Source organism: Cupressus sempervirens, chromosome 3 (assembly GCF_028749045.1).
Source record: "Cupressus sempervirens isolate cs-2001-9-10 chromosome 3, ASM2874904v1, whole genome shotgun sequence".
Classification (NCBI taxonomy): domain Eukaryota; kingdom Viridiplantae; phylum Streptophyta; class Pinopsida; order Cupressales; family Cupressaceae; genus Cupressus; species Cupressus sempervirens.
Genome location: NC_143120.1, coordinates 370,148,865 through 370,220,953, shown reverse-complemented (window position 1 = coordinate 370,220,953; position 72,089 = coordinate 370,148,865). Strand labels below are relative to the sequence as shown.

Sequence of the window (72,089 nt, the reverse complement as noted above, 5' to 3'; positions counted from 1 at the left end):
ACCTCTTATTGTTTTTCTGATAGATATTACCTTGCATTTCCAAGATCTCATCCATGTGGTCACATGGGGCATAGGAATATTATTTTTTTGTGGGTTCTCCTAGCATTATTTCCACCCTAGTTGTGTGTGGCTTTGTCCAATGTTGGTTCAGTCCTTTTCTATTAAGTCAAATCTATGCAATATCTATGACAAGGCCTTGATTATTTATAACCATGATTCTTCATAACCATGGAAAGTCTTGGATATTTCTAAGTAAAGATAAATCCTCAATATATGATATCCTAGATCTAGTGGGTGTTATTTGAAGATTCTTCTCTATCCATCCACTTATCATTCAACCATCTTGCATACATCATTTCATCCATTTTGAGAATACAATTTTTCTCTTTGAATTGCATGTCCTCTTGAAAGGGCATTCTCATCCTCATCCCCCATCATAGTTCCCCATAATCACTTTTTTGAATGACTAGCATATCTTTTATAAATTAATTATAGTCTTCTTAGCTCTATATCTTATTTTTTGTTGGCATGATGTTGCTTCATAACACCATCTTAGAGAAGGGAAAAATGTGTACACCTAAATTTGATTAACAATTTTAATTGAATTTAGCATATTTACTCACATCATTGACATAATAATTACACATTATTTATATAATAATTATATTTTATTTAGTTAACTAATTAATATTTATTTTCTAGCCAAATTAATTTAATTAATTAACTACTATCAGATTAACTTAGTCAGAACTATAACCATTTAAATTAATTAATATTTTTTCTTCTATTAATTTTTTAAAAAAAATTATGTATCTATTTGAATTAATTCACTATATCATAATCATCCCCCTTCTAATTAAATATTCATATTTAATATATTTGAGCAAGTCTGCAAACTTTAACCCCTACTTAACATCACTCCAACTACCTAACCCATGCTTACAACCCAACCTAACTCACTTGCCAACTAATTAAACATGAACTTAATCCTAATCCCCCCCTTAATCATTTTTACATTACTAATCAAAAGACTAGCAACAATAATCAACACATCTTTTGTCACCAATGCATTTACACCCTCTTACACACATCCCCTCCAAATAAATTTGTAATTCATTTTCTCATCCTCGAACATTCTTCACATTCTCTAACCTCCCTTTTGCAATCCTCAAAATGGTCATATTCTCTAATCCTTGTCTCTTGGGCTGTGGGATAAAATATCTCTGACAATTCTAGTCCAACCCCTAATGTCCTCTTAACCCTTAGGATTGTCAACTTCTAGCCAAAATAATTTACTTAACTATAGTCCAATTTATTTAATAAGAATCATAACTATTTAAATTAATTACTCTCTTCTTCAATTAATTTAAATAAAAATATTTATATGTTTAAAATAATTCACTTTATCTAAATTATCCCACTTGTGATTAAATATTTCCAATTTAATCTATTTGAACGTGTCTCCTAACTTTAGGTCTCACCTAACCTCACTCCAACTACCTAACACGTGCTTCCAATCCAACTTATCTCGCTTGCCAACTAATTAAACATGAACCTTACCCTAAAGTATTAGTTTGTGGTGACTGATCAGGGAAGTATTGTATATTATTTATTCACCAATTTATGGCCGACATGTTGTAACTAATTTTAACCTTAAAGCGACAAAAATACTTGTATGAAAGGGCTTAGAGATAGAGATTTTTCATAAGATGTGATGTAAAAATTGCTTCGTATGGCAATATTGAGCTGTAAAGGATTACAGATTATAATCACTAGATCGTAATAATATTAGACTCGCTATTTGGTGGACGTAGCCCAGGGTTTGGGTGAACCAAGTTAAATCTTGGTGTCTTGACTTTTTCTCTGTGTGATATATTATTTTTTGATATTTTTTATATTTGCATGCAATTGTTATTTCTATTTGAGGTTAATTCTAACAAGTGGTATTAGAGTGAGGTTGATTTTCAGTTATCCTCTGCTGGAAAGTCTCATGATTGAGTGGGAGCCTCAGAGTTGAGTTGAGTGCAAGAAATGGCAGACAAGGGTAAGCTAAGGGTTGACAAGTTTAATGGGCATAAGTTTCAATTATGAAAGATGGAAATGGAAGACTATCTCTATCAAAAAGATTTATGGAAGCCATTGGAAGAAAAAACTAAGAACTAGGGAGCTATGACAAGTGAGGACTAGGAGATTTTAGACAGAAATGCACATGGAAGCATTTGGTAATGCTTGGCACCATCGGTGAATTTAACTCTACAAAAGAAAAAATGATGAAAGAGTTGATGGAAACCCTAGCAAAATTGAATGAAAAGCCCTCCACTTCAAACAAGGTATTTCTCATGAAGCATTTATTTAATATGAAAATGGCAGAAGGTGGATATGTTGCAGATCATTTAAATGAGTTTAATATTGTTAATAGTTAGTTATCTTCTATGAGTATTAATTTTGATGAAGAAATTTTGGCTCTCTTGATTTTATGGTCTTTGCCTAAAAGCTGGAATGGCCTAATAATGGCTACAAGTAATTCTATTTCTAGATCTAATACCCTAAAATATGATGATGTGATCATGTTATTTTGAGTGAGGAAACTCGTAAGAAATCCTCAGGTGGATCTAGATTAGGAAGTGCATTGAATGCACAAATGAGAGGGAAAATGACTGAGAGAAGAAATAATTTTGGAAATTGTGAGAAATCAAGAGAAAAGTCAAAGGGGAAGAGGTCTCAATCTAGAGGACCAAGAGATTGCTGGTACTGTGGGAAACCAAGGCATAAGAAGAAAGATTATTGGACTCAAAATAACAATGAAGGAGATAAAACACAAGGGAACAAGGAGGAAAATGTAGTAAGTAATAAATTCAAAGAGGATGCTTTGGTTCTATCTTTAGCAAGTATTGATGATTCATGACTTTTAGATTCTGGTGCTTCAATTCATGCTACACCTCATAGAGGTTATTTCATTGATTATGTCCAAGTAGATTTTGGGCTTGTTTATTTGGGAGATAATGAACCCTGTCAAATTATTGGAAAGGGAAAAGTTAAGATTAAGTTGCAAAATAGGAATCATTCGCTACTACATGAGGTAAGACATGTTCCAAGGCTAAATAGGAATTTAATTTCAGCGGGACAACTAATGATGAGGGTTGTGTAGTTACTTTTAATGATAAAAATTGGAAGATTTCAAAAAGTTCCCTTGTAGTAGTGAAAGGTGTGAAAGTAGGCACCTTATATCTTTGTACAAGTCATATTGTTCCTTCTACTTTGATTGTTTCAGACAAAAATAAGTGTTCAAGAAAAGTTGTTGCAGTTGAGTAGGGAGAACAAATAGTTGTTGTAGATTCTAATATAGTGCTATGGCACAACAGATTTAGGCACACGAGTGAGAAATGTATGAAAATATTTTATTCAAAGCAAGTTCTACCAGGTCTAAAATGTGTTAATATGGATTTATGTGAAATTTGTGTATGAAAAACAAAATAGAATGAGTTTTGTGAAGAGTGGGAAGGAAAAGAAAAGTGAGATATTAGAGCTTGTGCATATAGATGTATGGGAACTAGCTCATGTATCTTCCCTTGGTGGATTTCATTATTATGTTACATTTATTGATGACGCAACTAGAAAAGTATGGGTTTATTTCTTTAGAAAGAAATTCGATGTATGTTAAACTTTCAAGAAATGGAAATGCTTGGTTGAAAATGAGATTAGTAAGAAATTAAAATGTCTCAAATCTGATAATGGTGGTGAGTAATATAGTCATGAATTTGAAGATTGTTTCTTCGCTAATGGTATTGATAGAAAGAAAATTATTCCAAGGACTCCACAATAAAATGGAGTGGTTGAATGCATGAACAAGACAATAATAGAGCATGCAAGGAGCATAAGGTTACATTTTGGGCTGCCCTTAAACATGTGGGAAGAGGCTATATTGTTGTATATTTGATTAATTGAGGTCTCTCTACTCCGTTGGAATGTGGTTTTCTAGACGAAGCATGGATTGGTAAGAAGGTGAGTTATTCTTTTCTCAAAACCTATAGTTGTCAAGCATTTTCTCATATAGATTCTAAAAATAGAACCAAGTTGGAAGCTAAGTCAAAGAAATGTATATTTGTTGGATATGGAATTGATGACTTTGGTTATAGGCTTTGGGATTTTGAAAAATCATAAAATTGTAAGAAGCAATCATGTCATATTCAATGAGAAAGTGTTATACAAATATCTGTTGCAACAACATGAGAAGAAAATAGATGATTATGTAGTGCTGGATGATACTCTAAAAGATGGTGTTCCATTAATTCCTCATGATGTGCAATAACCGCAACAAAAAATACCACACACTCCAGTGAATGTTAGATAGTCAACAAGGCTAAGTAGACCTCCAAAAATACTTTATCCTTCTTTGTACTCTATTTTACTAATAGATGTTGGTGAACCTAAATGTTTTAATGAAGTTGTGTAAGTGGATACTAAGATTAAGTGAAAGTCTGCAATAAAAGATGAAATGGACTCTTTGTTAAAAAATAAGACTTGAGATTTATGCAAGTTGCTTGCAGGTAAACGAGCTTTAAAAAATAAATGGGTTTACAAGCTGAAAGAAGAGGATGGAGGTAAGAAAATATTTAAAGCTAGATTAGTTGTAAAAGGATTTGCATAGAAAAAAGGCATTGATTTTGATGAGATATTTTGTCCTATTGTTAAAATAACTTCTTTCTATATTATTTTAAGTATTGTGGCTATTGAAGATTTGCATTTGGAGTAGCTTGATGTTAAAATAGTTTTTCTTCATGGTTATTTAGATGAAGATAGAGATATACGGCACATCCATAGGGATTTGAGGTTAAAGGTAAGAACTTAGTGTGTGGATTGAAGAAAAGTTTATATGGCTTGAAGCAAGCACCTTGGCAGTGGTATCTGAAATTTGATAGTTAAATATGCATGAGCATGGATATAATAGGTCTCATTCAAATCATTATGTTTACTTTAAGAGGTTGGATGATGCCAGCTACATTATTTTACGTTTATATATTGATGATATACTTGTAGCTAGGTCTAACATGGATCACACTAAGGGGATGAAATGCCACTTAGCACATGCATTTGCTATGAAGGATTTGGGGGAAGCAAAAATATCCTTGGTATGAAGATTTTTAGAGATAGGAAATTGACATTATCTTAGACTGATTATATTATTAAGGTGTTGCAATGTTTCTCTATGGAGAATGCTAAAGATGTCAGCACACATTTACCTAGTGATGCAGGAGCATCCAGAGGTATAAGGGCAATCCTGTGTCACCCAAAAAACAATGTACTTAGACTTAGTTTATGTTTCATGTGTTTTCATTTTTGGATACCCATTTGGGTCAAATAAAGGTTCCAACTCTCACAGTTCCACTATTAGTGTTCTAGGATAGAGTATTTGAACACCTTGGGATACGTGTAAATGCCAAAAAATAGGAGTATGTAATTGAGCCATAATTTTGGTGAACTAGGAGGTGTAAATTAGCCAGATGAATGTAATTGTAATTTAGAGCATTCCAGAAAAAGAATCAGGTCAAAAGGTCCCACGGTTTGAAAGTTATCGCAGTTTTTCGAGTTTTGGAAACCTCCTAAGAATGCTTCAAAGTTAGGTTAGGGGCATTAAATGACCTTTAAAAGGGCCAAAAAAATGGGGGATGAGAAAAGTTGGTCCATAGGGCTATAGACCGCTTCGAGATCTTTTCGAAAATATAAACGGTTTGTCAATCGAAGCTACGGTTCAAAAGTTATGCCTCCCAGAAGTTCGGTTACCATTTCTAGATTCTTCTAGATTTGCGTCGACTTCTAATGCAGCTTCTGAAGCCTTCTATTTGGTCATTGGATGCCTACTAGCACTTTCTAGAATGTATTCCTAGTCCTTAACCCTTCAGGGTCTATTTAAGGACATTTCTGGCATTGTAAAAGGCAGTTCGGAGTGGAGTTTGAGAGGAGGTACTAAAAAGAGAAATTATCTCCAAATTTATATTATTGTAAGCCCATAGGGCATGTTATGAAGTCTATTTTCTCTGTACTGAATGTACTAGCTTATTTTCATAGTTAATACAATTCCCCTTTTCCTGTTGTGTCCATTCTATGCTTGGGTTGTGTCCCCATCAAGTGGTATCAGAGCATACCTTTGTTAGTGGTAGCAGAGCATACCTACATCACCTAGTCATTTGAAGTTGACTAACGAGATGTCTCCCAAGACACAAGAAGAGGAAGATAAGATTTCTCAAGGTACCTTATGATTCAACTATAAGAAGCTTGATGTATGATATGGTATGTATGAGGCCAAATATTGCACATGTAGTGAGATTCGTTAGCAGGTATATGAGTTTTTTGCGAATTGAGCATTGGAATGCAATAAAATGGATTCTTAGATATTTGAGAGGTACATACAATAAGTGTTTACACTTTGAGGGATCTACTACTAATTTATAAGGATATTTTGACCTAGATTCGGCATGAGATATTGATAGCAAGTGAAGTACTATAGGTTATGTATTTACTGGTGGTCAGGCAACAGTGAGCTAAGTTTCTAGGTTACAAAAGGTTAATGATTTATCCACTACAGAGGCAAAGTATGTTGCTACTACAGAGGTAGCCAAAGAGATTATATGGATTTAGTTCTTCCTAGAAGAATTTGGACACCCTTAGAGGGATAATTATTTTCTTACAGATAGTCAAAGTGTCATTCATCTTGCAAAGAATTCAGCTCTGCATTCAAAGACAACACATTTAGTTGTCATACCATTTCATTCGGTCAATTTTGGATGATGGACAGTTAAAGTTGGACAAGATACATATAGATGACAATCCAGTGGATATGTTTACAAAGGTAGTGACAAGGGAGAATTTGAACTCATCTTCAACTTTGATTGATCTTATAGGCTAAACAAGAATAAAAGAATAGTAGAATAGTAGAATCCAAGGTGGTTAGATCTAGTAGGAGCCTCATGTGGTAGCAGTATTGCTACAGGATCAGTCTCCAAGTGGGAGATTGTTGTTTAGTGTAGAGTCTGATTAGTCCCCAAGTCAAAGATTGTTAGTTTGTGGTGGCTAATCAGGGAAGTATTGTACATACTTCATAAATTCTTTGGAGTTTGGGGCATCACCCCAAAAAAACAATTGGCTATTATTTGCAAATTGGATATTATTTATTCGCTAATTTATAGCCGACATGTTGTAACTAATTTTAACCCTAAAGTGGAAAAAATACTTGTATGAAAGGGCTTAGGGTTAGGGATTTTCATAAGATGTGATGTAAAAATTGCTTCTTATGATGGTATTGAGCTATAAGGGATTACGAATTGTAATCAAGTTGTAATCACTAAATCATAATAATATTAGACTTGTTGTTTGGTGGACATAGCTCGGGGTTTGGGTGAAGCACATTAAATCTTGGTGTCATGAATTCTCTTCTATGTGATCTATTATTTTATGATATTGTTTATGGGTAAAAGCATAAACTTTTGTCACCCTTTTGTAAAGGAAAAGGCTAACAAAAGTATAATTGTTCACCTTCAATGACATAAAATTGGATTATGAAGTAAACTAATGAAATGTGTAGAAATGGACGAAGTTTATGATTATAATTTTAAATAATTATTTAGAATAAGAATTGATATATTTCCTAGTTGTTATAGATAATTTTTAGCTACTGAAAAACGTTGAAAATTAAGGCTCTAGTTCTTACCACAAAACTATATGAAAATAAATTTATTTCCCTTTGATCTCAGACTATGTTATAGAAAACATATATAGCTAGAACAATCGAAAATAAAAATCAAATTTAAACCTATATTTTATCTTTTATAATGATTTAAATTTTAACTCACTTGAAATTGATAGTTTTCATCTCCCACCACACTTTTCAAAACAAATCTATTCTAACCTGGAGAAAATTTACACATTCTAGAAGAAGACTTTCCTCTACAACATCGTGTCATTTTTAATTTTTTTATAGGATTTAACATTTTTTTCTTTCTCAAACTCAACATTTTTTGAGTGTTAAAATACGTGCTTGTAAAATTTCTTAATTACAATAGACTATATCTTTTTTAAACGCTATAAATTCTACATGAGAATATTCTTGACTCTAAGCTCTATAAAATAGTGTTTATATGTTATTAAAAACTATCATAAAAAATATTAAGAGTTATTGAAACGTCACTTTTCTGAAATAATTTTTTTCTTTAGTAATTTGATATAAACTAATATAAAACATGCATTTAATAGACATTTCCAATTGGAAAAGTGTAAGACCATATATAACTTAGATAGAATGAATTTATCCAGATCATATGTTTGAAAAAAATTGATTTTTAGATGGAAATACTCAAATCCAATCGTTCTGATATGTCAACCCGAAAAGTGACATAGCTTTGTACTTTTACCCTTATATTTACATGTAATTGTTATTTCTTTCTGAAGCTAATCCTAGCATAAACATCCCCTGAATGATTTGTGCATTCCTAATCAAAAGCTTAGTCCCCAAAATAAACACATATTTTATCATCTTAAATTCTTTTAATCCCTCTTACATGCATCCCCTATAAAGAAATGTGTGTTTCATATTCTAATCCTCCGACACTTTTCACATTCTCTAACCTTTCCTTCGCAATCACCAAAATGGTCAATAGTCTTCCATTCTTCTATTGAGGTGTGGAAAGAAATGTATTTATGATAAATCTACTCTACCCTTAATGTCCTCTTAACTCTTGCCATTATGAACAACACTATAAATTAGAAAAAGAACAATCCATGTGTATCACTCAAGATTCATTGTAACCCTCCATGTTCTTTCAATCTCAACCATTCATCCATCCTCTCTCAAGCCTGTAAATTAACTTTTCATTCTCTCACAAATCATTCCCCTCTTGTACAAAGCTAGATCATTCACCTCTTGTGAAAAGCTAGAATGCTAATGTGAATCCAAATTCACCTCTCCGACAAAGCTAGAATACTAACATAAATCCAAATTAGCCTATTTAAAATGTATAAAATAGCTTTGGCCCATCTCCACCTTCATACATGTGTTTCACAGAGATAGCAATTTTAAATTTTAAATGCATTGTAAATCATAGTTGGTAGAGGTGGATAGGAAAGCAAATGGGAAAACAATACGAAGCATTTATTCATTAAAACCACAATGTAAACATTAATTTTTTTTATTTCTACATTTACTTTAAAAAATTAAATCTGATTTATGTCCATTTCCTATGCCCATCTCAGTAGCAATGCATCAAAATTATTTGAATCAACCGTAAAGCACCACTAGAAAAATCATTAGTATTAATAAACATAACATACAAAAATAGTACATGGTTCACCAATCAAAAGTAGAGAATGATTTCCTTTCTTATCTACAGTAGCCAATACACAAGTTGTCATTCATAATAAAATTTTTCAGTCCCCAGTTATAGGTTGAACTCTACAGGGTAGATGAAGAATCCAAAAACATAGGAGACAAAAATGTACCACAACCATCTGTTCCTAAAACCATTATTGCAGTATTCTCCAAAATTAATAGCTATAAACACTAGCCTAACGCTTTGAGAATGTCATCTACACTTGAAACATCCAAATTTGCACCTTTTATAGTCTCTGCAAATTTGAGTTCAAGATTATTACAAATTAGAGAAAACCTTTGGGATATGATTCCCATCCCATTTTTTTCAAATCTACTTCCAAACCCCAATGCACACATATACTTTGCACCATCACCAGTGGGGAATTTGGCATGCTTGTTATTTGAATAACGTTGGCCATTGCCTCATTTCAAATGGATCATTAACTGAGAAAGGTGAAAAATAAATTAGATGAAAGAACATGAAAGTTATGTGATACAAAAAACTAATTAACATATAATACCAACAAAATTATTGATAAAAGTGCATGAAACAACTTGCAACATTGTAATGTAGATCAGATAAAATTTTGCATCTAGAAGAAAATAGAATGTCATAAAATGCTAGTAAAATAACACATAGTACATACCACTAATGGGATGTATGTAATCCCTCTCATTAGTAAATGGTAATAATGATGACGACTTATTAATTCCTTCAATTCTGTCATGCCCAAAATATAAGGGCAAAAACACACACAACAATTTTTTTTTTAAAAGTACTATGATCCAATAAAATAATACAGTCGACAAGGTTTAGATGTTTAACCACAATGGAGTGGATTTCCGGAGGGGTTTAAGATTCAAATAGTCAAAGGTACTAAGAAGCTAAAAGCAAGATTACCAAAGACAATTAACAAGGTTAGGACTCCGCTAGATTTTTTTGTGAAAGAGATTATTTGGGTGAACTAAAAGTCTCAAGTAAATCCATTAACAAAATTAAATGACTAATCTAATTGACTAAGTCATAGTCCAACAATTTGTTTTAATGATACAATTTAATTACGAGTAATAAACCACTTATCCCGAAAGATGATCTAATTGGCTAGACCCTCTTTTTAGCTTGATAACTAGAACGTCATTGCAATCTTAATCTTTTACTTCAAGCTTAATGTCATTAATTAACTTCCTTCAACTTCATTCTAATTTACATTTTAAACTTTTAATCCAAATATAAACTAACCTAAATTTTTCTCCAACATACTTATAACCATCTAATCAATTAAATTATTGTTTACCATTGAAATTGATGACAAGAATAATTTCAATAAATCTATATTTTAATCTAAACTTTATTTGCACTATCATAAATTTAAGTCCATATTAAAATTGATCTATAAAACTCACAATAGTATAAAACTAATTAATAAAACGGTAAAATTGTTCTAATTAATTATTCTAATTTCACATTTAAAACTTTTTAAATTAAAACTAATTTAATATTTTAACATCCAAACACTTTGTAATAACAATAAAAAGAACTAATCCTTAGTTAAATTAAACATACATCTAAAACTAACTTAACATAAATATAATTAGAACAAACCTTGACTAAATTAAATACTACTAAAATAAACTAACTTAAAAATAAACATTAACTAAATCAAGACTTAAGTAAACCCAATACTAACATTATTCTGAACACTCTATAGAAATACTAACACAAGAAGTTAAAAACTAATTCTATATTAACAATTATTAACATAACTTTATTAATACTAAATAACCATGAGCACCAACATTAATATTACTACATCATTTAATCACACTATCCTAAAACTGAACATGAATTAAAAAAAACTTTAATTAATATAATGCCACTCTTATTTAAAGTTAAGCATGAATCTAATTTCTAACATTACTAGTCTGCACATACTAAAACTAATCTAGACTTATTTAAATTAACTCAACATTAAATTTTTACTAACTCAAATGAAACAAATTTAATACTAATTTTAATTACCACTTAAATTTAAACTATCTTAAATTTAAAATTTACATACTACTAAGCTAAACTAACAATCTATAACCAATACAAAACTTACTAATCTTGAACATAATATATTAGCATTATTTCAACTAACCTTTTTAAACAAAACTTTAAAAAAAAATAACAAACATGCTAACCTGAAAACGTAACTATCATTTAACTAATATCTATCACTAACTAATTTTAATATGGTCTAACTACATATAACATAACTAACTATACTAACCTAACATTGTAATCTACTAACTAACATACTAACAAACTAGCCTAGACCTACCCCTATACTAACCTAGACCTTCTAACTCCCTTTTCCTAGGCCTATCCACAACTCCCAAAGGAGAGCGCTCGGTCTGAGGTCTGCGCAATGCAGGCCTGCCCTCCCTTCCTTGTCCCTTGTGTAGGAGAAGCCCACGCATAGAATCCTGTGCATGGGGAGATGAAAGATTGGGGGGCGAGTTTAAAGATGTTACTTTTTTTTTAAAATAATTTTATCCTTTGCCTTCCTTGACCCCCCCTTCTCATGATTCGACCACAGTACTAGCGTACTAGCTAGCAGATGATGGACTTGGCCACACCTAGCCCTAAATGGGATGGGAGAAATAAAATAAAGTGGGTGGGATTAGATTTTATTTTGACTTAAAAATTAAAATGGACATAAAGTCCTAAGCTAGTGTCTTGCCTCCTAGCCCCTAGGGATTTAATACAAACGTTTTGTTGTTGAGGAATATCAACAAAGTGCTCATTTAAATATTTTAATTTTAAAATGCATTCAACTCATATTCATTTTATAGATTTAATATTAATTTTAGTTGCAGTCTATAAGAATAATACAAAGAATATTCTCTGTGACCTTGGAGAAGATTAAAATGTTCTCCATACATTTTCCAGAGAGGGTTTTTAGACCTGGAGATGCACATTTTTAATTGAAAGCCAATTTTGACTAAGTGTTGGCATAATTTTCTTTGCTATATATTTTTTTTGTTTAATAGTTCATCTTACATCAAAGGTATATGAGCCATTTTTTTTGAATCCAAGTAGATGTATAATTTCTTAATCAAATTGATTTTTGTTCATAGTGAATCTTAACAATGAAATTGATAACTTTGTGATCACAATGAAGGATTTTGATTACATTTAATACTTAGACATCAATTTGAAAACTTCAACATAACAAATTGCCTTCTATTAACATAATTGAAAACTTGGAAATTCATAATTCAAGGACATTATCTATCATTCTATTTTCTCACATACGTATGCCAAATTTTGAAAACCACATGAGAGCATGGCAAGGAGAATTTCATAATCTTTTCCTTTCTCTATTATTCATCCTGGTTCAAGGCTCCATCAGGAAAGAACCAGTAAGAAAACCTGATGTCTTTGCCAATACATCGAAACTCAAATACAATTTGCATACTATTACAATTCAAATGAAATCTCTTCAAAATCCTTCCTAAGTACTCTCTTCCAAAACCTTCAAAACTTCAAGAAAACACAAAGAGAAGACAAGAGCTGACCTGGGTGAATCATCACAACATCAAGAACAATTCAAGCATACACCCCAACCCGATTATTCACAATAGGTCCAACCATAGAACCTGACTAGGGGGGAGGTGGATTTTCTCAATGGGAGACGTCAATCACTATGCCATATCATAGCCCTTTCGAGGCTAAAACTTCAAGAACTTATGTTCTTCTACAAGGCCCTTTCAAGGCTAATACCACAAGGATTTTCATTCCTTTTCATAATCAAGAATTCACAATATCAAACAAGGCATGTGATGACAAGTAGGGGCTCATACACCCTACCCTCTTTCCCTCCTCTCACCATGAGAGGAGACTCTACACCATTGAGGTCCAACTAAGGCCCTACCCTCGTACATGGCCACTTCTTCCCTATCCAAGGGTGAGTGATGCCAATGCCAAAACAATCCCAATGAAATCATCTCAAAACACAAAATATCAAGACAAGCATAAGAATGCATCAAGAACAACAAAAATCCCTCCAAACCCATCCCAACACACTAGCAAGCAAAAACAAAGAAGAATACAACAACTTATACATGATTCAAGCATAGACAACATGAAGGAACAATTTAATGGAGTGAAGAATCCCTACCTTCACCAAAACAGTTATGGCAAAAATGGTGGTTTGAGAAGAGCTTTTCCTTTTCTCCCTTCAATCTTCCAACTTTTTCCAAATCTAGAGATTGGGTAACAACCCCAAAACTACTCCAAAATGCCTCTAAGTATCATCCCTTAACTCAACTAGACTTCAAGAAAACTCAAGATGGAGTTGGAGTCACCAACTCATGTAAATGAAAATCAATTTTCGCAATCCCTCGAAAATAGGGCTTTTGAGTGACCCTAAAAGTCAAACTAAGAGGCTAAGGGGGTGGAAAGTACTCCCCACCCATACCCTTACCCCTAGGGCACTTAAATTTAATGATTTTAAGCCTTAAAGACTTAATAGGAACAATTAAAAGCTAGGAGAATAATAAAATCAAATAACAACCTTTTAAAGATAGACAATGCAAGGATAGCATATTTAAACAAGGGGTTCAATTCTGTCTTTCCTTTAGGTTTCCCAGCTACATGTCTTGCACACTCATTGCACACATCAGTAGGTTCAAGAAATCACATGCATTATGAAATTTACATATCAAAAAAATTATATAAGTTAAAACATCCATTTTCTAATGATCAAGTATTTATCTAATTCTACTCATACTTCTGATCATTTGAATTATATAATCAAAGTGTTAGTTTTGCATTCATTTACTTTATCATCATACATGTTCGTAAAGCATTAAATGATGAAATCAAATATCTAAAAGTAAAGCATCACACATCATAAATATCATAATAATGTTCAGTGCATCAAATAATGTTCTGACGTATTGAGTCATGAGTATCAAAATAATAATGCATCATCAGTGCTAAGATGGGTCAGGGCGAGGCCTCACAAATTCCTTATCCTTTTCAAGAAAACCTAGAAGATTCTTCAGACTGTAATAGCCAAACTAAATTATAAACACATAGTACATACGACTAATGAGGAGTATGTAATCCTTCTCATTAGTAAATGGTAATAATAATGACAACTTATTAATTCCTTAAATTCCTCAGCCTTTTCAACAAACTCTAGAAGATGCTTTAGAGTACAACAACCAAACTAAATTATAAAATAACACATAGTGCATACCACTAATGAGAAGTATGTAATCCGACTCATTAGTAAATGGTAATCATAATGACAACTTGTAAATTCCTTCAATTCCTCATCCTTTTCAACAAACCCCAAAAGATGCTTTTGACTGCAACAACCAAAATAAATTATATATGGTAATAATAATGATGACATATAAACTACTTGTGTGCAATAAAATGCCATATGGTAATAATAATGATGGCATATAAACAACTTATGTGCAATAAAATGCCACAATAATATAACCCTATAAACTATAACAAAACCCAAATTACCAAGAGGTATAATCATAGGCTGAGGCAACATAAACCACTTGTGTATAATAAAATGGCACCACCACCATGATAAAACCTTAAACAAACCAGGCTGTAAACTGAAACAAAAACCCAAATTACTAAGAGGTATAACTGTAGGCTGAGGGAATGTCGATAAAATAATCTTCTTACCAGCTATGGTAGAATAAAGAGAAGCTTGGAAAACTTGGTGTAGATTAAAGAAGTGTAGGATAACTTTCACATCTAGAATCTTATCCCCTATAGCAATTGCAACCTTTGTGAATAGTGGGATTCAATTCCTATCACCTTGTTGCTCTTAAATAAGTATATTAGTATTTGTTCCTTTATATATTTTTGTGGGATAAATTTCTACTTCAAACCATATATAGGGTTTCAGGAGCAGAAAACAAAGTGAAATTTATTTGTAAATTGAATATGCTCTGTTACAAAAAAAAATCTTATTTTGGACACAAAAATGTATTGGCCAAACATTTAAATGTTGTTGTCAAAAATTATGTGCAAGCAACTCTAAGTAGGATTTTTTTTTTTAACTTTATACTCAAAATAAAATGACTAGTTGAAAGAATTTTTGGCAGAAACTCGAGCATGTCAAACTATTGGTAAATCATGCAAGACTTAACAGCTACTCAAAAGGTCTAGTCAAGTTGAAATATTTTTTAACGGGGGAAAGAAATCCAAACTAGTATATTAACATTCATTTTCACGCTATGTAGTTGTTCATCATTTCATGTACTACAAAATCTAATTACCTAAAAAATGCATTTATAGATGATAAACATACATTTTGGATTATAGTAGATACTATGAAAACTAGTTTTTCATCATCAATAAGGTGTTCATAATAACTAAATTCAACCTATTTTGAACATAATGTTAAATATTCCCAAGTAAAGCAACAGTGGTAAACTTTCTAAGAATTTTTTTCTTAAAAGTAAAGCACTAAAGCACATGGTTATTGAATTTATCAGGTGCAACAATGAAATAAAAAAGCAAAAAATTGTGATACAGGAAATCTCACACATATATATTGAGCTAGACAAGAAATGTAGCAAACAATTGCTACCCATGAAACTCTTCTTAGAGATATATATGCATAATCTTTCATTCTTTAGAGTAACTAAACTTTGATTGAAGTTGAATTTGACTTAAAGATAAAACTTGATGTTGATTTTAATGTCTACTTGTTGGCTTCCATATTAATCAAAACTATACAAGAACTATTTTATTTTAATGCCTACTTGTTGGCTTTCATATTATTGAAAACTATACGATCCATTTTTCACTTATAGGAGCTCTAATTTCCCCCCTGCTATAAAATTCTGACATGTCCTGATAATCTATTTGATTTAACAAAAATATTATTTCACTCCAACCATATTAGTTAAACACCTCCCTATGTTCTAACTATTAATATATAAAAGTGTTCGGAGGAACTTTATGTTATGTACCCACTATCTACTTACATTACACCTCAACAAGTCAATATGTTGGTTTATAAATAGCACTAATTACAAAGACACCAATGTTTAACTGGTACCATAAGTTTTTTTGGAACCAACCACAAGAATATTGATATCTAGTACTATTCATTCACAACCATCATCAATCAGGTTCGCTCTCACCTTGTTGGTTTTGTACAATCTCTTACATGTTTTTAATCTCTTACAATCTATAGGTTTTGGCCACCTAGACCATTTTTTTTAAGACATCAATCCCCTAGCTCTATTAATATCAAAGCCCACTCATGCATAAACAATCAGACTCAATTGCATGCAACTTAAGGATGGAGCCACAAAATTTTATGGCCATAATATATCATGTCTCCCTACAAATTACACCTAATGAACTAAAATTAAGTTTCCCTTAAAATAAACCAGCATCAAGGGAACATATTGATTGTTCTAATAAAGAAAACATTATCATGATGTTTATAATGTTCTCTTTGAAAATTATTGTCAAAATGGTAACACCGCTGATTTAACAAACACAAAGACATGTTTAGGGATCATCAATTTAAGAAATTATGCTCCAACATGAAGTAGAGAAAAGATTGTGCAGATCAAAATAGTATCACAACACTAACTTCGATGCACACTACAAACTAAAGTATTAACGTAAGGAGGATCTAAATAGCTAGGGCTTGATGCACACATAACTATCTAACCACCTTGCTAAGTAAACACAATGGAAGCAAACAACACGGAGAACAACAACAAGGAGAGAGAGATCAATAAATGCTTTATTAATTAATCAAATTATCAGGATACATGCCCAATTGTAAGGCCTTTTGGGATGTAGTCAAATACAAAATACAACTTCAATCCACGATCCAACTCTAAACTCGCTCCTCTAGGAACATTTTCTCTTTCACTCTCTAAGTGATGTCTAACCTAAGCCTAAATATCCCTATTTACACTTTCCAAAATGGCTTACAGAAGATTCTAGACAATAAAAGGCCAACCTTAAAATAGTTTGCACACATCCCAATACAAGATTCTAACATTAAATTCCATATCCAAATTAAATACATAGGTTGGCTCATATTAAGAGCCAATCACAAACAAACTCGCTCAAAGAAGGAATTGAGCATCAACAAATATCAAGCTCACTCAACACATAAAGAAACACTCAGCCACCAAAGTACTCAGTTGGTACTAGACAGCTTAGTCAATACTAAAAAAACTTGACAACTGCAGCTCAGCAACCACTAGAACTCGACAATAACAAACAGAATGAACAAAGATGGGAAGGATAGCAAGGCAACTCAGGATGCTCTTGCATCAGACAACTGGGGTTGAAGAAATTGAGATGTCACAACCTAAGTTGAATCCAACTCAAATTGAAAAATCCATGTAGCATCTTCGACTAGTTTGTTCTTCGACTTCACCAAATATTCACAGTAATCCTTTCCTCTTTTGATTTTACCAACTCTCTGGTCTAATATCTTTTCAACCTATTCAATCTACTTCTTAGGGTAATCATGTGGTACAACAAATTCATCATCTAACTCATGATACTTATGCAAATCAACAATATTGAATATAGGAGATATATCCATGTCATCAGGTAACTCAACTTCATAAGCATTACTTGTCAAACTTCCCCAAGATCTTATAAGGTCTAAACTTCTTCATTTTCAGCTTATTGTATGTTCCAATGGAAAGTCTTCCTTTCTTTAAATGAACCATCACCTTGTCACCAACTTAAAAAACATGATGTATTTAAAACTTATCATCATTCTCCTTATACTTTTGATTACTCTTTTTCGATCTCAACTTTACTTCCTCATGCAAAGATTTCATAAAACTAGCTAATTCTTCCCCTTCAACACTTCACTTCTCTTCACCAACATCCGTCAAATAAGAATATACCTCTAGGCTGCATTTTAGTAACAATCTGAAAAGTTTTTTTTTCTTGTACTCCTATTCATAGAATTATTATATGCAAACTCATCTTGTGCCAATACCATATCTCAATTACTTGACTTATCTCCAACTAAACATCTCAACAAATTACCCAAGCTTTTATTCACAACCTTTGTTTGTCCATCTTTTTGTGGATTGAATGTAGAACTAAACTTCAACTCAGTATCCATTTTTATCCGCAAAGTCCTCCAAAATTAACCAAAAATCTTATTGTCTCTATCAGAAATAATACTTGTGGGTGATCCATGCAATCTAACAATCTCTTTGAAGAAAATCCCAGTAATATGCACATCTGATGTCTTCTTACATCGTATGAAATGTGTCATCTTCCACAAAAAGAAATATGGAATCATACCCTCTTGTTTTATCAGGTAATCCAACAACAAAATCCATAATAATGTCACTACAAGGTTTCTCGGGAACAAAAATAGGTGCGTACAATCTAGTACTCTAACTTATCCCTTTTGCAACTTGACAAACTCCATAACTCCTTACAAACTTTTGAACATCCATATACATCTATGGCCAATAATACTTATCCTTAAAAAAACTCAGTGTCTTATCAATTCCAAAATATCCAGCGAATCCACCGCAATGATTTTCCTTAATCAAATTAACCCTCATAGAACTTCTTAGTATACACAATTGAATTCCTTTGAACAACATACCTTCTTGAATGAAACTCATCATACTTACTCATTTGACTTGATAGTTTTGGTGCTCTGTACTCTCTCCATGCCTCAAAAAAATTAGGGTCAGTATCATACAACTTCTTCATCTCATCAAAACCAAGAACGACAACCTTATTCTCAGTCAACAAAGAACGTCTTTTGCTCAATGCATCGACAACTCGATTAGTAACTCCATTATTATGCTCGATCACAAATTTAAAACTTTGCAAGTACTCAACGCACTTTATATGTCTCTAGTTCAACTTATGTTGACTTCCTAAATATTGTAAAGCTTTATGATTAGTATACAATACAAACTCCTTAGGAGTCAAATGATGTCTCCATTTCTTCAAGGCTTGAACAATAGCATAAAACTCTTGATCATACACAAAATACTTACTTTTAGAATCATTCAATTTTTCACTAAAGAAAGCAACAAGTTTATCTTCTTGACTCTACACAGCTCCTATTTCATTGCCACTTGCATCACATTCGACTTGAAATACTTTCTTGAAATCATGCAAAGCCAATTCAAGTAACTCAACAACCTATTGTTTTAAAGTCTCAAAACTCTTGTCAGGCCCATGTGTCCACTTAAAATCTTTTTTATCTCCTCTCATTGTCTCATTCATAGCATTACAAACAGAACTAAAATTCCTTATAAACTTTCTATAGAAACTAGCCAAACCATGAAATGATCTTACCTCACCCACATTCTCAAGTGTAGGCCATTCCAAAATTGCTTTAACCTTCTCAGGATCCATTCTCAAACCATCAACTAAAATCACAAATCACAAATACACAATATCTTCTGGCGTAAAGAAACACTTTTTCAAATTAATCAATAGCTTCTCTTTCAGTCAATGCAATACTTGCTTAACATGCTCAATTAGTTCTTCCTTAGTTTGACTAAATATCTAAATATCATCCAAATAAATAATCACAAACTTACTCAAGAATTATTTGAGAACTTCATTCATTAATCTCATTAAAGTACTAGGTGCATTAATCAAACCAAAAGGCATTATCAACCATTCATATAAACCATCTTTTGTCTTGAAAATAGTCTTACATTCATCACCTTCTCTGATTCTGATCTAATGATAACCACTCTTCAAATCAATCTTGGTAAAATACTTTACTTCACTCAAACAAACCATTGTCATCCATCATCGGCATAGGAAACCTATATTTCACTATGATCTTGTTAATAGCTTTAGAATTAGTGTGCATTCTCCATTCTCCATTCTTCTTAGGTGTTGATGCAGTAGGTACAGCACATGAACTAAAACTTTCTCTGATCAAACATTTCTGCAACAATTACTGCACTTTTATGTTAAGTCCTTCGTTCTCTATGTGTTAACCTATATGGTGCTTTATTCAAAAAACTAGCTCCAAGAATCAGATCCATGCAATGACTTATACTTCTCAATGTTGGTAAACCAACAGGTATATCCTCCACAACAATTTCTTTGTACTTATCCAACAAGCTTTCAATTTATGTTGGTACTTGGCTAACACTACCAGTTTTTCTTGTCATTCAGCCTCTACCTTTTTCTACTATTTAGTTGTTATTTGTTGCTGAGTCATTACTATACTCTATCACTCAACTATCACAAATTAGTCCTCGAGGAATTATAGCAAAATAAACAAGTCTTTTTCATTTCATTCTTGAATTGTTTCCCACTAACCATTAAAAATACTTACAGTAGTACATTTTTTCTCATCGAGAGATTCAAAGAAAGGTATCAATGTATCCACAACTTCATTCATCCAAATGTTATATTGATTCAATCTTCCATCATACACAGCATGTTTATCATATTGCCAAGCTCTACCCAACAAAATATGACAACAATCCATAGGCATAATATCACATAGAATCTCGTTAGAGTAATACCCAATCTTTAATTTCACAACACATTGTTCACTTACCAATATCTTATGCGCATCCCTGATCCATGTAACATGATAAGGTTTAGGGTGCTTCAGCCTCTGCAACTACAACTTTGTAACCAGCTCCTTTGATGCCAAATTTGTTGAACTGCCATTGTCAATTATCACTTTGTAGCATTTTCCAACTATCTTATATTTGGTCTTGAAAAGACTTCTCCTATGAACAGGTTATTTATCCTCTATTTTCTCACTACATAGAGTTCTTCTTACCATTAGATTTTCTCCAACCTCAAGATCACTCTAAGGATGCACAAATGCACCTTGCACCATTGAATTTCTGCTACCATTTCGTTTTCACTAGAGTATCTACATTCAAAGGATCTATGCCCTTCTTTCCCACATATGAAACAATTACCACAAAATCCTCTTCTAGAATAAGAATTACCTCTTCCTCGGTAAGAACTAGTACCTCCTCGATAAAAACTACCACCTTCCATTTAGTGTTGCCCTCATCATCACTTTTCCACTCAGATTTTCCCTTACCTTGCACAAAATTATCAAATTTGTCACTTTCTCCATAAGATCTACCTCTATCTCTTTGAAATCTACCACCTCTACCTCTCTGTCTTTATCCATGCTTCTTTGTCAAGATCTCCTCAGCTTTCAAGGTATATTGGTATTCTTCTTCCACACTTTCCAATTTCACAAAGCTTATCTCATCTTGAATTCCACATCTCAATCTATTTATATACCTTGCAACTTTCTCAACCTCATCATCCACATGTCCAAATCTTATATCCAATCTATAGAATTCCTTAGTGTACCCTTTCATAGTCATGTCCTTTTGTCTCATATTTTACATTTTCCTCGACAAGCTAACTTGTTTTAATCAATAGGAAGGAACTTCTTCTTCACCTTGTTTACCATTTTCAACCAGGTATCGATCTTCTCTTTTCCCCTTCTATGTCTATTAGTTTACAAATACTCCCACCATAGTGAGGCATGACCTTTCAACCTAATGACTGCAATCTTCATCTTCTTATTATTAGGAGTGTCTTCAAACTCAGAGAACTTCCCAAATCAGAGATGCAATCCAACACAACATTGGTGTCCAATTTTCCATCATAAGGAACAACTTCCACAATAGGCTTTGAATGTTCCCTAGACAATACTCTCAACAATCTTTCCTCATTTTAATCTTCCTCAAGTTCTAGATTAGGGTTTGGTGTCATTGCTCACATCATCAATATGTGCTCCTCTCATATGGGTTGTCTCCAAAGCATCTAATATGGCTGCAATTTGTCTCAACATGTCCATAATAGTAGTGTTGGCATTTCCTCTACCTTGAACCATCTTTGCAAATGGGTTCTTGCAAGATTGTAACCCTCTACAAATTATAGGTCAAATCCACAGATATGCCACCCTATAACCAAATTCAACTTAGGGTTCCATACGATCCAATTTTCACAAGGATGAACCTCAAGCTCTAATAACACCTGACAAAAGGAGGATCTGAACAGCTAGGGCCCAATACACACCTAACTATCCAACCACCTCACTGAGTAAACACAATAAAAGTGAACAACACAGAGAAAAACACCAAGGAGATAGATCAATAAATGTTTTATTAATTCATCAAATTATCAACATAGATGCCCAGCTATAAGGCCTTCTGGGTTACAACCAAATACAAAATACTACTTCAATCCATGATCCATCTCTAACTCGCTCCTCTAGGATCATCTTCTCTTTCACTCTCTAAGTGATCTCCAACCTAAGCCTAAATGCCCCTATTTATACTTTCCAAAATGGCTTACAAAAGATTTTAGACAATAGAAGGCTAGCCTTAAAAAGGTTTGTACACATCCCAAGACAAGATCCTAACATTAAATTCACGATCCAAATTAAATACATAAGTCAGCTCATACTAAGAAACAATCATAGACAACCTCAATCAAAGAAGCAACTAAGCATCATCTAATATCAAGATCACTCAGCACATGAAGAAACACTCGGTCACCAAAGTACTTGGTCAATACTAGACAACTTGATCAATACTAAACAACTTGGCAACAACTGCAACTCCAAAACCACTGAAACTCAGCAATAACAGACAAAATGAACAAAGATGAGCAAGATAGCAAGGAAACCCAAGATGCTCATGCATCACATATAAACTAAACAATGCATGTTTGTGTTCTGGAGAATGAGAACTGAATTATATTGTCATTGCATGTATTCTTACCATTATTTTCTCTTATAAATACTTTCATGGACATGAATATTTAGGTTCACTAGAGTTGGAAGATCAAAGTACTAGAGCATTCAATAGATAACAACTTACGCTCTAACTTTGCAATAGAAAGTATTATTAAATGCAAATTGAAAGCATAACATATTAGTAATAATAAAAAGAATATACACAAATAATACAACATGTTCCATAAGTTTCTTGACAAGGGGCAAGTTTCAAGTACAGGAAACCGAAGGCTAAAATTTGGGGTTGGAAAGAGGATGATGGTGGTCTAATGCCAGGCGGGTGGCACTGATATACAAATTAAGGTGAATTGGAATCTTCAAGGCAAAATCTGCAATATAACATCTCTACAGGTGCCCCATGAAAGCTACACTAGTTTTCACAAAGATAAATGTTACAATTAATCGTAGTTGTCAATTCGAGAAATGAATCAGATGTAGGCACATGAATCAAATTCGTAGAACTAGAATTGTTTCCCCCAATTATGATTCAAGGAGGATTCGTGCACATATATATATACACACACACACACACACACATATATATACATATATACATACATACATATATATATATATATATATATATATATATATATATATATATATATATATATATATATATATATACACACATACATACATACACACACACACACACACACACACACACACACACACACACACACACACACACACATACACATATATATATATATATATACATATATATATACATACATACATACACACACACACATATATGTGTGTGTGTGTGTGTGTGTGTGTGTGTGTGTGCATTATATATATTAAAAATAAGAGAAATATACATAATTATAAAATTAAATTAGTTCATAGTATGAATATATATATATATATATATATATATATATATATATATATATATATATATATATATATATATATATATATATATATATATATATATATACTAAAAAATATGAGAAATATACATTATTCTAAAGCTAAATCATTTCATAGTATATATATACACTAAAAAATAAGAGAAATATACATAATTCTAAAACTAAATCATTCCATAGTATGAATCTATGATTCTAGTATGCATCTATGAATCTAGTATAATTGATAATTGTTCTATTTTTACAATTATAAAGAAAATCAACATTTTCACATTGAATTACTAAAAGTGAAAGTTTGTACCATTCAAAATATAGATCATTAAACTTAAATTTTGTAACATGATTTATTCATAAAAGAGTCAAGAGTCAAGACTAAAGTTTTTAATTTACTCATCAAATAGATTTTCAAGAAAACCTACATTAGAGGGGTACTAATAAGCTGCAAGTGCTATATCTGTATCATTAGAGGAACACAAACCACATCCACTAGTATTACACAGGATTGTGAACTCATAATCCTGCTCCTCATCATCCACATCAATCAAAGTGGATCTAGCAAGATCTTGGATGGTCATTTCTAAATCAAGAGTCTCAGGTGCTACATCCCAAAGCTTTTCGGGCCCCTTCTTGTACTTAGAATCTTTCTGTGACAACAAGTGCAAATTGTTGTGAATGAACATAAGATCTTTTGTTTTTTCAGCCAACCGATTGCATTTGACTGAGTGGATAAAGGAGTAAGTACTCCAATTCCAATTTGTAGAAGAGTTGGCAACCTAAAGATATATTTGAAAAATATCAATACAACAATCAAGATAAAATCAAGGAGTTGATAGTGTTAACTTTAAGCTTAAGAAATCAACTTTGGGTGCTAAATTTCACAAACTTACTTGGAATAGGACCTTTATGGCAAGAGGTTCGAGGTACGTGAAGGCTTGCCCATGAAGGTGCCACCATTTAATAGAATCCATCCTGCTTTTGTTTGCTATAACAATAGGTTGGAAATTCTCACCTGAGATGATGGCAGAAAATTCACTCCTCACAATTGCCCCAATTCCAAGATCATGGCATATTTTAGCTAGTGCCCTCTTAGACCCATTTACAATCTTTACATCTCTAAATGGTGTTTCACTCTACCTGGACAGCGAAGTACATCTGCACTATAGTACTTAGGGGTAATGAAAGAAAATTGAGCACTATCAAATATCAATAACACAAACATTGGATAACATAAGCACAAGCATTTGATAAGCACTACAGTACCTTGGGGATAGAGCACATGCAAGGAGGTGCAAAGGTGTGGTCATATTGTTCCATCGATGATGAACAATTGCTTCCACCTTGTTGTAAAAGGTGTCTCTCCCTTGTCTGTATGACCTAGGATATGAGATATGAATAATAATTATAATTAGTGATTATGTCAATTTAAACTTTAGAATCTAGATATCTCTCAAATAAACAATTATTGTAAAAGAGAGTAGAACTTATCATTTAAATATTTTCCAACATAATGTCCGTGGAATCATAAATATCCCCAGGGCATGGTTCATCACTGTCTACAAAGCGAAGCATTGCCATTATTAGATCAGTGACTTCCAACACATAAGTCACAAGACCCCACCAATTCTCATATAGTATCATTCTTCTCACATTTATGGCCCTTTCTATATTGGAATTCTTCCAAACGTCCCATTGCGACCTAATGACCATCTGTTTCAATGCTTCCTTTACCTTCATAAGTTGTCTCAAGATGTTTGTGTGAGGCAAAGCAAGTTTCACCAAATTAAGAACATGTTAGACTCAAGTTAGTAATATATTTAAAAATTAAAACATGTCAATGTAAACAAACAAATATATATATATATATATATATATATATATATATATATATATATATATATATATATATATATATATATATATATATATATATATATATATATATATATATATATATATATATATATATATATATATATATATATATATATATATATATATATATATATATATATATATATATATATAAAATGGAATCCAATAAATATAATTGAATTTAAATTTACAATATTACCTTCAATAATTCCAAGTTCGAGAAACTACTAAAAATTTCTTGTGATGCAGTGATTTGTCACAAACATTTGAATCTCTTCAACCTCCTCATATATCTTTTTTCACCCAATCTATTTCGGTGCTAATTGATTTTATCACCGAATTGAGAGAGTGGACAACGCATGGTGCCCAAAAGATATGATCATATCTAGACTCTACAATTATCCCTGCAGCCCTACAAACTTTTGCATTGTCTATGACCACTTGAACAACATTATCAAGACTCATTGACTATGGCATCAATGAGCATGCATGAAATAAATTATGAATCTTTCACTTTCCCTTCACAATCAATTGCCTTCAAGAACATTGTCCCCTTAGGGCATACATCAATAACATTGATCAATGGACGGTTTCTACAATCTTTGCACCCATCCAAAATAATTAGCACACCTGATTGAACCCAAGAATCTCTTATTAGTTGAAGTTCAACCTCTATAGATTTCCTCTCATCATGTAATATGGTAGTACACAACTTCTCATAACTAGGTGGTCTGTAACCATGGGGTGCTTCATTTATTGCTTGCACTATCTCCCTAAAATAAGGTGATCTCACAAAATTAAATGAAACACCATTTGCAATTAAATGTCCAATTTTGTGATCAGTAATGTCTCTCAATTCATTTTGGAATGCCCTATCTAGTGGGTCTCTCTTGCAAGTGAGAGGAGATGGATCTACATCTTCGGCATTTGTAGTTGGCATAAGCAAAAAAGGATGGGTTCTTGTGCTTGTTTGATTGGATGTTTGTGTTCGTGTATTTGTTCTTTTGGAAGCACCACGTTCTGCTTTTGCAATTGCTCTATCAGCATCTTCTAGCTCTTTTGCTAATGTTGCTATTTGTGCAGATGGTAATCCCTTCTTATATGGTCCACTACACTGACACATGTTAATTCCTTCACTAACAAGGCCCAAAAAATGTAGTTTCACTCAAGAATAGGAGCTTATATGTTATACATTGCGTAACTACATTTTGATATGTATGTCCCACCCCCAAGAAATTGTGTGATTCTTGTTGTGTGTCTCCATAAAGGAGACCCCTTATCAATTTTGAAGCTTGGTGATCCAACCCCACCCACTGAACCTTGACTACTCATTTTTCTAATTTTACAATCTAGAAAAAAAAAATGAAAGAAAATCATGCTTAGCACTTACACAAAAACTTGAAAATTTGGAAAACTTGAAATAAATCAATAATCTATGAAAGAACTAAAGAATATGGTTGAAATGCATACCTTAAACACTTCTTGCAAGGTATTTGGAGCTCCAAAACTAATCTCCTTCGAATCCAAGCACTTTACTTCAAACTTAAGTCACAAGGTTCGAATTCGATGACTATGAAATTTGAATGAAGTTCGACAAGTTTTAAAAAATTGAAAAAAAAAAATCAACATTAAATTCGCTTTATAGAGTTTTTTTTAGTATTTTAAATAATATAAGTATGTCCACTAAATTATCAAGATAGTTTAACATTACAACATAGATTTGAAATCTTTATAAAAGAATATCACATTTTAAAAATAAATATAAATAAAAGTTGTTTATAATTTTAAAAACATTAAACTTATAGAACAAAATATAGTAATTTAACTTTATCATTTTATAACATAAATGCAAAATATATTGATATTTTATTTTAATTTCAAAAAATAAAATTTAAATTAAAAAAAAAAAAAAACAAATTTGATTTACTACATTTAAGATTACACATAAACAATAAATAATTATGATAAAATATCAATATTTTCATAAAATATTAATATTCTTATAAAATAATAATTTTTCTTTTAGATTACTAAAAAAATTAAAAAGATTATAAGACAAAGTAAAAGTAAAAACAAAATGAAATGCAAATTTATAAAATTAAACATTAAACAAAAATTTAAATGTCTATTGAACATGAGAGTAGTGATAAGCATGAATGACAATTTGTCGTTATCAAAACAGAGCTCGACAGTCTCAGAAAAGCTAGCTATCGGTGAAGGATAGCATGGGCACTATTCTCTAGTTCCTCCAAGACCATGGCTCTCCTTTCATGGCCAACGTTTGCCCCTATTTTAGCTATGACAACAATAGATCCATCAATTTATTACATAGTCTTTAAGCCCGTGAATCCTATGCCAGACAATGATCTATAATTTTCTACCCTGATGAGAAGCATGTTTACCCTATGGAGTTCTTTTTAATTAGTCTCATGCGTCTAAAGTGTTGTTGCCATTAGACTAGATTATTTGTTGTGAATACTTTTCTATCGGTGGACTGCCCTAATTGCACTTTATTTTTTTTAAACTATGGAATGATTAAAATGAAAAGTCAATCAATGGTTCCTTACAAAGTAGAGGAAGAATTTTTTTAAAAAATTAAATTATGCTGAAATTCAAGAAATTTCAAACTTCATGCATGAAGTTCGCCAAATCCTATGACACAACTTCATACTAGCAAAATGAGAGAGCAAATGTGAGTGTAAATGAACTTGCATCATGACTTAAAGGGTCCTTTTTAGGATTTGCACAAAAATTATATATTAAAAAACTTCATTGGGCCCACCTTAAACACTTATTTTTCTCCCTTTCACGTGGGTCCACATGCGGATCCGAACCCAGATCAGACCCAAATCTGGATCCGATGTCCAACACACGAATTCGGTAACTAAGCAATTAATATGTAATGGCATATCTCAGATAGCAAGCAACCCGGCAGCATCTTTGATCGAGGCAACGGTGGTGTGAAGGATATCCCCTCCAAGTCTCAAAAATATCACCATATAAGGGGACATGGCTTTCTCTTTCCTTTTTTTTGGTGTATGCTAGCCCCTCATAAGGGGACATGGTTTTCAAGTGGTGGGATCCCGAACAATACTATTAAATACACAAACATAACAAGTTAGGTGTGTCACCAATAAAATAGACACATCACAAAGAAAAAGTTGGCACAGATTTCTTTTATCATTCGTAGTAGCACCTTAAACATGTACTCATTCACAAGAAAAAATAAAAAAACAGAGACAAAATTAACTCCAAATAGAAGGCACCAATTTAAAACATTTAGATGCCAATAACCATTTGGAAGTTCCTTAACTAATAAATTTTTAACTCAAAATAGTATACAGTAGTTAACTCAATTTCCTATTCCAGAAAACCATTATCACAAAGTTCTACAAAATAACCAACAAATGCCAGATATTATTTATAAATCTAATAGAAAGCTCAAAATATTTGGACTCTATAATTCATAAATATCAAAAATATCATGTCTTTTTCAGTATCTTATACCATGGTACCATAATAATTTGTTCCTAATACCATTATTGATAATTCTACAAAATAGATAGTTGTACAACTAACCAAAGCAGTAGCCTAGCACTTTGAGAACGTCTTCAATACTTGAAATCTTGAAACTCCCACCTTCCTCAATGTTTGCAACTTTGACCTCAAGATCATCACAAACTATAGCAAACCTTTGGAATCTGATTCCCAGTCTTTCTGACAAATCTAATTCCAGACCCAATACATGGGTATACTTTGCAAAACCATCAGCAAGAAATTTGGCATGCTTGTTGTTTGGATACGATTTTGCCCATTATTTGACTTGCTATGGAAATTATCTCCTACTTAGCAATTGATGAGCTTAGGGAACTTTCTAATGAATGGTTCATAAGGCACAACAATTGGTGAAGGTTTTGCAAATTGGGTTACGAAATTTGGGTTTAACCATGGAGGAAACTTCGTAGTTAAGCATGCTCAAGCTGGAGTAGTAATGGGATAGGTGACCTCTCGAGAAGTACCCGTGCTTCACCCTTATGAGAATCACCTAGATCTAATGAGTAATAAGTGTTTCATTTATTCTCATGACAGATGAATTCATGTTGAATCACTACTCATGAAACATGGGTCAATGAGTTTGACTCAAAATCACACAGTTAAATCCTCATAGCAACATCACAATTTGACTTGTTGTGGAAATTATCTCCTACTTATCAATTGGTGAATTTAAGGGGCTTTCTAATGAATGGTTCATAAGGCACAACACTTGGTGAAGGTTTTGCAAATGGGGTTGCAAGCTTTGGGTTTAACCATGGAGGAAACTTCATAGTTAAGCGTGCTCAGGCTAGAGTAATACTGGGATGGGTGACCTTCCGAGAAGTCTCGGTGCTTCACCCTTGTGAGCATCACCTAGATCCAATGAGTGCTATGTGTTCCATTTATTCTCATGAGAGATGGATTCATGTTGAATCACTACTCATGAAACATGGGTCAATGAGTTTGACTCAAAATCACACATTTAATCTTGATAGCAATATCACAATTTGACTTGTTGTGGAAATTATCTCCTACTTATCAATTGATGAGCTTAAGGGGCTTTCTAATGAATGGTTCATAAGGCACAACACTTGGTGAAGGTTTTGCAAATGGGGTTGCAAGCTTTGGGTTTAACCATGGAAGAAACTTTGTAGTTAAGCACCCTCAGGCTGGAGTAGTACTAGGATGGGTGACCTCCTGAGAAGTCTTGGTGCTTCACCCCTGTGAGCATCATCTAGATCCAATGAGTGCTAAGTGTTCCATTTATTCTGGTGAAAGATGGATTCATGTTGAATCACTACTCAAGAAACTTGGGTCAATAAGTTTGACTCAAAAATCACACAATAAAATCCTGATAGCAATATGACAAAAATTTATTAGATAAAAGAACTTGCATCAAAATGATCCAGATAAGATGAACGTTTGCATGTCATACACAAATGACTAACAGTACATTAGTTATGACATCAAACATTATATATTTTACTGAGAAAACTAGTGGAATATAATCTAGTAAAGCCCCTATGTACTAATCAATAAAGTGTTGTGAAATGTCTTCTAAAAACATCAATGCAATAGGCAAAATCATCCAATTTTTATACATGCAAATGCGCATTTAAGGACAACACATTTCTAGCTCATTATATTCAAAAGATAAAGTAAACAACATAGAGAAATGAATTAAATAACATTGCAATATTTTATCAGAAATAGATGTACTGGATCACATATAGGTGCAACATCAACACTCCAGAAGAAAACATTTTGAGCTAAGGATATTAAGAAAAAGGTTGAAACAGAAAAATACAAATAAAATTAACATTGCAATTTGCTCCCTGGCAATAGAAAAATCCAAGCCAAAGAATAAAGGTCACATTAATGTGTGTAAAATTGTTCTAGTTCTTCATAAATTTAACAATATTCAGCAGTTAAGGATCCATGCCCACTGCTCCCTAGTCCCTAAGATAAAGATCGAGAACTTAGCAAAACGGTGTTAACACATACTTTGCAGGATAGGGAGAGGGAAACTATATGGTTGTAGATGTTTTGTTTTACTTTCAAGTTGACAAGTTTGATAAAGAAACCCGTTGATGTTTCAATGTGAGAACAACCCCAGAAGTGACAAATGCTAGAACAGAGTAGCCCATATAAAAGAGAAAGGAGAAGGCACGAGTTATATAGCGCATCGAAGTGCATAAATGGAGGGAATGGAACCTGAAATTCTATGGACATTTAAAATTCAACAAAGTTGCGGGGGAATCTAAGCTGTATGCCCTAAATAAATAAAAATTTGAAAATAAGTGTAGCAAAAAGTTAAAAAATGAACTGATTATTGCAATAAGAGTGTGATCCCGACTTAAGTTCTACAAATAAAGCAACTCAATACTCTACCATAAACATGAAAAGCGCTTATGGTATAACAATCATAGACGAATGTTTGTGAGTCTAAAAAAATGTGGTGGTGATGTAGAATTCAGGGCCAGTGGCATAACAATTATAGCCACAAATCTCTAATCCAAAGAAATGAAATACAAATTATTGCATTCTGAGTGAGAATCACTTTTAGGGGGCATCCTATGGTATGTCTACAATATCAGTACATGAAAACATGATGTTGGTGAAAAATACAATAATATCATGTTAATGAATCAATGATTAATAAGACTATTAATGTTCCATGTGAAAAAGCTCAAAAATATTTTCAACGCCTGAAATTGTCTTTATTTTATATCTATTTTCCAGCTTAGACTTAGAAAATACCTACCCAACATCATCTTCACCAAAAACTTTCTATTACGCCTCATAATATGAATTGTCCATCTAGAACAGAGGCACTCCCCAATCCATTGAGGAACCCTTTCTACAACCTTGGAAATATTTTGAATACATATCTAAATATCTAAATTATTATATAGTTCTAGAAAAATTCATACATACCACTGATGAGAATTATGCCATCCATGCCCTTGGCCTTCAACTCCTCGGCCTTCTCAATAAAACCCAGAACATGATTCAGACTACCACAAAATTGAATTGTAAACAAATAATTTTAATGATTTATCAATCACTTATGTGCGATCAAATAGTAACCACCAGCATAAAATCCTTCATAAACCCTAGAAGCTTTTTAAAAAGCCAAATTACCAACCAGGTCTCAAATCCGTGCACTGCTGCCATGTCACATGCCAGCTCATAGCTGGTTACTTCCGGAACTGCACAGGTTTTGTTGTAGCAGCCGGTCTCGTGGAGTTGAAACAAATTGTGCAACCCAAGTATTCATACAAATTGCAAAGGGATTGGCTGCAAGGGTGGGAGTGTAGGTGGAGAATTATTTTATACTATTCCTGAGGAGATAGGTGTGGATTAGTCGGTGGTGAGATCAACAATTAAATGTTGCTTCTGTAGAAGGGTTTTCTGTTGGGTTTCCACTGTGTAACACAAGGCTTTGTCGTCCTTTGTGATGGGAGCGACTAGAGCTTTTGGGGATGCAGAATTTGTCGACAATTGACAGAAAATGTAGACTATGGAAGTAACTACCAGAACAAGAGTGAAAAGAGCCATTTGTGTATATCTATGATATCAGGGATGGAAATGGAAGCCCTGTTTATGTAGCGTCCAGATTGGAGTGGAACAATGTTGAAATATCTAATGCTACAAATTGGTTGCCCCTCGAGCCAAATGCCCACCTACCATCCTCGACGACTTGCACAACCGTTAGAAAATTTAATGCAAGTAGGTGAGTTTCAAATTGGAAAAGAGGGGGAAAACATTTTGGAAGAGACAAAAAGGAATGTATTGATTCATTCGATTAGTTCTAAGAATCAAAGCTTAGCAGATCAGAGAGATCAGAAGAGTTGCAGAGCAGAGCTGTGAAGAAGTTGATCAGCAGATCAAGTCAAGTTCAAAAGACAGAAGGAATTGTTGTCGTGTCTACAATTGCATGTGTTTCTTCTTGTTCATTCTGTAAGTTATTATTATTGTTAGATTTGTCCTTTGAAGCAGTGATTGCTCTAGGCACTATTGTATGTAGCCATTAGAGCTGCAAGTTTTACCAGTTTAAAGTTTTAGGGTTATTTTAGGGTTTTTTGGTTGAAGCCGAATGCTTCCAAATTTTGTAATGGTTTTAATCAAAGTTGAATAGAAAGTAAGTAGGCATACTTAAATCTATTGTTCTATTCATTGAATTTGATAAGTTTATCATTGAATACTTAAAGTGTTGGCTCTCTGGTTTTAATGGTGGAAACATTCACATTGTAAATCTGGTCATTTGGTTTGGGTTATAACTTTATAGTTTAAGCCGAGCTCACTCAGCATTGCTTGTGCCGAGTTGCCCTTTGAGTGTCGAGCTTACTCGGCTTCCTCTTATGCCGAGCTAACTCGGCACCTATTCCCTATCACTCGGCATCCTTTGGTGCCAAGCAAATTGTCACTCAACATCCATTAGTGCCGAGCAAAACTGCCACTCAACACCTTCATGTGCTAAGAAAAATTGGCACTCAGCAATAGTTGTTGCCAAGCAAATATTTAGGTTTTGTGATTTTTATTTTTCATGGCTTTGTATGTCAGTTCATGTGAGGAATGGGTGTCATTGTTGATTGTGAAATGATGCATGAAGACAATTTATTAAAAAAAAGTAAACTAGCAGTCGCACCTAGGGAGGAATAGGTACACCAAGGAGTAATTGGAAGTGAATTAAAGAGAAAAAAAAATATTGTAGAGTACAAACAAATTACATTTGCATTGTTGTGTCCAAGGCAAAAAAAAATCAAATACAAAACCCTAACTGGAACAATTGTGAAAACAAAGAAAAATAAATAACATGATCATTGTCATCTCTTGCATGTAGTGTCTCTCATGTTTGCAGTCTGTACCTTGTCTATTTTGTTTCGAGAGATACTTGATACTCTTATTATTTCTACCTTGTGATGACATAAGGGTCTGATGTTATACTTTGATTTAGTATTATAGATACTTTACTGTTGTGTTGTTCAGTTTATCATATTTGCATGTTGATGTCATTTTGAAATGATAGTAGATCTATGATGATATCTAATTATCTAGTATTTGGACATACTTTTTTATTATGTTATGTGATAGATGTTATGCTATGGTGATTTACATCATTCTTGTCTCTTTATGCTTTATGCAGATGTGAGTGATGTAAATGGATTAATTAGGTATTTAATGCATTATTGCTTCGGCTATGATACTACTATGCAATCACACCTGATCTTGTGTTTCAGTGTGCAGGAATTATATTCATGGCAATAGCACATGGAGTTAGTGATTCAGCTATTCATTTTACCAATGTCGTCCCTGTATGGTCAACATATCCTTATTTTAATTATTTAAATTAAATTATTTTGGTGATTATTAAATCCGAACTCATCTGCATAATGTGATTAGACCAGTGAGCATGTCTATGCATTTAGAGGTTCACATTGTCGCGAAAGTGATTTTCTGTGATTTTAGATTTTTGGACTTTATATTCTATTAAATTTAATTTCTGGTAGCTTTACCTTAGGTGAATTCTCATTATGAGGAATAACTCGTTTTCATTTAGGTTGATTTGGAGTCTAGCTAGTCCAACTGGCTAATTGCCCTACTTAGCTATTCACTTGAAAAGTGAATAATCTTGGAAAGAGGAATTTAATTCCTCACTTTTTATATTTTGGAATTTAGAAATTTGGAGAACTTTTCTAAAATCCTCTTTTGAAGGATTTGATTTTTGTTCATTTTGGGAGCTGTGAGCGTGGAATTTTGGCGAGATCAGTCACGTTCAATCCAGCTCGAGGAGACCTTGTTTTGCCATTACTTTTGGCAGTTTCAACAGATTATTTATTTTATCAGCCTGATTTCAATTTCTGCCCCTTTTGCTGTCAAATATGGCTTTCTCGTTTTCTTGTTTCTGCTTCTTTCAACTTCTGTTTCTTGTAGCAGTTTTTTAGGAGGCTAAGAACTAGTGTTCCCCTCCTTTTTTGTTTGTTGGTACTATTTCGGGTATGAACATTTTCCTTGTTTTTGGGATGGAGGTTTGGGGTTTTGCCCCGTTATGCTGATCATTTTTGCATATGTTGTCCTAACTCAAATATTATTAGATTTTCGAGGTTTTTGCACCCAAAGGCCAAATGGGTCTTAATTTCAAAGTTTTTCAATTTTTGGAGGTTTTACCTCATTTGCATACCACCCTATTTTATCGACTTTTCTTGGAATGAGTTGGGTTGTGGACCTGGATTACCCATTTGGATGTTGGTCGGACCTTTATTGCACTTTTGTGTTGCATTGGGATGTGTGTCACATCCATCCTCCCAAGTCTATTTTAGGTTGAGTGATTTTCTACTTGTGTTCTCATTCAGTCCTTGTGTTATGATCTTCATAACAATGGTGCACCACACACGAGTATGTGTGTGTATATTTGTCAAGTGACTTGTGAGTCTCGATCTTTTATGGTACTTCTAAGAGTTATGATCATTGGGGTTGGGTTAGGAATTTGCATGCCTACAGGAACTCATTGTTGGATGAGCATGAGTAGGGTAGGGTAGCAAATGGAGGGGCCTCTATCTCGCAACCTGGTGACTATTTCTCGTTGGTTGGTAGAGGAAGTTTCATATAACTAAATTAAAATATTGGGTGGTAATAAATATAAGATAATTAAAAAGTTGGGCTCGTGCACCTTTTGTTGAAAAGAGTTGCCACCTAGAGTGTGTGTTTCTCATTTGGGAGTTCAGCTGCCAATACTAGCTTGGACTTGTTGATGCCAAGTGACTCTCCATGATGTCATCCCCTACTTAGTAGCCTATTGAGTGTCTAACTAGAACCTGTAGTTTATGCATTGGCTATGTCTTGGTTTTAGTCATCATATTGTCTCGTGTGTCTATTAGCCATGGTTGTTTGCTTGTGCGTGTTTGTGGTTGGATCATTATCTCTATCAGCATGGTGGGAGTGGGCCTATGGGTTCCACATGGTTGAGAGGCATAGCTACCTATACCACTACTATAGACCGGTGTACAGAGATGGTCTATTTTCCTAGTGCGACCATTGCTGGATGTTTTCACTTGGTACTTCAGCTTCTGAAGTATGCTTTCTTGTGATTTATGCTTTCATTAGAATGCTTGTATATCATGTTTAAATGATGTTAGTATTGACGCATTTCCTTATTATGATGTTTAGCATATGTAAATGATGAGTTGATTTGTAGGATAATTGTATGCTTTACTTCTAGCATGTTAGGTTTCCTTATACTTATGTTGTAGCATGTTTTAGTAGTGGTGTCCCTATATGATATTACCGATGATCTAATATGTAACTTGGGATGTTACATGCGGGGATGGCTAGGGCCCATGATGGTCTTATGATGCTATTATGGTTGGAGGAATCGTGTACTTAGTTTGGTTGTTCTATACATTGCAATGTTGTTTTCAATTATTACAACATTATTTTATGTACACTGCGATGTTACCTTTTGTACTTTTCCTTTTCTTCTTGTTAGATGGTTAGATGTTGTTTCTATCTTTTAGTATTGTGTTCAAGTGTTTACGCCTCAAATTATGGATCTGGTACTCCTTGGTGTGGAGGTTTTGAACTCTGTTTTACCCTTCTTTGTTTGCCCTTAAGATTTTTCTTATTTTCTTGGGTGACCATGTGTCAGCATGGGGCGATACGATAATGTATCGCATGCCCATCAGAGTTTTGTCATGTGATACTGAAAAGTATCGCACTTCTTAGGATGAAATATTGCGTGATACTCTTAAGTATTGCACCCCCATTGAAGAAGTGTTGTACGATACTTCTAAAGTATCACATGCCCTTGAGAGAAGTGTTGCCCAAACCCTGAAAGTGTTGCACCCCTTCTTGAGAATTGTCGCATGATACTAAAAAGTATTGCCTAGTGTTAATTTAAAGTATCACCTATTTTTGTAAAAACTTGTTCAGGCGAACAGCGCGCACTTTTCTATTAAGACCCAAGGTTTTGGGGAAGTGTTTAGGGTACTCTCTTAGGTGATATTCAATCCTTTGGTGTCACATTTTGAATTTAGAATGTTTTGATTATAATTCAGTTTAGCATCTTCCATTGTTAGTCGTGTTGGTCAGTAGTGGCGTTTGGAGATCCATTGGTGTTAGGATGTTTGGTTAGTCTTTCGTTGCGATCTCTATGATCCTCGTATGTTGTATGTCATGTGCATTAGTACTTGTTTAAAAAATAAAAATTTATCTTGACTTATATTTCTCTTTTCCCTAGGGTCTTTAGGTGGGGTATTACATCTGGTATCAAAGCCCATGTTGCAACATTGAGATCTCTGTGTTATGCTTCCACTATGGTTCTGTTTTTTGTTGTGTATTATTATATTATGGTTGCTTATTTGATATCTTGTTATCTTGTTAGTTCATGGTTTTGACTCTTATGCTTGTGATTCGATTATTGTGACATTATCTTGTTGTTCTCATAGTGATGCCTCATGCACGTAGACCTAGCAATCGAGGTGGTACCTATAGTAGTAACTGTAGAGAAGAACACTGGGTAGAGGGACGTTGGGAAGGAGAGGGAGAATAGGGTAATAACGCTAATCAGAATGGCATGGGGGCATTGATGTCAGTACTTTAGGAGATTCTTTCTCGGTTGGGCCCTCATGTAGAGGAATGCAGACAAGATTATGATCAGGAAGAGGGATCCCATTATGGGGATTCCCATCACTCAAAGCATAGAGAGGAGGAATGTGAATGTGAATGTTCCCGTACTCCACCAGGTGATAGAGGGCATAGTTGGGGTGGTAGGGACTGCAACAATGAAGATTCCATCAAGTTGGATATCATTAAGTCTCTTCATCAATCCAAACTACCATTGTATGATGGGAAGGGAGGTGGCCTCAAGGTAAGAACTTGGTGATTGGACATGGAATGTTGTTTCACCATGTACCCATATGGAACCAATTTGGAGGAATGTCGTGCTATTATGCAGATGAGGGACAACGCATCCGTATGGTGGAATATTGAGAGTCAGAAGTTCCAAATCAATGTTGTAGATCTCACTTGGGAGATCACCAAGGAGAGGTTTCGTGAGAGATTCCTATCTCCTCAATTCAGAGAGGCTCGTGTTGATGAGTTCCACATGATCTAGCAAGGAAACATGATAATGGATTTGTACAAAATCAGATTCTTTGAGCTTAGGCAGTATTCATGCTACAACCATGATGATTTACTCCTAACTCGTCATTTCATCTAAAGCCTTAAGGATGCCCTTATTGGAGAAGTTTGTATGCATCAACCTAGGACTCGTGTTCTCCTCATAGATAAGGCACATATTAGAGAGGAGAATTTGGCTAGAGGTTTCAGTAACAGCTCTAGTTTTTAGAACCAAAGTGCTCAAAATTTAGGGCAAGATGCATAGTATTCTCAGTCCTCAAGGAAGGGCCAAGCCCAATCATCACCCTCTCAAGGTGGTAGTCATTATTTCTGACCAAGGGGGAAATGGCCTAAAGGCAAACAGGATTTTAGTACCTCAAGTAAGAAAGGAGATAACCAGAACTAAGGACATAAATCTTAGCAATATCGTCCTCCTCAAAGTGCTTAATAGAATTCTAGCAGGGGTAGTGGATCTTATCCTAGTGCTACCCAGGGTGGTCAAGGAACAAGTTCCAACTTTGGAGGAAACTGTTATTCTTATGGCCATAAATCTTTTGAGTGTTCCATCAAACCATCTTCAAGACTTGGCAAGGGCACAACAAGATCTGAGCCTACTGTAGGAGATGCTAGTAGGAATCACAGAGTCATTGTGGCGGTTAACAACTGTTAAACTAATCATCAGGGTACAGTAGTCAAGGCTAAGGGTACATTGCATGGTATTTCTTCTTCAGTTTTATTTGACTCACGTACTTCTGATTCTTTCACATCACCATCTCTTGTTCAGTGATGTGACCTAGTGGTAGTGCGTCAGGTCAATAGGTGGCAAGTTGAGTTAGCCATAGGTTCCAAAGTGGCTATTGACTCGTTGGTTAGGAGTTGTGTTTTGAATTTTTGAACCTTCACCACTATAGTAGATCTACACATTCTACCTATGGGATCGTATTACATTGTGTTGGGCATGGATTGGTTAGTTTCCCATTAGAAAAATATTGATTACCATCATAAGATGGTATAGTGTGTTGATGACACAGGTGGGCAGATGGAACTTTTGGGAGTCCCGAGACCAACCTCACTTCGAATGATCTCAGCTAATCAATAGAAGTGGAGTGTGTAGAAAGGTTGTCAGTTGTTTCTTGTTTTTTTCAGTGATCTCAAAGAAGACGAGAGCCGTATGGTAACACTTAATGATCACCCACTCCTTCATGAGTATGAAGATGTGTTTCCTGAGGAGATTCTACGTATGCCACCACAATGTGACATTGATTTTCGGATTGATCATGTACCAAGAGCGGAGCCAATTTCATGAGCTCCTTACCACATGACTACTCAGGAGTTGAGTGAGCTCTAATTGTAGTTGGAGGTATTGTTTGCCAAGGGTCACATTCATCCTAGTGTATCCGCTTGGAGTGCACCAGTCATCTTCGTGAAGAAGGATGGTTCTTTGTAGTTGTGCAATGACTATTGGTAGTTGAATAAGGTGACGATGAAGAACCGTTATCCCTTGCCAAGGATAGATGACTTGTTTGATCAAATGAGGGAGCATGAGTGTTCTCAAATATTGATCTAAAGTTAGGATATCATTAGCTTCATATTTAGGAAGTTGATATTCATCGAACAACTTTTTGCACATGGTATGGGCATAATGAGTTCATGGTTGTACCCTTTGTGTTAACCAATGCACCATCAGTGTTTATGAGTTTGATGAATGGTGTATTTCGCACTTACCTCGATCAGTGTGACATTGTATTCTTAGATTTCATATTGATCTATTCAAAGACTGTTGAGGAGCATGAAGTCCATTTACGTCAGGTATTGCAGTGCTTGAGAGACCATCAGTTGTATGCAAACTTGAGTAAATGTGGGTTCTTCTAGTTAGAGGTGAAGTATTTGGGACACATCATCACTGGTGATGGAGTTGCAATGGATTCGGAGAAGATTTGTGCTATCATGGATTGGCTAGTACCCACTAATGTTTCAAAAGTTCATAGTTTTATGGGATTGGCAAGTTACTATTGTTTCTTTGTGAAGGATTTCTCGCAAGTAGCTCATCCCATCACTTCTCTTTGGAAAAAAGGAAAGAAGTTTGTTTGGTTAGATCAATGTGAGGCAGCATTTAATGCTCTTAAAGAGTGTTTGGCCAGTGCACCAGTCCTTGCAGTGCCTAATCCTATAGGTGATTTCATGATTTGTACAGATGCTTCATTGCAAGGTGTGGGTGCAGTGTTGATGCAGGATGGTTGAGTAATTACATATGAGTCCAAGAAACTCAAGGACCATGAGCTTACCTACCTCACTCATGATTTAGAACTTGTGGTTGTAGTGCATGCCCTTGTCCGTTGGAGGCATTTTCTTTTGGGACACAGTTTTGAGTTGCATAACAATCATAGGAGCTTGCAATATATTTTTACTCAACTAAACTTGAATGCACGACAACGTCACTGGATGGAGTCCTTGTGTGAGTATGACTGTGATGTTCATTACATTATAGGGAAGGAGAATGTCGTCGCAAATGCTTTGAGTAGGAGGTGACATGAGCTATTAGTGATGTCATTGGGAGTGGATTTGTGAGGCCGTATCTTGGAGACTTTGCCTAGTGATGCTTGGTATCAGGAGGTGAGGGCAAAGATCAAGTCTGGAGTACCCTTGAGGGGAGATTTTTAGATTATATACTCGATGAGCTACTGCGACATTCGGGGTCTATCTATGTGCCTATGTCAGGTGATCTTTGTACCTTGGTTTTTTCAAAAGCACATCGTACATCATATTCTACACATCCTGGTGTTAAGAAGATGCATGTTGATCTCACATAGTTGTACTTTTGGACAGGGATGAGGCACGATATTGCTAATTTTGTTGCTAGATGTCTTGAGTGCTAGAGAGTGAAGGAAAAGCATCAGCATCCAACAGGTCTTATGTAGCTGCATACCATTATAGAGTAGAAGTGGGAGACAATATCTATTGATTTTATCATTTGGTTGCCTATGTCATCATGGAGACATAATTGTATCATGGTGACAGTGGACAAGTTGTCTAAGGTAGCACATTTTTCACCCATGAGAGCATCCTACACAGCTTCTTCTATAGTGCATTTTTTTTTGAGGATATTGTTTGTTTGCATAGGATCCCTCATCAAATCATTTCGGATAGAGATCCGGTGTTTACTTCTGCACTGTGGACATCTCTCCAGCATGCTTTGGGCGCGTAGCTCAACTTCAATTCGGCTTATCACCCAGAGACCGATGGTCAAACTGAGAGAGTAAATCAAATTCTAGAGGATATGCTTTGCATGTATGTTATGGATGGGCAGGTGAAGTTGGAGGACTATTTGTACCTTGTTGAGTTTGCATATAACAATGGGTATCATAGTACTCTTGGCATGTCACCCTTTCAGGCCTTGTATGGTAGATCATGTTATACCCCTTTGATTTGGGATCGCTTAGAGGAGCAAGTTCTTTTGGGTCCAAAGATGCATCAGGATATAGAGCAGCAGGTTGTTCTCATTAGGGAGCATTTGGGTACCGCTAAGGACAAGCAAAAGAAGTACATAGATGCCCATAGGTTGGATAGTCACTTTTCTATTAGTGACATGGTGTTTTTGCAAGTGCGTCCGAAGAAGAACCCCATCCATTATGGGAAAGCCTCTAAGTTGGCACCATGTTTTGTCGGACCATTCGAGATCCTCGAGAGGATTGGTCATGTTGCTTATGGACTAGCATTGCCACCTAGCCTATTGCGCATCCACGATGTTTTTCATGTTTCTGTTTTGAGGTAGTATATTGTGGATGCGACCCATGTTCTTGATTGGAATGCTTTGCAGGTAGCGGATAAGTAGCTTACTTTGGAGCCCATTCGCATCTACAGCACTAAAGGTTGACCTTGCGAGGTCAGGACATAGAGCAGGTAAGGGTCCAATGGAACTCGAGCAATGAGACCTATGCGACTTGGGAGGATGCTACACATTTGAGGGGATTATATCCCTACCTTTTTGTCGGCTTCTAGTAGTAAGCCTATGCTAGTGGAGGACAATGTAGTGTATCTTGTGTTTGCAATCTGTACCTTGTCTATTTTGTTTCAAGAGATACTTGATACTCTTATTATTTGTACCTTATGATGACCTAAGGGTCGGATGTTATACTTTGATTTAGTATCATAGATGCTTTACTGCTATGTTGTTCAGTTTATCATATTTGCATGTTGATGCCATTTTGAGATGATAGTAAATCTATGACGATATCTGATTGTCTAGCATATGGACATTCTTTCTGGTTATGTTATGTGATGGATTTCATACTATGGTGATTTACGTCATTCGTGTCTCTTTATGCTTTATGCGAACGTGAGTGATTTAAATGGATTAATTAGGTATTTAATGCATTATTGCTTCGGCTGTGATATTATAATGCAATTGAACTTGATCGTGTGTTTTAGTGTGCAGGAGTTATATCCCTAGTTGTGGCACATGGAGTTAGTAATTTAGCTATTCATTTTGCCAATGTCATCCATATATGGTCGACATATCTTTATTTTAATTGTTTAAATTAAAACTTTTTAGTGATTATTAAATCGGAACTCATTTGCATTATGTGATTAGACTAGTGAGCGTATCTGTGCATTGTTCACATTATCGCGAAAGTTGTTAAGTAATTTTCTATGATTTTGGATTTCCGGTCTTTATATCCTATTTTATTTAATTTATGTTAGCTTTGCCTTGGGTGAATTCTTGTTATGAGGAATAATCTATTTTCGTTTGAGTAGATTTGGAGTCTAGCTAGTCCAACTGGCTAATTGCCCTAATTGACTAATCACTCGAAAAGTGAATAAGTTTGGAAAGAGGAATTTAGTTCCTCACTTTTTCTATTTTAGAAGTTAGAAATTTGGATAGCTTTTCTAAAATCCTCTTTTGAAAGATTTGATTTTTGTTCGTTCTAGGCACTGTAAGCGAGGGATTTTAGCGAGATCAGTCTCATTGGATCTAGCTCGGGGAGACCTTGCTTTGTCATCACTTTCGGCAGTTTCAACGGATTATTTATTTTATCAGTCTAATTTCAGTTTTTGCCCCTTTTGTTGTCAGGTAGGGTTTTCTAATTTTCTCACTTCAACTTCATTTCAGCTTCTATTTCTTGTACCAATTTGTTAAGAGGCTAAGAACTAGTGTTCCCCTACGTTTTTGTTTGTCGGTTCTGCCTGGTTGGTCGAGTATGAACATTTTCACTATTTTTGGGATGGGGGTTTGGAGTTTCGCACCATCGTGCTGGTCATTTTTGCATACAATGTCTAAACTCATATTATTGGATTTTTTAAGTTTTTGCACTCGAAGGCCACATGGGTTTTAATTTTGAAGTTTTTCAATTTTTGGGGTTTTTATCTCATTTTGCATGCCGCCCTATTTTATTGAGTTTTCTTGGCATGAGTTGTGTCGTGTACCTAAATTATCTATTTAGATGTCAATCGAACCTTTATTACACTTTTGTGTTGCATTGTGATGTGCATCACATCCATCCTCTTGAGTCTATTTTCGATTGAGTGGTTTTCTCCTTGTGTTCTCATCTAATCCTTGTCACTACTACATAGAGGTGGGGTTATAGACAATTATAGAGACAATTGTTTAGTTGATTGTCTTAATTTGAGATGATATAACGTTGTTTATTGTCGTAAATATTGTCTTTAATTAGCGTCTTTAATTATTGTCTCTTAAAGACATTCTAAAACCTTTAATTATCATCTTTAATTATTGTCTTTTAAAGACAATAAAATCAAAGTAATTATTGTCTAATAAAAACAATTTCTTTATCTAGAGACAATAAATCTGTAATTGTAAAGGGAGACGATATCTTTTTAAATATCACCTATAGATCGAATGTGTTACTAATATTTTTAAAGTTATAATTAATATGCACAAATTAAATTAAAATTAATTTTTTATTATAATTAAAATATTTTTTAAATAGACTAAATAAATATAAATTATTTTTATTTATTTATCATAGACTAATAAATAAATAAATTTTATTTTTTTATAATTTGTAACTTTTAATATTTAAAAATATCAATGCTATAATAAAACAAACTTAAAGAAAAAATCATATTTATTGCATTTATTATCAATGTTGCCTTACAAAATAGTGTGGAACTTAATCCACAAGAAAAGGAACGTAACATGAATAGGACAGTAAACACTAGCAATTGAGTGTTTATGTACCCACAACAAAGAGCCCATAGGAGTATATTCTTTTCTGCAATGAGAAATAATTATTCACAAGTGATTGAAGAACCATAAAACCCACAAAAGAGCCCACCACAATTTATATTAATGATTGAAGAACGATAAGAGTTGAAGTGAGTGCTAGTGTTGCCATCCTCAAGTCCTGAGAGTTGATTATTTTTGTTCACAATTTTAGAAACTCCCTTGTGTATATGTACCGCAGTACCAAGAATGGTGCCTACATAGATAAGATTCATGCACTGAAAAGGGATTTGATTTGGTGGTTGTCAATGAAGCTTCCAGATCTATCACCTGTATGAAAAAGAGAAATTAAATATTTTAATATATAAGCTTCATAATCACTTGATAAGCTTTAAGTACAATGATAACATAAGATAAAATGAAAATCACATCAATGATAAGCTAAGGTAAATACACTAGATAAGCTTGAAATCAAAGATTTTAATATATAAGCTCGATAATCACTTGATAAACTTGAAGTACAATGATAAGATAAGATAAAATGACAATCAAATCAATGATGAGTTAAGGTAAATACACTAGATAAGCGTGAAATAAAAGATTTTAATATATAAGCTCGATAATCACTTGATAAGCTTGAAGTTGATAAGATAAGATAAAATCACAATAACATTAATGATAAGCTAAGGTAAATGCATAACCCCAATCTGAATCCAATCTTAAACAACAATCATTTCTTAAGTTGATGAAAGCTATTCCTACCTACACCCTTCCTATGAAAATGGGTGTTAAGAAACAATTTCAATTCTGCCCACAACTTGCTATTCTGATTGGACCATCCCGAATAAATTAGGATTAAAAAGCTGATGGCATTGTCTCCACTTACAACCTTACATGTTGTTGACAATCTGCTTGTATACCCATTTTTAATACACATTACAATAAAAAGGTGGTAACTAATGCAATATATAGTCTGACAACTTCTGCACTGCAATGTAATTCAAGTCTAGTCATTAAACAGTGAAAGGAAAAAAGGCTGCTGGAAATCGCAACTTAGAACCTTACCAACACGGTACAATAAATGAAGTAACATATGACAGTATAATAGGTAAAAAAATGAAACATATAACTATTTCAATAAAATAATATAATAGGTGGATTTGTACATTTAAAATGCAACATACAAGTATTTGAATAACATATGCAACATATAACTATTTGAATAAAAGATGTAGCAATAGCTAAAGATGCAACAATCTTTCCAATACAATGCCTGCACTTCAAAAAATCATTGCTTAACAAGGTGAAGAACATCTCATAGCAGATGTAGAACATGTAGAAACACAGTTGGCAAGCGCACAACACTACAAACACTTAGTTGTTGCAATGATCAGAAAAGGAGAGTCCGAAGCAATCACTGGGAGGGAGTAGCTCCAGGGGTTTTAACTATCAGATTCTATGCTAGGAAATATAGGGAAATGAAAGGCTACTTCAGATTCCCCGACCATTCATGGCAGTTAGACTATCAATAGAAGATTATTTGTAAGGAGGCCTCATCAATCCAAACATTTATGCAAGGCAACATGCTAAGGATGGAAAAAATTGAAATTATTTGTGCCAACTTTTGTACAGAAAGAATTGGATCAGACACCATATAGAGCATCTATTAATTAATATAGCTCAGCCAAGAACCTTACTATTTTTACTTTAATAACAAGAATCCATCATCATCAAGCAACATTGTTTAGAGTGCAGTTCAATAAATAGTTATCCTCAGATTGGAAAAGTTAAAATTTAATAATGATTAATGGAAATAATATAATCCATCAAAGATTATGACTTCTCTTTTTGGGAACCACCCATCAGAACACATCACAAACTACTTAATTTACATAATGCCCCTTTTAAAACTGATTTTAAAATAAATTCAAGTATTTCTTTTTAAAACATGTGAAGTTGCCTTTTATCCCATCTATGATACCTGGACGTATGCCAATTGATCAAGGCACGTCTTAGATCTCCTTGTCCTCCCTTGAAATGGGCAGGCATATCACAAACATTTTGTAACACTTTCGACCATTTTGGGGCCATTTTGAGATTTAAAGTTTCGGGGAAAAAGGGGACAGCCACAGCATATTACCTCTTGTCCTGCCATTCCAAAAATGCCATGGAGATAGGGACACCAGTTTGAGGACTGGGTACGCATCCCCATTCAAAAAACATAGGATCATACTTTACATATAGAGAGTTTTGGGCATGATGGAGCCCTAATTTGGACAAATTAGCGCTTCCATTAGAATGTTATCTCTCATTATTTTCCCAAAAGTTGCCTAGGTTCTGCAAGATGATGATACACTTATTCAGCTATATCACAACTTTATTACTAAACTTCAAAAGATATTTATCCTATGGCCCTCCATTTGTGTACCATCATCTTTCATCGGGTTTTATTTCGTTATGATGATTTGAAAAACTGGAAGTCTGATGTTATGGGGCCCATCATCACTGAAGGTTTCTTTTATCTTCCTCATTGTTTATCGCTGTGTATATATGGAAGGGAGGTAATGTTTCAATTTAAGTCACAATTTCTTGAGATATGACAGCCCTTGTATAACATTTTTGTATGAGAAAGCTGGTTTATACATATATATGCACTACAACACTGAACAGAGTTGCCTGATATCAAACATATCATGAAAAGTGTCCAAACCATTATCCAAGATGCAAAAGGAATATTTCAGAACAAAAGAATATACATTCATATAGGCTAATGAAGGTCTTTATTGGGAGTAGATGGAGTGAAACGTCTAAGAGGCTTGAAGAAGTGATAAGAGAGTGTTGGAAATCAAAGTCTCTGTATTGACTTAAGCTTCTGTGCAGGAATACATAACTAGTATGTTATTGCTTAAATATGATCAAGCATGCAGAAATAGATATGAGAAATGCAGTTCAGCAAACACATCAATTTATACAAGTGATCCCTCCATCAAATTCCATAGTGAGATATGAATATATAAAGTGATATTGTAAAGCATCTTCAAGACATATGTGTGTGTAAGAATTTAATTGCAATATACATGTACAAATCTAGATTCTGTTTGATAAGCGTTGAGAAAATACAGTAAATGAGTAAGGTTATCACAGAGAAGATGTTAAGGAGAACATTATGAATACATCATGATATCATTTCACAGACTAAAAGTGTCTCCATTTTCATGAATGAGAAAACTGTTCAAAATTTGTTAAAGGGGAGCATGGTGAAAAGGATAGGGTTCATTTGATGGTTTTAGTGAAATGGTTCCTAATGATGTTGCAGTCATTTTTCTCTGTTGATGATGTCTTTCTCAAGTTCCTTGAGTTATTTACTACACAGTCAGAGATCCATACAAAGACATGAGCCATCAAAATTAACATAGGCTAATACGAGGCTATTAGTTTGTATCCTTCATTGTAGAATGTTATAATTTTGTTCTGGATCTCCTAGTTATTGGCTTGAGTCAGTTTCAGCAATGAGAAAGTAAAAGATCCTTTTCAGTGCTAACCTACAAAGTACTCAGATCAAAAGGGATGAAGGCATAGATTCAAACGTAATGGAACTTTCTAAGTACCATTTTTTGTGGCTTGCATAAGTTGTGCTTTAAGGATCTAAGTTTGGTTGATAAGAAATCATTGCAGAGGTCCTGACTATTCGAAGCTTTCCAGCTCTCATCCAAAAGGAAAGGAAGGAAATAATAATGGTTGACATTCATTCCAGTAAAGTGAAATAAATCTCTGAGTCTTGCTCAAATCTCCATTAGCTGGCTGCAAACAATGCTCTTATCGGGTTTAAGCAGGCCGTGGAGGAGAATGGGTTGAAAGTGGATGAAGCTATTATAGTGCATACTTGCCATAACAGAAAATGAAAGTATTGACGATGAAGAACATGCTGCACTTCCAAAGGGATATAGAGCCATTTGCAGCTGCACAGAATAATCAGAAATTGAGCACATACAGAAGGCATCACCTGAAGTCAAGAAAGAATAGAAAAGAACCATTACCATATAGAGAATAGGCGTGATTTAGCCCTTCTTCGGGATTACAATTCCCAGGTTTAAAAATGGCAGAGATAATTACCAAACACTTGTGTGAAAGATGTGAGCCATATCATTTTACAGAATAACAATAAGCATCATGTTTGAAGTCCGATATGGTTAAGCCCATTCAAGAAAAGACATCCGGTAACCGTGGGAAGATGAATTGTAATTATTTAAATATATGTCCTTCCAAGCTTGAGTTAGAAAAGGCCAAGTCATTCACATAACTGCGACATCAATATATATTGAAGCATCGATTGAGGAGTAAGTAGAGTGGCATGGTAGAATGCTACAGAGATTGTTCACTCGGTCAACTGCTATGTGCCAGGAAGTCTCACGTGACATAGAAACTCCACAATATTATGCTACGCATCATCAGAAATAGTAAAACGTTAAAATAAAGGGATTGAATTATGTTGATTGATGATAAGCAGCAGAAATTCTTTGTACACATCAACACACAATCTCTTCATACATGATAACATTTGCACCTATTTGTAAAGTAACGCTAATAATAAATGTGATGATGCAAATACTGAAGACCAAGTGTTTTATAAAAAATGAATTGTTCAAAGGATTGAATGTAACTTTATTAATAATTTATATGTAACGGATAATTCCTTGGAGATGGGCGAAGAAATGTGAATGATGTCTACATCTGTGTTTCTCAAGGAAGTAGCATAGATGGGCCCTGTGCCTCCATCGCTGCATGAGATTTCGTAAGAGAAGTTATTGCAGGCTCTGGCCACTTCTTCTCAAGTGAAAGACCAAAATGTGGCAAGTTCTTGTTTAAGAGGAGGCAATGGCTGAGGCTCTGCAACCACACTACACTGGCACTGGTTTTTCATATGCCTCATAAGTGCTATTATGAGGCGCCAGGTTATGCTCTAATGTGTGAAATTTGTGGTCACCATGTGAGTTTAAATCCCCACGAGCACATCACAATGGCCTGAGCCAGTTGTAACATTTATGAAAATTTATCGCTATACTAAATAAAGGAGTCCCTTCATTGCCTCTCCAGTCACGCATCGAACCAAAAGAATTAGATTAAGACTATTTCCTGAGTGTTAATCTCCATGCAAATCTAGGAACACTCTTCCCATTTCTTCAACATTCAATTTATTTCTCTCTGGCTCTGCGGTTGTTTTTATCTTTTCTTCGACAGCCATATCTAGTTGCGTTTAGTCTTACAGGAAATTTCTATCCTTTAATGATGTGTAGAAGTCCTTGGATGAATTCATTGATACCAGCCTCATTTATCTGAGAAATGGTTTCATCAATAAACGTGTCTTGCTCATCATCTTGAGAGTGGTTATCATCAATGACGCCCATTGGTGCTTCAACAATATTATGTATTGGAAGTGACTTTTCATCATAAAAACCATTGAAATGATGAATAATAATGTATTAAATAATGTGCACATTTATTTTATTTAAGCATACCAATTTGTTAATTATAATGCACCTCTTCCATGTAAACTCCATAGTGCAATTTGTGGATATGAACCATTCGACACTTCTTTGGTTTCCTATTTTTGCACCTTTTGCAAGTACAATATATCTCTTCATTGAAATATTATTTTGTCTCTGGTTTAGGTCTTGCTACTCATTCATCTGATATTCAGATGATGATGATGTGCTATTTCCCTGAATGCAAGCAAATGTACCACTTTTAACTCAAGCATTAACGTTACACTCCAAATATTAATTAATTATTCTTGTGAAGCATGAGCAACATGACTTCAAAGAGGCCATACCTTTAGTTAGATTAGAAGATCATGATAAAATTGATACAAATACATGGATGTCAGCATGTAAACTATATTAATGCATTATTAGCATGCTTGATCTGGCTCTATATTCTATGACTGTCAAAGACAAGTATCTTTCCTTGTATTATTTTGATTGCATGACATTATTGTGACATATATCAGGCCCAACATTACTGTGATCGACCTGAATAATATTGGGCTCTTAATATGATTGAGCACATATTGATTAAATTAGTTAAGCCCAAAAAAATGGTTATGAACAAGTAGGGCCATGACCCTACGTGGGCATTACTCTTCATATATATATATATATATATATATATATATAAGAAGCTGGGTTCAGACCCTGGAGCTCGGGTCCTGGTCCAAATTCGTCTGGACCCAGATTCAAGCTCAGGTCTACGACGGGTCTGGGCAGGATCCTTGTTGGGGACTGTGGGTTTGCCCCAGTCTAGGCTGACCCACAGTCCCCAATTGGGACTCTTCCCAGACCCACAGTGGACCCAAGAAAATCTGAGAGGACCCACGGCCCATGGAGCCAAAAAAGTCACTTAAAAACATTTTTTAAAAAATTATTTTTTATTGTTTTCTTTTTTAACCCTAAAAGAAGCCCAATAAGAAACATTTCATTCCTCTAATCTCCCATTTTCTTTCTCATTTTGCTCTCTCATTTGGGTGTGGACATTTTGCAAGTTCGAGGAGAGTGTTTGTGGAGTCTCAAATCCTTCCAAGAATCAGTGTTGAGTGTTCCAAGTATCCATTTGATCCTTCCCTTTGCTTCTTTGATAGTTTGTTTTCAATTTTTTATTGTTCTAAAATTTTATCAAGTTCTTGTATAAGTTTTGAAATATTTTTATTATTATTTTCGTTATATATTGCAAGAATGAGTAGTGAGAGTTCAGTAAGGGGGGAGGGATACCAAAGATTTAAAATTGATAAAAGTTATTCTTTGTGGAAGTATACAACAAGAATTGATAAATGTGTTGGAGAGGGAAGGTATATATGGAAATGCAAATTTTGCCAAACCCAAAATAGAAGCTCATATTACTGAGTTAAACATCATTTCATAGGCCTATCAGGTCAAGGGATTAGCTTGTGTGAGGGGCCCCCAAATGGAGGTAGAAACGGGTTGTCAGCTTCTCAATAGAAGGCATGTTAAAAGAACAACAAGGCTAACAGATTAGTGTCAAAGGAGAAAAAAATAGAACAAAGAAAAAACCACCAACACCACCGTCTCAAACAACCACTAGACAACATCCCTTCTTACCTACCCCTTCTACCATTCAAAACCTGTCAGCAAGTCAAGTATTTGGGAAGGTTTGGTAGTTTTGGAGTAATTGATCAGGTGGTAGCCATAGAAAACAATTTATAGTGACATGGATTGTCAAGTGAAGTATTGTATTGGAAGAGGAGTTGAGGTAAGAAAGTTTTGGATTAAATAAAATATTTCTTTTTCTGCATTTTATGTTTCTTTCCTTATAACACTCACCTTTTCTTAGTATTTCAGAAATCCATATGTTGTTTCTATGAAAGACCATTGATTGTGGGTTAAAATAGTATGAAGTAGGTTTATTTTGGAGTTGGAGTCATTGTATTAATATGCACGGATACATTTAGAAAAGTAAGTACAATATTAGATGAACCAGATAAATTAAATCTAAAAACAATTTTTAAAATAACAAACTACATGGAGGTTGACAAATGCTGTAAGGTTGCCAAAGTTGAACATGTTGTCAAGCTGGAAACTCAATCAAGTTGTGCACAGTAGAACAAGTGGAAGATCTGAAATCTATTCTGTAAACCCTACCAATATGGAGTTGTGCAGTGGTGCCAGAAATCATAAATACCTAGTTGAACACATTTCTATGTTATGGAAAAGCCCATATCGTTTTTGACCTTGTATGTGTATTTAAAGACTGATAATTATCATAAAGGAGTATAAAAAAAAAATTTATTTCTCTCATTATAGACAATATCATACTAATATCGTATTACTCTATGTGCTACCTATTAAATATAAGGTTAATGTTTACTTTCATTAAAAATGATATTACATGTACAAAATGACAATAAAATAAGTAACTCGTCTGTCATTTTGTAATGACGGCAACAAGAAATCTTAATAATAATCTACAAAGACAAATGTTTGGATGCTAATTAGTATCATTACATAAATAGGCATTGAGATATATCAAAATACATAACCCATTAAAAAATAGAACTTACCCAAAATAGTGAAAGAGTAACTTTTATATGCTAAATCATCAACTTCGGCTCTCTAACAACCCTGATAATACAAAACACCAGTCAACAAGTTGTGTCCTATACTGAAAATAGGTACTGCATGTTAGTAAAAGGTGTCTTTTCCTTAGAAGGCAGAGTTAACAATAGATATCTAGGTTTAAGGAGATGATTAGCTAAAATTAAAGTGAATCTACACATATCATATGACATGATCTAATGCATTGAATTAGATATTCTTCAGTTATATATGTTGAATAAATCCTATCATATTCAATTACATAAACTATTATATATATTGGAGTTTTGAAAACAAGAGAATATATAAATTAATAACACCGGTGCATATTAACTTGAGAAGAAGAATTAGTGACAGAACATGGAGAAGTGAAAAGCATTATTGGTAAGATCTAAAGAGAGACAACGATCACAAAATTCATTGTTTGGTAGATGAGATGGAGATAAACATTTATTTGACGAGGAACGATGTAATTAACAGATCTGTATGGAGCAGCTTGGTGTGAAAAGTAAATAAATAATTTCTATGCGAAAAGTAAACAATTAATTCTATGCCCAGTCAAATTTCCAAACGCTGATATGGCAGAGTCAAAATTGTCAAATTATCAGTCAATCAGCATATAGAGTACATAAAGTGAAGACTATTGTGATGATGTAATTTTCATTTGAGCATATCATGACTTTGGAGAGATAAACGCATATGCCATATGTGGACACAGAGAGAAATTATTATTGGTGCAAAAGCGTATCCAGGGACTGTACACCATTTGAATGCCGTATGCTGTGCATAGAATATCAGAAAGACACCCAGGAACTACTAGCAAAATCAAAACAAATTGCAGAGGATATCGGGAGTCTTCAACAGTTAAACAAAATCTGATCGAGTGATGCAGATACACAGAATCAACGACAATAATCAACTATTTAGATTATGTACATGCAAACAATGAACCTAATGAGAATACAAATCCACCTGAAGTATGTGATTACTGATCAATATATGTCTACAGGTCGATATTGAAGGTTTGTCCATATATAGCAGCGACATTGAATATGCTTCAGTTTTAAATATCATTACTGGTAGAAAACCCTGTCAATGCAGACAATAGTAATGTCATACAGCATTAGCGAGCATCCAAATGATAGTTTATCTCCAAGCATTTTACACCCATTTTAAGGTTATCTGCTCACTATTTTTTGCTTATTTGCTTTATATTTCACAACTTGTAGGGTGGCACCACATGGAGCAGCATTCAGTATATCACTTGTCAGAACCCTTCCCTTTCCTCTTAAGTATTTTGTTTTGTATATATTCAAGAAAAAAGAATAAATATGTTAAGGAAATCAAAAATATAGTGATTACATTGATACCCAATAAGACAGAATGGAAATCAACAGCAGATTTTCGACTGATATCCCTATGAAATAAATCGTACAAAATCATATCAAAAGATATCACTTACAGGTCAAAAAGATTTTGAGGCAGTTGATATCAAAAGAGCAATGTGGATTTACTCCACGCAGACACATAGTGGACAGGATAATAATAGTAAATGAAACAATCCATTCAATTAAGGATTGATAAACTAGGATAAATAAATTAATACAATGATCGAACTTATAATAGGATTAAGTGGAGATTTTTGCTCGGCATATTGAAAATATTTAGTTTTTGTAAGGAGTGGCTACATAATATATTTTATTTCACATCCACCATGTGTATATCCATTGCAGTCAACGCATCCCTCTATGGCTTCTTTGATTCTTCACAGGGATTACAGAAGGGGGACACTATGTACCCATTTTTATTCATTATATTCGCGGAATTTAAATTAGGATATCTCATAAAACAAAGGTAGTGGATTTATTGTTGGAGAGGCAGTCCGAAGGCTACAGTTATGGATCCAATTACACACACCCAGTTTGCAGAGGAAACAATGTTCTTTAGAGATGTGAGCATCAGAGGGGCTGAAATCATTATAAAATTAAAATACTATTGATCTATATAGCAAAAGTTCTGGCCAAATAATAAATAAGGATGAGTCGAAGGTACATTTCTTCAAAACCAACAAGAGATGTTTGTTCAAATGTTCTCACTGATCTCAAGACGATCATTCGCATTGTTAGAAAGAAAAACAAATGTTGAAGAAATGCATGACAAAGATAAGTTTAATTTACACTACCTCGAGAAATAAATTCAAAAGCTATATTGCATATTGGAACGAGTGGTGGTTATATTTCATTCATTTGTAGTGCTTGATGTGATGCAATGAGAATGCAAGTACAGAGCATTTTGCACATGACCTTCATTTGCAAGGAAATGTGTTTTTTTAATGAGTACTTGTCTCAAGAACATCATTCATTGTATAATAACTGTGGCAGCACTTGTGGCAGAAACAAAAAAACTAATGAACAGTGATATTATTCTAAGAAGTGATTAAGATTATGTTAGTGGCAACAATCAGAGTTTGAAGAGCAATGATTCCACATTTACATTGAATTATGGCACTCAAATAATAGTAAGCATCATTGCCCAAGTTAAGCACTGAAAAGCAGAAATTATTGGTTGAGTGAATAAAAATTGCTCAAAGGGCAAAATGTATGAAAAGTCAAAGTGGCAAACACAATGGACAATGATCAACATAGAAACAATAATAAAGAACAGATATTAACATGTTTTGATTATACATATGTGAAAGAGAAGTGATTTATATTTATCCAAAAAGACATGTGGAATATATTATAAAAGCACAACTTGTCGAAAGCCAAAAAAGACAAACAAATGGCAATCAGGAGTGATCAGTATGTGCTAATTAAAGGATGCACTTACACAAACATTGGTGATTAATGAAGTTACTAAAAGGCGTGTATCATATCAGAGTAAATGAAATTTGTCTACAAATGGTCATGTTCTTGTAAAAGGTGTGTAAATTTTAAGGGATGCATCCCTTTATGAAAGAGCATAAGGAAAGGTAAAAAATAAATATTGTATGTGAGGTGAAGAGAGTGTGCGTTGTGTGAGCATACACACACATGCACACACCAGATTTAGAGTGAAGGTATTATACATAAGAATAATACCTTCAAAATTAAGAAGAAGAATGTAAGGGGTTTATAGCAGATTAAACGAGGATATTGTAATCAGATTTCTGGCAGATTTATGATCACCATTACAGTACAATGGAACTGGTGAGGTTACCGTCTCATTTTAGTGAAGTTGGTGCTTCATGTTTACAGGTCGGTGCCTACAAAGTGAAGAAATTGGAGTTTATTAAGAGTTGATGCATTTAGCAGGTTGGTGCCTACAAACGTTGTAAAAGAAGATATATAAAAACATTTACTTGGGATGGGGTTTTTGCATTAAGGGTTCTGACATAAATTTTGTGTTCTTAAGTGTCCTTATTTGCTAAGTATTGCATGTGTTGATTGAGCTTTATAAAACATTGCTGTTATATTTAATGATTAATCAAGTTTTAGAAAGGTTACAAACTATTTATATATTTATTCACCCCCGGCCTCTCCATATATTTATGTGCTCTTAAATAGAGGCAGCATATCACTACAACACTTCAATGTACAGTGGATACCACTCCAGCTAAACATTTTAGTTCTTCAGTTTTCAGTGGGGCTGCCAAAACATCATTATGAAATAATGTAATAGAAAAGAATTGGGTAACGCTAATACATGGAACTGGAGATGGTTGTCACTCATCAAGTAATCATGCTAAAAGCAGTAATGGAGGTGATGTTTATATATATCATGTCTTGCTTGGCAGGAGGCCTCTAACATGAAAGAAGGTTGAAAGATTTTTTTTATGGGAGGGGATGAATGAAAGCAAAAGATTCTTGTTGGTGCACTAGGACAAGGCGACTAAACCATTTGAGTATGGGGGGGTGCGAAAAAAGTAAAAAAGGCAATGTAATGGGTGCCAAATTGGTCTGAAAGTTGTTCAAACACCCTAAGAAATTGTGGTGCCAAATCATGCAAAACAAGTATTTGGATAGTCTCAATCCAAGTAGGAATCTCACTTTGGCATTTAGCAATAGCAGTTCAGTTGTATTAAGGTTCGAGTGGGATTGTCAATCAACATTATAAATTATCTAACTTGTGGGTGGATAATTGGAGAACAAACTTTTAGGCTGACTTGTGGGATGGATTCCTGCAGTATTAAAAGAGATATTACTTCAAACTTGGGGAAAGAATGTGCAGCATTATATTGACAGAGTACACATTCAAGGTAGGATGGTATAGGAAAACATTGAAAATATTCGGATCAACGAAGAATCAAATCAAAATTCAAGAACCTGTGAAGAGATCAGTAATACTAATGTTGAGATTCAATGGTGTGCTACCATATTAGGCCAATACTATGCCCACTTGGGCTGCACGATGGCAATATCTACTAGTAACACGCAGAATAATGACCACTGCCCAATAAAGCTTTGTTGGAGTAAGCGATTGCTTTTGAAAGCAAGTGCTTTTCTTTGGACCATTTTGAACAAAGGTGTCCTTACAAGAGACAAGCTACATAGAACAAAGATGAGTGGCTCAAGCTGGTGTGTTCTCTGCAAAAGTGCGAGAGTGACATTAGACCACTTAATGTTGTGTCCTTTCCTTGAATGGTATTGCAAGTGGTTTCTAATGAATTGAACCAGATGGGTCCAAAATATAAGACCATTGCAAATTTCCTAAAGAGTTGGCCAAAATTGAAGTGGAAGGGCATTTGGGGTGGTTTGTTGGGATTCTTTGGACAGACTGATCAGTTGTCTCCCATAGCATACATAATCTAGTGTCATGTTTGGCATTTTGGATCATCAGGCTAACAAGGAAAAATGCACAAGGAAGAGAGGTTGATTGGGAATGGTATGGAAAAGTAGTATAATTTAGAGGATTTTAGGGGCTAAACAGGCAATAATGGAGATTTTCTCAGGACAAAAAAGCTATATAGGATCATAGAATTTGGTGCAGGAATAGGCTTCCTCTTGATAACAACATGTAGGAAAAGGCTCACAAAATTTACTGAACAACACAGAAGGAATGCATTTTTCCTTAGGCACACATTGTTGGTGTGTAGTGGAGTCAAGAGAAGAGCAGGTTGTGTTCCTCTTCTTACTACTGGATGAAGAGGATAGAAACATGATTATCAACATTGTTGATGCAAATGCATGGTCTAAGGGACCAACTCATGATGATTCATGAGGCTCTATTTGAGCAACTGGAGTAAGTGATAGGTGACTTCTAGATGCTCCAATTTACTTAGCATATCATCTATTCTAAGTGTCGGGATGCTTTGGACAAATCAATCAGCTGGATCCTAAAGTATCCATAATCTAGTGTTATGTTGGGCATTTTAGATGTTTTGAGGCTAAGAAGGAAAAATGCATGAGGAATGTAGGGAGGTTGATTAGTGTATGGAAAATAAGTATAATTTGGGGGAGTTTAGGGGTTGCATAGGCAATAATGCAAATTATTTCAGTCAAGAAAAACTAGATAGGACATATAGTTGACCAGCATGAACTCAAAAAATAGATCATACTAATTGAAAACTCAGACAAAAACCACACTAAATTGGGATGTCAACAAAGAGATAGAAAATTAGTGGGATGTCACAAAAGCCATCACTAATTGGATGGCCCAGTTAAGAACAATATTCACTTCACGAGATAGATTAAATTTTCCAATAACAACAGATAAGGTTGATGTGTCCTATAGAATTAAAGTTGAGATTGTCCAACACTGGGTAAGGTTAATGTGTCCAACAATGGATAAGGTTAATGTGTCCTACAGAAAAAAGGTTGAAAGGTTTTGCTTGGAAAAAAATGGTAAAACATTTTAAATTCAAAAGAACTCGACAGCACAGAAACATAAACCTCAAAAATCGGTACGATGACCTTCATCTGAAGAGGGGTGTACACTTCTTGCACATCAAGAACCATAAGCATTGACGGCTGCACAAAGAAAGAAAGCTATGAAAATGATAGATGTACTGAACCTTTATTTTAATATTAGTATCACAATAACATTCAATATTGCTGCAGTCAAAATAGTTCATACCTTTATCATATATCACAACATGAAATTATAATGTTATTTAGATAATAATATATTCAAAAAGATTTCTAGGCTAAACTATACTGCATTACCTTACAATAAACACGACTCTCGGTAATTCATCAATTATTCAAATTTCATCTTTATATTGCTAGTCTGTTAAGTAGGCTATTATAGAAAGGTTATCATTTCTTATCGAAAGAAGCTGGGCAAATTTATTAAAACATAAAACTAGTATTATCATCAACACAAATTCTTGCAACATGAATTTTTGGAAACATTAGATACTGAATAGATGACTTTGGATCAGGAAACTCAATAATTAGACAGGATCAACAACACCTTATAACATTTAAAGCTCCAAAAAAACATGGTAAAATGAACTCTTTATGTTTCATCAAAGTGTATATCAAGACATCTCCAGCATGGCTTTGTGCTCTCTACTGTACCCAAATGGGGATGTAAAATAGTCAGCTCCACGCAAACATAGTCACAATTATTCATAACCCAATTACAGTAAATTAAGGCTTCCACTTCATCGGCTAAAACTAATTTGAATGTAAGACCAGTCTCATCAATCAATCCGTTGATCAAATTCAATAGCACCTGAGAGGAGTGATGACTACCACGGCAGAATGTCAAATGTATGTTGACCTGCCCTAATTTGAGTAATACAAAATGTCTGGTTTAGTTTTCACGTTCACCCAGTAAAGTTTGAAAATTTGCTTCAACTGTTTGCCCGAAGGTGAAAAAAAAAGGCAGACTTGAAGGTTTATAATAAGGGAAAAAAACCCACAAAATTCTTGTGTTAATCAGAACTAGAATGCTTGGTTTGACTAAACACACTATGTTAAATAATGAATATCAAATCAGATGATAGAAAGTAAGAACAAGTAGCCTTAGTCTGTGAAAAAAAATCAAAATGCAATTATAAACTCAAAAAAAAGAAACATGAAAAATAAACTTGACAGAAAAACACAATTCCTAGATTTCAGGAGATTTGAGTTTTTCAGAATTGTATCGATTTTCATCAAACATGTAACTAGAAGGTAGGCAAAATGATGAAAAATTTATGCAAATAAACTCCAAAAAGTACAAATGTATTTTAGTACATTCCAAACCTGTCAAAACATGAAAAGTGAATCAGAGCTGTGTATTTTTTATAAAACAAGGGTATAAGTTGACCAAATTCTTCACTAGAAAACCAGGGTCCCAGTTTGGTCTGGCCCAAATATGGGTTTGATTTCGGTTGGGCCCAACTATGGGTTCAGATACGTTCAGACCCAAATATAGCCTGGGTCCTTTATTTGCACTGTGGGTTTGCAGAGAAGGATTCAGAAAGAGCTTTGCCAAAATTGAAGTGAAATTTGATGTGCGCGGTAGAACCTAGTAGAATTTGAGTTGTGAATCGAGCCAATGAACTTAAAATAGGATTTTCAGTGGTCTCCTTTAAGAACTACTTGTAAACAAACCATATCTAATGAGTTGTGATTGGAATTTCAGAATGGTTATCACCAATAGTAAAAGTAGACGATGCATCGTAACTGTAAATCATACACAAAGACTATGGAAATTTATATTCGACACTATGGAATTACTGTGTAAGGGAAGGATCAGTTGACATCATCCAGACATATAAAAAAAAATCGGATTGAGGAAGAAGCAAATCAAAACTCAAGAACAAACCTGCGAAGAGATCACTAATACTAATGTTTAGATTCTCCAGTAGCTTGGTTGTTTATTCTCCTATAGATTACTATGGGAGGGAGCAGCTTCAAGGCTTGCGTCACAGTTTATCTAAGGATGAATTTGGAGTCATCCCTGAAAATGAAGTCAGTTTATCTGAGAATGCAAATGGGATTGAGAATACGTGAGGAAACAAAACAGAAGACAACTACTCCCATAAGTAATCGGTTCAAAGGCTATCAATAGTCTCAACTCTGATAACTACTATCACCTTCACTGCCGCTTTCACAAATCTAGGAGTGAGCAGTGATAAAGGTATTCTATATAGTTGAGATTATACCTTTCATACAAGAAAGAAAAAATTCAGCATGGTCAAAAGCAATGCTTGATGCACAAAACCCTAGGAGGATCCATGGAGCGGAGAGATAAATGGTAAGGAACCACGTCAAATTAGGGCAAAAAATAATAAAACCTATAATCTCAATGAAATCATTGAAAGATCAGGGTACTACACAAAGTAGGGCATATAAAAACAAACAAAGCTCATTAATATATTATGCAGCCACGACAAGTGTCTTACCTCAGTTAATGTGTTTGAGATGGTCCAAGGCTATTAGCAGTCGACATTTTCCAACCTAAGCGATCTTTTTCCGTTAGATTGAAAACCCAAAATCCCAAAGACCATATTTTATTGCGCCAAATCAGAAAAGTGTAATGCAAATACAGAGGAAATCGAGCAGAAAAGATTAAACATACAAGAGATCTTTAGGGTATTTACCTGTCTATTGTGCATATCATAATTGTTCCCGTTGAAGGCGCCGACGGCTAGGGCATGATAGATCATGACTTCCAATCATATCCATGATGATCAACCCTTTTTCTTCTGTTGAGAACTATCGATGATGGCTAGGGCATGATAGATCAAGGGAAAAAATGTGATATAAGTTAGGAACTTGTCATGACTTCCAATCATATACATGAGGAACTGGCCTTTTGCCTTTGTTGAAATCTGCAAATGATGCCCTGTTGAGAACTGTGCATGATGCCTTATTGAGAACGCGTAAACTGAGTTAATGAGCGCCATAAGTTTGGGAAATATAACAATCAGTCATTTTTGGAAAAGTCATGAGTTTCTCTATTGTCTTTATTTAAAATACTTTAAAAAAATTTAAAATAATTTAAATATAAAAAATGTTTTAAAGACAATTTTGATATTTTGTCTTTAACTACTGTCTTTAATAGTGCTAGTGTAGTAGTGTGTGTTATGATCTTTGTGATGGTGGAGCACCACACATGAGTACGTGCACGTACATCTGTCGAGTGACTTGCGAGTCCCGATCTTCTGTGGTACTTCTAGAAGTTATGATAATTGGGGTTGGGTTGGGAATTTGAATGCCTACGGGCACTCATCGTTGGATGAGCATGGGTAGGGTAGGGTAGCACATGGAGGGGCTTCTATCTCGCAACCAAGTGACTATTTCCCGTTGGTTGGAAGAGGAAGTTTTATATAAGTGATAACTAAATTAAAATACTAGGTGGTAATAAATATAAGATAATTAAAAAGTTGGCCTCGTACGCCTTCTGTTGAGAAGAGCTGCCACCCAAAGTGTGCATTTCCCATTTCGGAGTTCAGCTGTCAATACTAGCTTGGGGTTGTCGATGTCAAGCGACTCTCCATGATGTCAACCCCTACTTAGTAGCATGTTGAGTGTCTAACCAGGACCTGTAGTTTATGCATTGTCTATGTCTTGGTTTCAGTCATCATATTGCCTAGCGTGTGTGTTAGCCATGGTTGCTTGCTTGTGCGTGTTTTTGGTTGGATCATTATCTCCATCAGCACAGCAGGAGTGGGCCTACGAGTTCCATGTGGTTGGGAGGTGTAGCTACCTATACCACTGCTAGGGACCGTTGTACAGAAATGGTCTATTGTCCTAGTGTAACCGTTGCTAGATGTTTTCACTTGGTTCTTCGAGTTTCAAAGTATGCTTTCTTGTGATTTATGCTTTCATTGAAATGCTTGTGTATCATGTTTAGATGATGTTAGTATTGACACATTTCCTTATTATGATGTTTAGTATATGTACATGACGAGTTGATTTGTAGGATTATCGTATGCTTTACTTCTAGCATGTTAGATTTTCTTATACTTATGTTGTAGCACGTTTTAGTAGTGATGCCCCTATATGATAGTAGCGATGATCTGATCAGTAGCTTGGAATATTACGTGCAAGGGATGGTTAGGGCCCACGATGGTCTTATTATACTATTATGGTTGGGAGGAACCGTGTACTTAGTTTGGTTGTTCTGCAAATTGCAATGTTGTTTTCAGTTATTGCAATGTTGTTTTATGTACACTACGATGTTACCTCTTATACTTTTCCTTTTCTGCTTGTTAGATAGTTAGATGTTGTTTCCGTCTTCCAGTATTGTGTTTGAGTGTTCATGCCTCGAATTATGGATCCGGTACTCCCCGATGTGGAGGTTCTAAACTCTGTTTTACCCCTCTTTGTTTGTCTTTAAGAGTTTTCATATTTTCTTGGGCAACCATGAGTCAGCATAGGGTGATACAATAATGTGTCGCATGCCCATTAGAGTTTTGTTGTGCAATACTGGAAAGTATCGCACCTCCTAGGAAGAAATATCATGTGATACTCTTTAAGTATTGCACCCTCATTGAAGAAGTGTCGTACGATACTTGTAAACCATCGCATGCTCTTGAGAGAAGTGTCGCCAAAACCCTGAAAGTGTTGCACCCCTTCTTAAGAAATGCCGCACAATATTGGAAAGTATTGCCCAATGCTAATTTAAAGTATCGCCTGGTTTTTGTAAAAACCTGTCCGGGCGGACAACGGGCACTTTGGTAAGACCCAAACTTTTTGGAAAGTGTTTAGGGTACCCTCTTAGGTGTTCTTCAATCCTTTGGTGTTGCATTTTGAATTTGGAATATTTTGATTTGAATTCAATTTAGTGTCTTCTGTTATTAGTCGTTTTGGTCAATAGTGGCGTTTGGAGCTCCGTTGGTGTCACGATGTTTGGTTAGTCTTCCGTTGCAATCTTTGTGATCCTCATATGTCGTATGTCATGTGCATCCATACTTGTTTTTTTTTTAAAATTATCTTGGCTTATATTTATCCTTGTCCCAAGATCTCTGGACGGAGCATTACACTGCAACTTGTGTAGTGGTCAAGGTTTGAACTTGTGCATACTCAACAATATATAAAAGATTGTTCTGCCCACTATATTCTTTTCATATTTCATGAGTTGGAAATTTTTGTTTGTTTTGTACACTGAACTGCCCGTAGTAATAACCAATCATTTGATTCTTTTCTCAATTAAATTAAATTCATTATTCTTGTTGATGGTGTCTATTTTGTTAATTGCATTGCTTATTAATCAATCCTCTCAGCTTAATTAGTCACTTGTAATCGCAGCTGTAAATTCTTTTCTATTACGTGCCTTCTCCATTTGACTGACGCTTCTATTTAACAATTCCTTGTTTTGTTTCAATAAACTAAATTCATTTCTACATCCAGGTCTAGAGGATCTAGATTCCCTAAACAAAGAATAACATGAAGAAGATGGTTAGTTCATTGTGAAAGGGCACAATTGATATAAGAAGCCAAAAGGTTAGCTAATATAAAGAATTCAAACCAAAACAGGAAGATAAGGTAAAAGAACTGAGATTGCAAGCAAAACTGAATTTATGTTGAAGCAATCATTGTTGAAATCAGAGCAATGAAACAAAGTCCAGAAAAGAAATTAGGGAAACAGCGCGAATGAAATGAAAAAAATCTAGAATTATCCCAAGATTAAGAATGACTTTACTTATGAGCAGAAAGCCAGAAAGATCACCTGCGCAGACCTGACAAGCGACTTGTTGACTTGTCTCCATCTAGAAACTAAAGGAAAACAAGAAAAAATATCAATTAATGCCAACCAGCAACCCCAGCAAAAAAAGCATAAAAAGGCAACAAGAAAGATCAAAGATATTGCTAGATACAACATGAAAAAGCTATGGGGGAACAATAAGAGACTAAATCACCTAAATGAGGCAAATTGAGATATCTGTGAATGGCAAGAAACCAAAAAGGTTATCTGTAAAAATTGAAATCAACAAAAATGTCATAATTGCAATTGTCCACCATCAAACTGAGGAAGGAAGAAGAGTAATCATAATGAAGTAGTGGCATCAATATTTCGTGCTAAACAAAGAGTGAAGAAAATCTCAGCAAGGAACAGACTAACAATATAGTTTAAGATAGCCACATTAAAGATTTCATGTATGTGATGGTTAAGTTGCAACAAAAATGTTCTCATTATGTACACCAGATAGCTGTGATTACTTCAAAAACCACACCATTCAAATGGCTTACTCACTAGTACAAAGGTTTTTAGCAATATTTCTTCTGTTCTTAAGAGCTAAACTTATAGAGAGCCCTAAACATTGACAGCATCAACAACAAATTTGAAAATACTTTATCTTTTGTAAGACCAGAAATAGTTATTTCATACCCATTCCTGCTACAAGTTACTTCCATTATTCTGTTGATGCGCACTCAATCAAATTAAGCAACTTGTCAGGGCTTCAAAAGATTCCTGATCATATTTCTGGACATCCAATACAACTCAGCTGAAAGGAAGCTGAGGGAAGAGTTGGCCAAGTTACATCAGAAATTGTTTGGGGTACCCCAGATAGCTTGTGATTTCTTCAAACATCACAACAACATTCATATGGCCAACAGGATGGTACAAATGTTCCTGACCATTATTCCGATGCTCTTAAGATACCTAAACTTGTAGAGAGTCCTTGACATTAACAGGCTTGCCAGCAGATGTGAAAAAACCTGATAACTCTTACTAAGAACAGATAGTTGTTTCATATTAATTCCGGCTACAAATTACTTCTGTAATCCTCTTGTAGCACCTAATCAAATTAACCATCGGTCAGGGGTTCAAAAGGTTCCTAATTATATTTCTATGCCACTTACAAAACTTTACTCGAGGAAGACGAGGAAAGAGTTGTTCCTAGATACCTGGATTACCATTTTAAGTAACAGCTAGCCCATTGAAGAAATCAGCTTTTATCCATTTGTCTATATTGATCAGTCTCTGCAGACAAAACACTTAACTTACAATATAAGACCTAGTTTGAAATATAGACGTTGAAGTTTACATGAAGTCAGTTGGTAGTATAATTTGATATAATCTAGCGAAATGGTAAGATAGTCGTTATGATTTCAAGTGAAGATGACATGCTAGTTATTCGTTAATCGCAAATTCATGGAATTAAGACAAAAGGTTAACTAATATAATTATTTATAATTTATAATTTAGTTACAGAGAAATTCCTTGCAGGGAGCTTGTCGAAGGGGTGGAAGCATTGTCAGAAAAGAATTAGGCAGGGCATCACCATCATTGGACAGACAGGTAGAGGACCAAGCGATTTGTAACAATCTCTGGAACTGCATGAGTTGTTAATAATTAATTAAATTTAATTAATTAAGTTTAAATATAAAACGCATTCTTAAAATATTTTAAGAATCTTTCGTTGTATTATTTTTAATAATAATTTATACATGTGTATTTGAATATAAAAATATTTTGGCATCTTTATATGTTAATAAATTAATAGAGTGATGTTTTAAAAAGTACTTATAAGATTTTAATAAATTTTCGAATTATAATTATATTTATAAAACTTTTTCACCCCTTGTTCCAACGTTTCATATTTTCCAATCGATGGGAATTTCAATCGCATTTCAATCTTGTAACGGCAGAAGATGAAAAGCCGATCATTATCTTTTATATACTGCCTTGTCGTTTTTGAGAGGAGGTAACAACATTCTCGCCTGTTCATGCTTCTGCCATGGTCTCAAATATTTGTCTTTCTGTAACCCGAGTTGGTGATAAATGAAAGTCTCTCAGCCGTATGGTCAAATTTGATTGATTAAAAATGTTGGCTTTGTCGCTTATGGGGGACATTGGATATCTATCTCAGACTCTTCTTGCAACACGTTTACCACCCTGAGATACATTCATCACCCTGCTATACGTCTATTACCCTACTCAATCGCTGTGCATTTAACATCTGAACTTCCATGTTTTGCATATCTCTTGTCTTTTGTTCTAGTGGAACACGGAAGAAGCAAACACGCTAAGATACAGTAACTCCTTTGTATAGCCGTAAGCCGAGTAAGGTTGTGATTTGTTTTCTTGTTTTATCTTCCAACTCTCATTCATGTATTTGTTTTGTTTTTTTAAGTCGGGTTGATCCAAACCTTAAGAAATATTTTATACAATATTAAGACTTGTTGCTTACCTTTATTGACTACTCAAGAACGCCTTAGAGTTTGTATGCACGATAGCTTATGAAGCAATTTACTGTTTAAAAATGAAAGCCAACTATGGAAGTATTAGTGCTTATATAATCTTGTTTTCCTTTGTCCAGTAATACCGAAAACCATCACTTGAGATTCTTTTGAATATAGATTATTTCAATATCAAACCATGCATGCCATAAATCTGTAGATTTTATCTTGAAATGTTTTTGTTTAAGATAATATACAGAAAAAGTAATCGATTCTAAATGCCAAGGAATTTCATAGGATGTAGAGTCTTAATAAATGGGTATATGATGTAATGGTTCAGGCACCTAGAATACACCGGTCTGATGACCTGTTGATGGTGAGAGGTGTAGATGAACCTGATAAAAAAATAAATTAAGAATGATATCAGTAAATTGAAAATTCACAAACTAATCTAATGTGTTTAACTCATGCAATTCCACTTTGATAATTATTAAACAAACACCTAGAAATCACGGGCTTGGAGGCCTGATGAGGTTGAGGGGGCGTGAGGAAAGATTCATCAACAATAAGAATCAATAATGTCAGTTATGACATTTTTTAAACATATCATTAATAATAGCTCATGCATATTCCTGATATGATGATCTCCTGCTGCCAAGTTGTATGGCGTGTTATATATATCATGATGCCTAGTGAATGGTAAGATGTTCCCTGTCAATTCCGGGTAGGGAGGGCCTTTCTCGTTAAGAGATTGTGTGGGGATATATATTGTGGTCTGAGGTTGGGTGGTAAAGCCCTTGGCAATGTTTCACCTCTCTCAAGATATCAAATATGCGTCAAACAGAGATAAGCCATGAAATCAATTGTCTATCGGAAACAACTATTATCATTTTTGTTTATGAAAAGGTAAGATTAAATTGAGGTATTTCATTGTTATCATCATTTTACTTCATATAAATGAATATTGAATATAAGTAATTATCTAATTTTGAGAAATTGTCACAGAGAGGCAATTGGAAGGAAAAGAAATTCGAAGCCCTAATTGACTGTGCGACAGCTGGAACCTTAATTGATATGGTGGTATTGGAAGCCTTAACTGAATCCGTGGTATCGAAAACCCTAGTTGAATCCGTGGTATCGAAAGCCCTAAATTGAATCCGTCATCGCAAAAACCCTAGATAAATCTGTTGTTGCGGAAGCCCTAAATTGAATCCGTGGTCGCGGAAGCCCTAAGTGGTAAAGCAGTACCAAAAGCCCTAAATAAACCGATGGTAATTGATGCCCTAAGTGGTAAGATGATATGTGATGCCCTAATTTAAGTTATAATGCTATTTAGTGATATTCATCAAATGATTTTTGAGATAGCAGTCGATTTGAGAAATTGTTATAGTATATTTGTGGACTAACCCGGGTGGTTGCAGAAGCATACTTAGATGAATTTCAATCTCAGTTTTTCCGAGGTATGTGATTTCAATTTCTGAAGTAATTTCATTAAAAAGTATTTCAAGTATTTAGTTAAGCAATTTTGTTTAACTGACTTTAACGGTAATCTTCTTCACATGAACATGAATAATGTACTGCCTTCTTATGAAGTCAAAGTTAAAACTGTATTCTATGCTTATGATAGATGTTAAAATTAGACCAGGGAAAACCGATTGTTACACAAAGACCACCCCAGAAGCATATAATTCCAAATCGGACTTATTTATGTCTTCCTTCAAAATTACTGAAAGAACTAAATAAATCCATCTGTAAAAGAAAAATGATGTCCTTATTGTTTGGAGTGTAGACCATTGGGGATCGAATAATAATAGCCATGAAACCATCTGTAAAAAAAAAAATTCCTTATATTATAGTTTAGACCATTGGAAATTGAACAAAAATAGCCATAAAGTGCGATATCAAAGTGGCTGGGAAATGTGCACTCTAGATTCCATCTGAATGTTGCGAAACATTTGATAAAGAAACCAAGCTCAAAGTACTAGCACAATCTAATTTCAAATAATGATATAAAATTTATAAGCAAAATACAGCACATAGGCATAAGGAACTACAATCAATTCAATGAAAAACCCACCGGTAGCCTGTGCACATGATGTAATTGATATATAGGATAATAAGTTCTAAATAGAATAGCTGCATGACATAAGTGGACCTTTTTATGTCCTTTATGCATATTCGTAGGCACACCATTGTAGACATTGAAACACCTACATATGATAAACAATATCCATCACCGTGATAACATAATCCCTCGTTCTCCAGATTTTCCTAGAAACTGGTAATGGTTCAGCTTCGGCTCGAATGGCATCCAAAACCGTTTATTGATATGAATTTTACAGGGAGGAAGGCGTTGCCAAAAACCTTCCCTTAAATTATATGCAAATACTGTTGCACTTTCAGCTTCCACTAGACTGCTGAAGCACAGGTAATCTCCCACACAAACACACTTTTCGCGTAAGGTAGGGTCAAAACATTCAGGAAGCGACTCAGGAGGCATTCTTGCAAATTCTTTCCAATTCCAAAGCAACTCATCTCCCTCATCCTGAAACAACTCCCAAATAACAATACCCGTATTGTTTGGCTGAAGTCTGCTAGGCTCAATTCCTTCAAACAATGGGTGAGCTCCACCCATTTCTGTAATGTTTAGTTCACCAAGATACAGTCCACCTAAGGATCCCACCACAAGAACAGAAGAACCATATGAAAACATAAAAAAGTTACACCCATCAAGATCTTGAACAAGTTGGGAAGGTAATGGAGCTACTGTAACAGGACTAATGAAACCCTCGTCTTTAATTTTGTAACCCACAATAGTCAAACGTGACTTTCCCCTCCGAAAGAGAACGTCATTACACTCAACCATGTTATGACGCGAGATGTTTGCCCCAATATTGTCTGCAAATTGAAATGTATTCCTCCATGAATCTTGAAAATAGTGGCAGATTTGGATAGAAAAATCTCCAGAATTGGACCAGACTACCAAATAGGGCTCTTTCTTTCGTCCCTGTGCAAAATGTATATATCTGTCAGTCAAATCCATTTCTATCTCTGCATAAGATCTCATAATGGGATTAAAAACAAACGACTATTCTCTGCGTGTCTGAGTTATTCGCTGGAGGCCTCTGCTAACTTATTCTCAACAGGGTTTTAAATATCTGAGTACCAGTTTGAAAACTCGGTTACAAAATATTTAAGGTGTTTGTCATATATATTGAAATATAAAAATTTGAAAAGAAGTAACTAAAATCAATCTTATGTTTCTGGATTTGATTGTGTCATTATTTGTGTGATTGATGCAAAAATAATCACACGAATTGTAGAAATCTTCTTGTTCTTAATAACTAAAATTTCAATTTAAAATATCAAGAAACACGAGCGCTGGTACTTAACTTTCTTACATGTATGTAAGACAAAGAAAACCTATTTCTATTTTCTTTGCTGAAAGTATTTGCATAAACAATTTATTTATAAATTTTATATTTAAAAAATAGTAAACTAAAAATAGTAAATAAATAAATTTAATTTTCATGATTTTAATTATAATTATATTTAGTCTATTTCTATTTTATTTTTCTGACATGTAAATGAACGTCAATTTTTTTTTTCAAAATGAAAAATGTTTACATTGAAGATTGCTGCCATTGTAAAAAGCCTCTCGACTTAATAAATTTTTAGATTATAAATATTGTATGAAGTTTTAATATTTGTTTGAATTCAAATATTTACTCAAAACTAATAAACAAAAACTATCTTTTTAACCAAAAATTATGAATTAATAAATTATTCTCAATAAAATTATAAATTTACTTTTTAAATATAATATTATGTAAATAAATTGGGGAAGGAAAAAGGAAGTTAATTTGCTAGCAAATTTAGAAGCTCATGGAAAAGACTCCTTTCATACAAACATAGATAATAATAATTAACGTATCTAACAATAATACTCAATGGTTAAACCAATCCATACTTAGAACTAGGTTGAAACAATTCACTCCAAACCCTAAAGGTCAAGAATAACAAAATCTTCCAAAAATGAAAACCTTAATCACTTCCCTTAAAATTAAAATTAATCAAACTATCCCAAATAAAGAATCATAGTTCATGACTACAATTGTAACCAACTCTAAAAATATTTTAAATAGTTTATTAACATCATAACAACACATCTTAGACTACTAGTGTTAACAACCTTAGTCTTTTAAACTTCAATCTCTTCTCCCATATCTTTTTAAATTCCTTCTAGCTTGCTTGTTTATTTAGCCCACTCTACTCATGTTTCACCTTAAATTAGAGTCTTAAGATCTCCCACTGCCTTTCCTCCCCAATTTGTTATGCCCTTAGTAAAAAACACTAGCTTCATTGATTTATTTGTGGTCATGAATAGTCACCCTTGGGAAATGATTTAAATGTCATAGATTATTCTAATTACGCATAATCCTTTTGCACATGTTTGGCGATTGAGGTGGTACAACAAGCTCAAATGATTCAAGGAAGAATGCAGGAAACAGTGACAACTCACCCTCTACACACAAGATCACTATCTACCTTATGGGGTAATTAAACCAAAAGATATGACAGATTAAGGCACTAAGATCACCATAATTAGAAATGTGAACAGACATGATGGTGCTCTCCTCTATTTAAAGGGGCTTGGCTCAAGCTTTAGATCAATTGGTTTTGTTTGACATTGTGAATAAGTCTTTTTGATAGGTTGCCCTTTAGTTTGCATTTCTTTCTGTAATCAACTCCCATAGTTTGATATGGACACCTTGATCAAAATGAGGCTAGGGAATAGGAAATCTCATTTTGGGGGGAAATGTGCAATCTAAGGATTAGGAAGATGGTCAAATTGGTAATTGATCCTCGATTCTATTAGGATTATAGTAGGTGAAGATTTCTCAAAAATGTTGGATAAACCCAAACATAACTTTAACAGCCATGTGTATCGCTATTGTGTTGCACATTGATAGGGATAAACTTGCATTAAGAGATTTTTTTTGATTTGTCTTCAAAGGGTTGATTATTAAAGAGATAGACGAGGTCCTAGCCAACATAAATAATAAGCATGCATTCCCAAGAGGAGCAAGTACGAAGTCAATGATAGGGTTGTACTGGTGAGGCATATATGAAAGATCAAAAACCACTACTGGTTTGCCAAGTGGCATGAGGAAATAACAAG

At 34.2% G+C, this 72,089-nt stretch overlaps 1 protein-coding gene and 1 long non-coding RNA gene across 3 annotated transcripts; both read right to left on the bottom strand.

Moving 5' to 3' along the window:
- Positions 1-14,266: 14,266 nt before the first annotated feature.
- LOC149566529 (uncharacterized) lies at positions 14,267-33,193 on the bottom strand. Its single transcript, XR_016361569.1, has 3 exons — positions 32,602-33,193; positions 32,391-32,439; positions 14,267-14,725 (listed from the first exon to the last, which is right to left on the bottom strand). It is a non-coding gene; the product is annotated as an uncharacterized LOC149566529 (long non-coding RNA).
- Positions 33,194-44,646: 11,453 nt separating this feature from the next.
- On the bottom strand, positions 44,647-70,226 carry LOC149566528 (uncharacterized). Of its 2 annotated transcripts, XM_089819841.1 has the most exons (3): positions 68,985-70,226; positions 53,835-53,951; positions 44,647-45,087 (listed from the first exon to the last, which is right to left on the bottom strand). In XM_089819841.1, exon 1 carries the CDS (start codon positions 69,972-69,974, stop codon positions 69,141-69,143), a length of 834 nt encoding a protein of 277 aa, XP_089675967.1. In that variant the 5' UTR covers positions 69,975-70,226; the 3' UTR covers positions 44,647-45,087; positions 53,835-53,951; positions 68,985-69,140. The 2 variants fall into 2 exon arrangements, with proteins under 2 accessions (XP_089675967.1, XP_089675968.1); XM_089819842.1 differs by lacking the exon at positions 53,835-53,951.
- Between the last annotated feature and the right edge of the window lie 1,863 nt (positions 70,227-72,089).

Coding starts and splice junctions, on each gene's coding strand:
- LOC149566528 (XM_089819841.1), bottom strand. CDS start 69,974: ATGAGATCTTATGCAGAGATAGAAATGGATTTGACTGACAGATATATA.